Below are 72,089 nucleotides of genomic sequence, written 5' to 3'. Positions count from 1 at the left end.
CTAGCTGAGGCATTCTGTCTGTGGAACATGGTTGCCCAGGCAGGAGGTGGCTGGAAACACCATGGAGTTAACCCCCTAGGAAGAACCCTCAGCCAGGAGGAAGGGGGGCTGTCAGTAGATGGATGCCCAGTTTCCTCCTATTTGGTTGGGGCAGCTCTGAGCTGTGTCCTACACTGTCTCTCAGAGCCACCAGTGGGACAGATCTCCAGTTGCCCCAAATGGTGATGCATTTCTATTGATAAGGTACATTTTACCAGCTCTTGTCCTCCCTGTCTCGCTTCCCCACTCCATACCATGGTTTCCTAGGATCACCTCTGGAGTAAACTACCTGCACACAAATTCTTGTCTCGGGAAACCCAACCTATCACAGGAAGGGAAATACCAGGGAGAGAAGGAGAACGTTGGAGAGAGGGTGTAGAAGGAATTGTGAGAGACCAGTCTGATATTGTAAAAGGCAAAGGAGGAAATAATTTCTAAAAGAAGGGAATACAAATACTGTAAGATTCTACTTATAACGGGTATCTAAAGTAGTCAAATTTATAGAAACAGAAAGTAGAATAGTGGTTGCCAAGGGCTGCAGGGAGGGGAGATGGGAAGTTGTTGAATGGATATTGAGTTTCAGTTTTGCAGGATGAAAAAGTTCTGGAGATTTGTTGCACAACAATGTGAATATATTTAATGCTACTGAACAGTACACTTAAAAATGATTAAGGACTGAGTGAACTGATGAGGATGATTATAAGTTTTGTGACTTTCTGTTTGAATTAAAACAAAAAATCCCACAAGGACTCAGAGGCAAAAAATATACAAATTAATTTTCACTGCAAAGTAAAGAGCTGTTACAGTGGAGGATTACTGGACTGAATGTCAGTATTATGACATAGTATGAGTGTGTTTCATGTTTGGTAACTGCAATTGTTGCTTTTGTTGTGGTCATCCATTTACAATGTTTGGTGTCAGTCTATTTATCTCTTGTAAAAATAAAATACAGTGTGTGTGTGTGTGTGTGTGTGTGTGTGTGTGTGTGTGAAAAAAATAAAAAATAAGTAAAATAAAAAAATATATTATGGTTAAGTTTTCTAGTGAAGGAAATGGCATTTTATTGTGGTTTTAATTGCTTTGCTTGATAATTAATGATGTTGAACATGTTCTCATAAGCTTGTCATTTGTATATCAACTTATTCAATTCTTTGACCCTTTGTAAAAAATTGACTGTTCATACTCATAAAAAAATGATTAAGATGGTAAATTTTATTTTATGTGTATTTTACCACAATTAATTTTTTAAGTGAAAAAAAGGGAGAAGATAACAAATGGTGTCAAATGCTGTAAAAGATGGTAAAAGATAAGAAATGACAAAGATGTATGGACTTGGCAAAATTGGGGTTCTAAAGAACCTAGAAGAGAGATTTCATTGTAACAAGGGTGGTACAAACTGGAAAGCAGTGGATTGAGCTGTGCTTGGGTGAGATTAGCATATACTGAGTATTTATACCAAAGGCTAGAAACCAGTGGAACAGAAGGAAATCAGAGTAATCTGCTTCTTGCATAGTCTTGTTGTCCCATGAGAAAATATAAAATGAGATATTTCTCCACTTATAGACCACTTATAATTGAGAACCCAGTTATATTGATCTCTGTGGCATTTTGTCATTTATTCACCTATTCTATAATACAGTTGGAGAGAGACAGAACAAAAGAGAAATGGAGAGCAACCAAATACTCATACAAATTAATAAGACAGACCATACTACGAACAGCATCTATCAATAATGCTTTAGAAACTGAGATACATGGTGCTATAAGAACATTAGAGTTGCTACTGGACCCAACCAGGAAGGCAAAGTCAATCATGGTGATGTAGGATGAGGAAGGAGTAGGAGTTAATGGAAGCAGGGGAGAAGTAGAGGAAGAGGTTGAGAGATGGAGAGAATAGCATGTGCAAAGGGCCTGGAAAGAGAGGGAGAATGGCAAGGTATGAGCCTAAAAGAAGGCTCCAGGGACTGGAACAAAAAGAGCCCAGTTCAAGAGCAAGAGAGAAAGGTAGGGGTCAAAGGATGCAGGCTTTGCTGGCCCTCTTAGAGAGAGACAACTTCCTTCTGAGGCAAAGAGGAAGTCTGAGAAACCTTTTAAGTGAGGGGGAGGTGGGTGGAAGTTGGGGGTAATAGGAGTGTAACATGATCTCTCTGGCCCCAAAGTGGTGAATGGATGGAAGAGGGCAATAGTGGATGGGGTGAGATCAGTCAGGAGGGCAATGTAGCAGTCTTGGTGAGAGAGAACAGTGGCTGAGACTGGGTGGTGGCAGTGGAGATTGAAGGCATGGAAGAATGCAAGACATACCTAGGAAATAACAGATCATCAGGTTGTGAGTCTCCTGTGGAAATGTGAACATAAAAAGTCTCCATAGAACAAGAAGGAAATTAGGCAGAATCTGGAATTTACCCAGGCTATAGTGGCCAGGTGAGCAGAAAATACATCATAGCACATCATGGTATGAGGATGGCTGGGGGGAGAGCAGTTGCAGATAATTGAGTCATACCAGCTATGGTACCCAGGTCTGCAAGGTCAAGTTCTGGGCCAAAGGAGGTTATTATAATTACAGACATGGAGGACTGTACTGGGGCAAGTCAAGGCCCACGTTAGTGTAGTGGTAGGAGTACAGTAGGTTGAGATTCTCAACAGTACAAGATTATTAGAGCCCTCAGAAAAGTAGGACACAGAAAGCCTGCAATTTAGACCCACTTTCTACCTATCAGCCATATGACATTTATTCATTCATTCATTCACTTACTTGTCTATTAATGTACGAATTCATTCACTTATTCAACAAATATTTATTGAGTGCTAACATGCAAAGGCTGTGTGCTAGATGCTCAGGAAATGAGGAAAAAGACAGATAAGCTACTGCTTTCAAAGAAAGCATGACAATTATATGCTGGTAAGTGTTTAGCATTTCCTTCTCCCTGTACTCCTTTCTCCAAATCAAAGACCTGCTTTGTATTTTATGCCACTTTCTAGGAGTAAATATTCTTGCTATCATTGATTTCAAATTACCAACATAATATCAACTGACTCACAAAATTCCTGGAAATGTAACAGTAGGTTCTTATGAGCTGGTATGAGCCAGCCCAGCATCATTGGAATGGACACTCTAGTGGGGAAGAAGAAGAAATAGTCAAGAAGGAAAATAAGGACTTCCCTGGTGGCTCAGTGATAAAGAATCCGCCTGCCAATGAAGGGGACACGGGTTTGATCCCTGGTCTGGGAAGATCCCACATGCCACAGAGCAACAAATCCTGTGAACCACAACTGCTGAGCCTGCATGCCGCAACTACTGAGCCCGTGTGCTGCAACTACTGAAGCCTTCTCGCCTAGAGCCTGTGCTCAGCAACAAGAGAAGCCACCCCAATGAGAAGCCCGCACACCACAATGAAGAGTAGCCCCCTCTTGCCACAGCTAGAGAAAGCCTGCGACCAGCAATGAAGACCCAGCACAGCCAAAAAATAAATTAAAAAAGAAGGAAAATAAATAATATTATTATATATTCTTATTTCATTATTGGTAGTTAGTGCTAAGTAAAAAGTCATAAGAGGGAAAGAGTGTCTTTAATTAGGGTAATGAGGCAAGACCTCTTCAAGAAAGATCATTTAAACTTAGCCGGAATGAATGAGAGGGATCAAACTAGAGCATTCTAAGCTAAGGGAACGACTAAGCAAAGCTCCTAGAGTTTGGAGCATTTATTTCTCTATTTCGCTCTCTGAGAATTCTTTCAGGCTGCCAGAATTTCTCCACTGAGGTTCTCAAGTCCCTTTCTTACTCTCCCCTGTATCTACCCACTTTGGTAATGTCTCCCCAAGGCTTGGTCATGTGACTTGCTTTGGTCAATGGGACATTAGCAAACATGGGGCATGTAAAGGCTTGAAAAATCATTTGTGCATTTCCACTTTTACTCTTGGTCCTCTGTGTTCACTATGACAACATGCCCGTGCCAGCTTGCTGGAGGATGAGAGATACATGGAGTTTGTCTGGCTCAGTATGATCAAGGTTCAGATATGTGAGAGGGTCCAACAAAGATCATCAGAACCATCTAGATGACATGTGCCAGACTGCAGACACACAGGTGAGCTCTGCTGAGCCTAGGTCTTATCAGCAAAACCACCCAGCCACCTGTAAACTCCTGACAAATAATAAATTATTGTTATTTCAAGCCACTAGGTTCTAAGAAGGTTAGGTAGCAATAGCTAATATAATTGGTTTTGTCTATATCTATTGATAGATATAGATAGATAGATAGATAGATAGACAGATATATATATAGATAGACTATGAGATTAAGAATTTGTGGGGAGGAGAATATTTTTCTGCTAAGATGACAGTTATACAGAAGGCTTCAAATGTTTAGAATCTAGTGAAATAATATCTTCTTAATTTATACTTAAGAATTCAATGACTTAAATATATGTTCTCAGGGCAAGACAAAAATGGGACTTAAACTATGCAAACAAAGATTTGTCTTTCAGCCCCAGTTAGCTTTAGAAAATGTACCTGATGGTATTGTTTTCTGGATATTGAAATTAGACATATCTACCTTTACCAGTTTCTCCATTTTATAAGAGGGAGAGAAATCTTATTTTGTAAGAGGGAGAGAAAGCTTTAAAAAATAATTTACTCTAGTTTCATCCAACTTGCAAAATTTGTGTTGTCTCTAGCAATATTTGGTTTTCTTCTCTTCTCCAGTAATCTCTCTTCATGCTTTGTTACTCTCGAGAAAGACTGTGCTTTCTTTGTATACATACACAAACTGTGTTTAACTTACCCAAATTCCTTGGAAAACTAAGCAAGCAGGGATTTTTAAAGTCGGGAACATATACTAAATTACTCTTGGATCTCTTCTTTCTGTTTAATTTAATTACCCTGAGTAATTGGGCAGAGAAAAAACTGCAACTAAAAAATAACATGTAATAAATTTATAGATATATGTCATTAACCATGATTCATTGATCTTTAAGGACTTGTAGTAGCTTTGGGCCTGGAAGATAGCATTTAACCAAGAAATGTTTTTTGGCCAACTGACTTAAAATGAATGTACCCAGAGACCAATTTAAATATGTGGACATTGTCAACATTAATATTTAGATTAGTATTCCCCAAATAACACTCAGATTGTTCCTATAAACCTATGTGGTTTCAATCACATTTTATCACTAAGAAATTTATAGCAGTTCCAAACGATATGTTAAAATAATTTTCACCCCCAAAGTTCAAGGAGGTAGAATTTTTCTCATCAGGTACATCTATTGATTAAACCCACATCATTCTTGTCATACAAAAGAGAAATGCTTTTGAAGACTGACTACTGTGAACTTGGCTCTTTTCTTTGACGTGGATTATTTTTACACAGCTAATTGCCTTAAAAGCTGATGATCGTGTTAGCAGTGGTAAATTGCTAAGCACAGGTGCTGTGTCTGTATTTTTGAAAATCATGATTTTGAAATGCTTTTGGAAAACAAAAGCAACTTAACAAGCAAAGACCCTCTCTCTGTTCTAGATTAACTTCAAATGAGTGTTTATCATATGAAGACTATATCTGAATGAAAATTGCTCAAAAAGCCCACTTTCGTAAAGATCTTACATTTTTAAAATGTGTCTTGTACACACACAAATCAGTGCATGAAGAGAATCTTTTAAGGATGTATGAAGCCTTTCAATATTATTGATACTTAGTAATAAAAAGGGACCAATTACCAATACATGAAACAACATGAGTAAATTTTACAGACATTGTAACAACGGGAAAAAATGGACCCCGAAGAATATGTACTGTATGAATCCACTTATATGAAGTCTAGAGAAATCAAAACTAATCTTTGGTGAGTGAATTCAGAAAGTGGTTGCTTCTGGGGAAGAATTTGCCTAGAAAAGGGCACAGGGAACTTTCTGGGGGTGATGACAATGTTCTATATCTTACTTTGGGTGGTGGTTACATGGCTACACAGCCCTAGTCAATTGTCAAAACTTGTCAAACTAAACACTTAAGAACATGTTTCATTCTGTGTAAATTATACCTTAATAAAATAAAAATCGGGCATTCAAGAATAATTTTAGCTTTGCTATTTTTATTATAAAGAACAGAGTTTGATTTTATAACCAGAAAGAATGGTGTCAACTAGGGATCAGATATTATACACATAGCACTAAGTAGATGGTGGTTGACTAATTATGTGTGATCCACTGGAACACTGCTCAAATATTGTGACGTGTAATGAAATAGGAAAATTCACAAAAAAAATAATTGCAAAACTTTATAGAAAATCAAATAAATATGTAGAGTTGTGGGTGTGCAACTCTAGCAGAGCAGACTGGCCCATTCTATATGTAACACCTTATAATGATTGTAGCCATCATATGGATATATAAGTGTACATATAGATCATTCATTTCTGTATTTCTGTAGAGATTTAATCTTCCAACCTTGCTCTTAGCGTAAGTGCCTGGCCAAGCCCCTGGGCCCATAACTCTCTGCTTCACTCTGTAAAACTCCTCTTTTATCTGTTTTGTATATTAAGATTCTATATAAAATGTCATTTGGAAAAGAGGTTTATGGCTCACATAAGATTGAATTTCACTGTAGAAACTAGTATTTTAATTCTTCTGAGTCAGGACAAGAGAATGTGTTTTAATTTTTTTTAACATATTTTTTGGAGTATAATTGCTTTACAATGTTGTGTTAGTTTCTGCTGTATAACAAAATGAATCAGCTATACGTATACATATATCCCCATATCCCTTCCCTCTTGCATCTCCCTCTCACCCTTCTTATCCCACCCGTCTAGGTGGTCACAAAGGACCGAGCTGATCTCTCTGTGCTATGCAGCTACTTCCCACTAGCTAGCTATTTTACATTTGATAGTGTATATATGTCAATGCCACTCTCTCACTTCGTTAATTTTTTTTTTCTGGTAATATGTAGTAGGTAGCAGTTGTAATGGGTTTGCTAACCCTCTATACTCTCTTGATCAGCCTATTTTGTGACCAATGGCATCCCTTTTCAGGATAGGAATCACAACTCAAATTCTTAAGAAGTGGCTATATTTATTCTTAGAGATATTGACTATAAATGATGTTGCTGTCACGGTTATTACATGGCCAAATATTTTCTCATAAGGTGGATAATCAAAGTGTTAGAATATGATAGGTTTTTGCATACTTTTTAGACACCTTTTTTGGAAAAGTGATTTTTAGTTACCAGTATCTGAATCTTTGTACTAACATCAGATTTAGAGGGATTTTTACAAAACACTTTTGATTTAGCATCAGTTTATTTTCAGATTGTTCAATAAAGCCTGACTTACTATATGAACAAACAAAGCTAGAGCATCTCTGGTTGAAGTATAACTGGGGAAACTGGGGTTTTACTTATTTGGTTTCCCCATAATTTTCTGCAGCAGCCCTCAAAGAACCACAACGTAACCCTAGGGACCACATAAAGATATTGATTTGGAGCAGTGATTCTGAATGAGGGGTACTTTTATGTCACAGGGGACATCTGACAATGTCTGGAGACATTTCTGGTTGTCACAATTGTGCAGAGGGGCTACTGGCATTTAGCTGGTACTGGCCAGGGATTCTGCGCACCATCCCACAGTGCACAGGACAGCCTCCACACGAAGAATTACTTGGCCCCAAATGTCGATAGTGCCAAGACTGAGACACCCTGATGTGAAGCAAGATTGAGATGCAAACACTTCAGTGTAATTTGTACCAACTTTGTTGCTGAGTTAATAAAAATCCACTTACATATTTTGCTATGCTATGAAGTGAAAAATATAGAGCTTGACTCTGACATTTCTGAGCAACTGTTTATAGCACTCCTCTTCTGTCTTTAAGTACTTACCTAGAACTAATTAGGAAGAACACTTTAAGGTGTCTTCTTATTGCCTTTAATTGGGTCTTGACATGATTGGTCTTCATTTTTCTCACCCAGCCAGAGGTCAGAAGTACAAACCTCATCACATAGTTCTAAAGCAAAAGGAAAACTTTCAACTGTATTCTGAAAATACTGGAGCAATTATGATTCAAATTCCTAATAATGCTTCCATTAGACCTGTGTTACAGCTTTAAGTAAGTCATAGTTCTTCATATGAGTATTTTTCCTAGAGATGGAGAGCAATTTCTCTCTGCCTATAAGACTGGTAACATATGTCCATTGTTTGGGATGACAGAGTTAAGTAAACATTTCCATCAGGTTTCATTGTTATGAAAAAACAATCCACCCACTGCACAGGAAATTAAGCAATAATGAATGAAAAGCAAGGGAACAGGTTATTAACACTTCCAGTACAAAAAGTAATCAAGGCTTCTTGCCAGTATCATGTATTACTTTTAAAAGAAAGATTTTTTGGAAAACTCATTATGTTGGAATTTGACTAATTAGAAAACTAATTTGCAGCAACACTTTTCAGTTCGAAGATACAATGTATAGGCAAGGCTGCACATTTAGAGTGCCCTGGATTTTTAAAAATATGAACCTTTTCAGGTTTTCTTAAGTGTGATCTCCTCACTTGCAAGATCACTCTGTCAGTTGTTACTGCATAAAATAGTTATTTATTGCTGCATAAAAGCTACTCTAAAGTTTAGTAGCTTAAAACAACAGTTATGTACTTAGCCCTTGATTCAGTGGGTTAGCAATTTAGGCTGGGCTGAATTGAATAGTTAGGGTTATTCTAGTCTTGGCTGGGCACACTTATGCATATACAGTCAGCAGTAGATCAAGGAAGTGACGCTGCTTCTTGCAGTTGGTTGGTTGTTGGCTGGTACAGAATTAGGACAACTGGGTCATCAGACACCAAGCTAGCCCTCGTCTGTTCACATAGAGAGGCAAGGGTTTGGAGAGAGAGGGAGAGACAGAGAGACAGAGAGAGACAGAGAGAGAGCGCGCAGAAGCATGCAAGGCCTCTTGCAGTCTAAATTGGTACAAAATTGTTTTGTCACATTCTATAGGCTAGTGAAAGTTTAAAAGGCCAGCCCAGGTTGAAGGTATGGAGAAACAGGTTCTAGCACCTAAGTTTTGCCTTGGGCTTTATTTTCTATGAAACTCAGACTATGAGATTGTCTATCACTCTACAGTTTTGTTTTGTTTTTTTCTTTATCCAATGTCCTTGAATATGCTTAAATTTTTTTTGGTATAAGTACTATTAAGCTAGGATTAATAAAAATAAAACAACACAACATTGTAAATCAACTATATTCCAATAAAAAATTTTTATAAATTACATATAGTCCCATTACCTCCACAATAAAACAGTCCATTATTTTCCAATTTTCTTTTCTAATGCTTTTCCACATACATACAACACTTTGCAGTAATTCTTCCTTGACTACTTATCATAATATATTCTGCATTTTCTTCTTTTTTAACCTAACCCCATCATGATAGTCATTACCATTACTGAATTATCTTCAAAAATTTTGCTAATGGCACAATACTCCAAATTTTGAGGGATCTGACAGATTATTTTCATTTTCCTTGACAGATGCTTAGTCTTTTTTGTTCTCTTATTGACTCTTTATGGTTTTACCATTAATGATACTCACAAAAATTTATATGTAAAGATTTTCTAACCTCTGCTTTTCTAATATGTAGCATGATTGAATAAAAGATCACAAGAACTTGATATGATTTGAACAATCACTTAGTATAAAATGTGCTGCAAAATATAGTCACTAACAATAATCAGATTGTTAATTTTATAATTTTGTGATTTATATAAAACAGATGAATTGTTTGATTTGTTCACTCGAAAAATATTTGTCATATGCAGGCATCATTGTAGTCTTCTTAAATACAAATACGAATAAAATATGGCATTGACCTCAAGGAGTTTTCAGACACTGAAGTTCTGCTTCTTGCTACTCTAGTTACTTGACTAGTTACTTAAATTTATAGTCATTATTATTTAATATAATTATTATTAAATTAAAATCAAAATTATATTTTAAGGTTATAAAATGTTGTGGTGTTTGAGCAGGAATAGAAAAAAATAACTAATGGAACAGAATTCAGAAACAGACTCATGATAAATGAGAAAATATTATTCTTTAGAGGTGACATTTCAATTCAATGGGGGAAAGTTAGACTATTAAATAAATTATTGTTGGACCAATAATCCATTCACTTTGGGCAATAAAATAAAATGATTATCTACACATACCATAAAATATAAAATCCAGGTGGAATAAATTTCTAGAAGTACAAAGAAATATAGCAGAGGTTAGGAAGTTCTTCCTATGCAAAACTTAAAATTCATAAAGGTAAAGATAGCCAGATTTGGTTTTATAAAAATGTTTTTAATCTTTTGTAAATGTAAACTTACAAGATGAATGACAGATTTGAAGAAAATATATAACATACAGAAAAGTTAAAAACAGATACTATTTCTGTAATATTCAGGTTTCAGTTGCAGGCAGCAAATCCATACAAGAAGTTTTAGGTTGAAAACAATCTAATATGGGGAACAGGATATAAACAAAATCAACATAGGAGCTAGAAGAGTAGAAGTTATTTCCAGGGGACATCAGCATCATGGTGGAGTGAGATGCTCCCTTTATCCCTCCCCCTCAATCTACAACCAGTAAAACATTCACAATTCAGAAACGTGACTCTGCCTTACATACCAGCATGCTGAAAATCCTGCAAATCTGTGCATCTAAATGTGGGAGGACTGGAACACATAGAGGAGATGGAAGCAGGGGAACAGTGGAGGCAATGTCTCCAGTCCTGGATGCCCCAGCTGCAGCAGCTGAGACTGCAGCCCCAGAGAACCTGGTAGCAGCAGGGGAGGTGGTACAAATGACTTCAGTCTCCTTGCTACAACAATGCACATGGCCACAAGTAACTGGGCAGCACTGGCAGTGGACCTGAGACCCCATCCCTCCAGTCACAGAGGCACCCATTACTCAGACCCCTTGAGCCCCACCCACAGCAGCAGAGTCCATGTACCTGACAGCACCAGATATGGCAGAGGTGCCCACATGTCCCTGGTTGCTCCAGCCTCCTCCACCTCCTATCACAGTGGTGGAGGCTGTGAGTCAGGAGATCCTGGACCTGGCAGAAAAGTCCACCATCCTGATACCCCAGGCAGCAACACTAGTGACACTGGAGAGTCAGCCGCAAGGCACCAATAACCCCGGAGGCACAAGCAGTGGTAATGAGGGCACTGACAGTGGTGGTGGAGGGTGGAAAATGTGGACTCTCAAATATAACCAGAGGTCTCTCAGGTAAGAAAAACTAAAAACTTGTGCTACTGTGCCATCTACTGAAAAACAAAAGAAAGTCCTCTAATTTTTATCCTGTTAAATCTTTAGAAACAAGTAAAAAAAAATAAAATAAAATAAAAAGCTTTACCTAAAGAAGAAAGATGCTTGCTACTTCAAATGCACCAGCAGAAGAAGAACTCATCAAGCACCATGAAGAATCACAGTAATACTGTATCACAAAAGAAAATGACAATTCTCCAGAAGCCAAACTTAAAAGCATGGAATATTGGAATATGATAGAGAATTCAAAATAGGTGTCATGGAGTAATTCAATGAGAGAAATTTATAGTTATACAGGCCTACCTCAAGAAAAAGAAAAATCTCAAATAAACAATCTAATGTTTTACCTAAAAGAATTAGAAAAGGAAGGACAAAGCTCAAAGAGTGTAGAAGGAAGGAAATAATAAAAATCATAGTGAAAATAAATGAAATAGAAAAGATCAATCAAACTAAGAGCTGGTTCCTTGAAAAGATAAATGAAATTGACAAGCCTTTAGCTAGACTCACTAAGAAAAAAGGGAAGGCTCTCACAGATGAAATCAGAAATGAAAGAGGAGAAATAACAATGGATAACACAGAATATAAAGGATTATAAAATAATACTCTGGACAGCTAAACACGAACAAATAGAAAAAACTAGAAGAAATGGACAAATTCTTAGTATCATACAACATCCCAAGACAGAAAGATGAAGAAAGAGAAAATCTTAGTAGACTGATCACTAATAAAGAGATTGAAAGAGTAATCAAAAATCTCCCCAAATACAAAAGTCCAGGACCAGATGGCTTCACTGGTGAATTCTACCAAACATTCAAAGGAGATTTAATAACTATCCTTCTCAAACTCTTCCAAAATTTGAAGAGGAGGGAATATTTCCTAATTCATTTTATGAGGCCAACATTACCTTGACATCCAAACCAGACAAAGACAACACAGAAAAGGAAAAGTATAGGCTAATGGACATAGATGCAAAAATCTCCCAAAAGAACATTAGCAAACAGAATACAACACTACATTAAAAGGATCATACACCACAATCAAGTGGGATTTATTCCAGGGATGCAAGGATAGTTCAACAACCACAAATCAATCAACATTATGCACTACATTAACAAAATGAAGAATAAAAATGTTATGATCATCTCAGAAATAACATTTGACAAGATTCAACACAATTTAAAAAAAGAAACTGTTGATAAAATGGGTATAAAAATAACATGCTTCAACATAATGCATCATTCTCAATGATAAAAAACTGAAAGCTTTCCCTCCAAAATCAGGAACAAGACAAGGATGCCCACTCTTATTCAACATAGTACTGGAAGTTTTTAGTCAGAGCAATTAGGCAAGAAAAAGAAATAAAAGCCATCCAAATTAGAAAGAAAAAAGTAAAACTTTTACTATTTGGATAACATGGTATAGAAAACTTTAAAGAATCCACAAAAAAACTATTAGAAATAATAAACAAATATGGTAAAGATACATAATACAAAATCAACATACAAAAATCTGTTCCATTTATGTATGCTAACAGTGAGCTAGCAGAAAGAGAAATTAAGAAAATAATCCCATTTACAATTGCAAAGAAAGAAAAAATACCTAGGAATAACTTTATCCAAGAGGATGAAAGACCTATATACTGAAAACTATAATACATTGTTGAAAGAAATTGAAGATGACACAAATAAATGGAATGATATTCTATGATCATTGATTGGAAGACATAACATTGCTAAATGTTCATATTACCTAAAACAATCTACAGATTCAATACAATCCATACTAAAATCCCAAGGACATTTTTTCACAGAAATAGAACAAAAACTCTAAAATTTATATGGAACTACAGAAGAGCTCAAATTGCCAAAGCGATCCTGAGAAAAAAAGGAACAAAGCTGGAGGTATCACGCTTCCTGATTTCAAACTATATTACAAAGCTAGAGTAATCAAAACAATATAAAATTGGCAGAAAAATAGATTCATAAATCAATGGAACATAATTGAGAGCCCAGAAATAAACATACCTATGTATGGCAATAAATTTACAACAAAGGTGCAAAAAACATACAATGGAAAAAGAATAGTATTTTCAAATAAATGGTGTTGGGAAAACCGAACAGTCACATGCAAAAAATGAAACAAGACCACTATCTCACACCACACACAAAAATCAACTCAAAATAGATTAAAGACTTGAACCATAAAACTCTTAGAAGAAAATATGGGGAATGAGTTCTTTGATATCAGTCTTAGCAATATCTTTCTAGATGTGTCTCCTCAGTCAAGGGAAACAAAAGCAACAATAAACAAATGGAGCTGCATCAAACTAAAATGCTTCTGCACTGTAAAGGAAACCATCAGCAAAATGAATTTCTCAAGTAATTTAGAATAGAACTACCATATGATCCAGCAATCCCACTTCTGGGTATTTATCCAAAAAATATGAAAATACTAATTTGAAAAGATACATGCACCCCTACATTCACTGCAGCATTATTTACAACAGCCAGGATATGGAAACAACCTAAGTGCCTGTCAAAGAATGAATATTCATTCCATATATAGTGTGTGTGTGTATACACACACACACACACACACACACACACACACACACACACAATGGAATACCACTCAGCCATAAAAAAGATGAAATCTTGTCATTTACGACAACATGGATGGACTTTGAGGGTGCTACGCTAGGTAAAATAAGTCAGATGGAGAAAGACAAATACTATATGATTTCACTTACACGTGGAAAATAAAAAGCAAACAAACAAGAGCTAACCCAAATAAATGAACAAATCAAGCCAAACAAAACCAAACATGTAGATACAGAGAAAAGAGTAGTGGTTACCAGAGGAGAAAGGTTGGAGGGAGGGGAAATGGGTAAAAGGGGATCAACTGTATGGTGATGGGTGGAAACTAAATTTTTGGTGGTGAGCACACTGTGGTATATACAGAAGTAGAAATATAATGTGGACATGAAATGCAATGTTATAAAGCAATGTTACTTCAATAAAACATAAATTAAAAAAAAGAAATAAATTATGTCCAGCCTCAAAACTACTCTTCCCCAGGTATGATCTGGGAAGCTGCCTCTGTGGCTGCTTCAGGAAGCTAACAAACCCTGACTCTGTTGTTACTACTGCTGATAGAAATCCATGTTCCATTTGTCTAAATGAGGAGAATTGCCTTCATTAATAAAGTTAGCAGATGAACCAAGAAGATGCATACAGATTAGAAAGTTGAACTACAGCCATTGATTCCAAAGCCATACCACCTCCACAAGTGACATCTGTGAAATAAGTGTCCTGGGCCCTGCCTCTTCCATCTCTTCTGAGCAACATACTCTGCAAGTGCATCTGATTGGTGGCTCCTAAATGATGTTCAGTACCCAAGTTTCAGAAATATCTGGGAAATCTGGTGTTTACCTGCCCACTTTTGCATGCAAGAAGTGGGTTGGGATGAAAGTTAAGTGAGTCAACTGACCACAACACCTAATATGCAAAGGGTTCCTATGAATCAATAAGAAAAGGATGACAAATTGATAACCAAAAATAATTCACAGAAAACGAAATTTTAAAAACTTATATACTATAAAAGAATGTTCCTCCTCATTAGCAATCAGGGAAGAACTTTACATAGTTAAAAAAATCAGATTGACTGAAATAATAAATAGTATCTAATATTGGCAGGAAGAAGGAACTCTCATTGACCTATTAACCTGTGGTGAGGGAGAAATTTTATTCAGGTTTCCCCTGCCCTTTTTGGAGGGCAACTTGTTATTATCAATCAATATTTAAAATCCTTTGACCCAACAGTACTTCATCCAGTAACCTGTCCTTCAGCAATACCTAAACTTGAACAAAGAGACATGTATAAAGTGTTTATTGTATCATGGTTTGATGTCAGATAATTAGAAATAATTTAAATGTACATCAGAAAGGCAATATTTAAATTGTACAATCATGTTATAGGATTTTATACAGATTTTTTGAGAACTATATTTATGAAGATGGACATGGAAAATGTCCATGAATATTAGTAAATGTAAAAGCAAGTTGCAGAACTATAGAGAAAGATCCTTTTTTTGAAAAATAAAACATTCATGTAATCTATCTATCCCCATTTCTCTACAAAACATCTCAGTAATATCTACATTGGTTATTTGGTGTGTGTGTGGTGGATGTGTGTGAAAGATTCTAGAAGAATATATATAACATTGTTACCAATGATTACTTTGGGACAATGAGGTTGGAGAGGAGACTTTGATTTTTACCCTGCATGTATTTATATTGTTTGAATATTTTGCAAGTTGCAATGCTCTTGTAAGTGAAAAAATGCATGATGTACCAAGGAAAATGCTGTCAACAGTTATTCAAACTGTTAGATTTTGCCCTAAAACCCTCATTCTAAATGCTGTCAACGATAATTTCCAGGATTATCATCATAGAATATCATTGAGGGCTAAAATCTTGCCTATGAAATCTTTTGAGATTTGTCTGTCTGATAATCATCAAAACTTCCAAGTTAAACTAATTAACCTTGATACCATTTCTAGGGCCCGTCCACTCCACACATCTTTGCCTGTTACAGCATTCTGTCTCCAGCTGGCAGTAGATGTTATATGCTACTGAATGATGCTACTGCTAAATTCCAATCTAACAAGCATCCCTCAGAATTTACCAAAAAGAGCTAAAATACAAATCCCAGGGTACTGTGCAATTATTTTGGCTACTCCTTGGCCTAGGAGAAACTGCTAGACATTTAAAATTAATAATAAAAATAGTTAATGAGGCAGTACTTATTTTTGCTTTATATAAATTGCCTGATTTCCCTGCAGCTCACTCTGCTTGATTTTTGGCCCTGAGTATTTAATGAGAATGAAAATCATATGATGCAACTGTGGGGCCATTTGCTCCTTTAAATTACCAAACCCAGACATTCCTGGAAATGGCATTGTCTATTATCATTACAGGAAAACATCCTGTTCTCACCAAAGCTCATGGGGGCATACCCAAACTGAGAATGCATTTTCAAAGAGCAACAGCCAGCTTTGCTTGGCACAGATCTTTACTCTGAAGCTGATTAGAAGAGCTGTCCAAACCATTTAGAGTTTGAGATATACTGGATAATTTCCAACTCACGTGTATAAGCCCAGGGTACGAACACTCAATAAGTTAACCTCTAAACTAGGTGGAAATACAAAATTATGCTGAATAGAAACAGATAATTATCATAAAAAATAAAAGAGAATTTTAAAATGACAACATACTATCTTCCCAAGTAGGATTTTATTCTGTCACCTGGAATTCTTCAATATAAATGAACATATTCTCTAGAGTAAGTTTTAACTGAAATATGTATTTTTCCTCCTTTGCCACTGATAATTGTCTCAGCCTAAGAAAACTTGATCCATCTGGATTTCTTAATTCTCCTCCTCTCGTTTTTATTATTTTATCATTTGGAGGGAAATCTCAATGTAAAACAAGTCTTTGCTCTCAAAGTCTCAAGTTTTCTCTCTTTGGATTCTGATTTTGAAGCAAGTTTCCCATGTAACCCTTGCAAATTGAGGTCTCCAAATAAAGTCAATTTTGGATTACATAGATATGGATAGAAGCAGTTACCTGGGTGTCCTCAGTGTCACGGAGACCATTCTGGAGAATTGCTTCAGACAAAGGGGCTTGGCAAGGGAGAATGCCAAGATTACTGCAGCATCAATTTCTATTAACAGTAATAACCCCACAATCGTATGTGTCTCATTCCAGACCCACTGGCTTCCTTCCTGGTGCAAGAATAAAATACTGACTTTCTGGTTACTTTTCTCTTTTCCCATTTATGAATCCCCACCCTTCATTTAGAGCCAGTTTAAATTCAACCAATACTTTTATGATTCCTTAATCTTTTCTGGTCCAGAAATCTCTTTTTGCCTTGTCAATTCATACCCATAAACTTCAAGAAATTTTTAGTGCAATTATGCTTGTATCATTGATAATTTTATAACAATAGTGTCTTCTCTCCAGAAGTAGATTGAGAATTCTTTCAGGTTACAGTCTCAACTTAAATACATTTTTATCCATTTAAAAAAATAAGGTATAATTCTCCCTTTTTTGTGTACAGTTCTGCAAGTTTTGACAGATGTATGTAGTCATGTAGCCACCTTCAATGTCAATAAGGAGGGCACGTCATTTACTTCAAAAAATTCTCCTACATCCCTTTCTGGTCAGTCTCTACACAAATCCCCAGCTCCTGGCAACCACAGATCTATTTTCTGTCCATAGTTTTGTCTTTGCAAAAGTGTTATATAAATGGAGACATACAGTAGCCTTCTGAGTCTGGCTTCTTTCACTTAGTATATTTGAGATTCATCTATGTTGCTGCATGTTTCAGCAATTCATTCCTTTTTATTGCTGGGTAGTATTCCATTTTATGGATATACAGCAGTTTGTTTACCAACACTCCAGCTGAAGGATATTTGAGTTGTTTCCAGTCTGGGGCGACTATAAGTTTGATATATTATCATTATCTTAGTAATTGTCCATCCACTGAGCCCCATCCTGCTCCCTGGCTATAAATTCTCACTGTTCCTGTTGTACAGGTTTTGGAATACGGTGAATACAGGTTTTCATTTCATTTGGGTAAATACCTAGTAGTGGGATTGTTGGGTCCTATAGTACAGGTATGTTTAACTTCTACTATATTTTCTCTTATACCCTACATTTTTTTGGCTGTACCGTGCGGCATGTGGGATGTTAATCCCTTGCCCAGGAATTGAACCTGCACCCCCTGCAGTGGAAGCGCAGAGTCTTAACCACTGGACCACCAGGGAAGTTCCATATACCCCACATCCTTGTATGATGCCTTATGTAACTGAGAAATTAGTTGGGCTCCCTTCCTTTAGTGGTCTGGGTAAAATTGGTTCACAGTTTCAATAAGTTCAAAGTTCTCTCCTAATGTCATCTTATTTGGGGGAATTTCACTTTGATGGGTACCACTGCATCTGATTTCTGGGTCCTTTAAAAGATGTCCTCCCACCACTAACAACCTCAACTGGAAATTTGTAACACCTTGCAATTAATTATATAGGATCTGGTCACATAAAAGCATGAGTAAGTATTATAGATTTTACTGAAAGTTCATAGGGACCATAAGTTGTGAGGGTGAACATGTTACATTTTACATCCCACAGAAAACAACTAAAAATTACATCTTAAACATCTCAGTCCTTTTATGGAATCCCAACTTGGACACTCACCATTCTGATTTCTTTCTACTCTTGCCCTTTTAAGAGCTAGTCTTGTTAACCTCTCTCTAAGCCTAAAGCAAGTTTCCTCCTATATACAGGGCAACTCATCTCTCCTTGGTTGCTCTTCCCAATTGTGTATGTATACACTTAGGAAAGCAGGAGAAATGCTTTCATTTTAAGATTATTTTCCGTACTTAGAATATGTCGTTTCTTCTTAAAGATGCTATTTTTAACTTAAGTTCTAATTCTTTGAAAGCGGACTACTTATATACAGTTCAAGTTGATAATTCTTAGCTTATCAGTTAGCTAGTACTGTGTAAAAAAACACCTCCAAATTTAGTGGCTTAAAGACCAACAATTTTTTTTTTATTATTACTCTGAGATCTCAGGTGAGCTAGAAAGTTCTGGGTGCATCTGGTTTCACTCCTGTCTCTACAGTCAACAGTTGGTTGGGTTGACACTTCTGCTGACCTAAGCCAGGCTGCCTCACCTACTTGGCTGCAGGATGTTTTAGCATGGCCTTGGCTAAGACTAGCGAGTTCTCATCCATGTTGTCTTCCAATGTCCCACCAAATAGCCTGGTTTGTTCTCATGGAAGTGGTAGGGTCCAAGAGAAAGTGTGGAAGCATCCATGGCTCCCTCAGAACCTGCACACCATAACTTCCATTCTGTTGGCCAAGTAAATCACAAGGCCAGCTCAGATTCCAGGGTGAAGAAAGAGACTCCATCTGTCAATGGAGGTTGCTACAAAGACACATTACATAGAAGATTCACGTAGGAAAGATGAAGAACTAGGGACATTTGCACAATCAATCTAGCATGCTTACAATCAGAATATTCTATTGATTAGAAGATCAATTTTTCCTATGATTCTTTTTGTAAATTAAATTTTATTTATTTATATTTTTATACAGCAGGTTCTTATTAGTTATCTATTTCATACATATTAGTGTATATATGTCATTCCCAATCTCCAAATTCATCCCACCACCACCACCACCCCCTGCTTTCCCCCCTTGGTGTCCATAGGTTTGTTCTCTACACCTGTGTCTCTATTTCTGCTTTGCAAACTGATTTATCTATACCATTTTTCTACAGTTCACATATATGCATTAATATATGGTATTTGTTTTTCTCTTTCTGACTTACTTCACTCTGTAGGACAGTCTCTAAGTCCACCACGTCTCTGCAAATGACCCAATTTCATTCCTTTTTCTGGTTGAGTGATATTCCATTGTATATATGTACCACATCTTCTTAATCTGTTCATCTGTTGATAGGCATTTAGGTTGCTTCCATGACCTGGCTGTTGTAAGTAGTGTTGCAATGAACATTGGGGTGCATGTGTCTTTTTGAATTATGGTATTCTGTGGGTATATGCCCAGTAGTGGGTTTGCTGGGTCATATGGTAATTCTATATTTAGTTTTTTAAGGAACCTCCATACTGTTCTCCATAGTGGCTGTATCAAATTACATTCCCACCAACAGTGCAAGACGGTTCCCTTTTCTCCACACCCTCTCCATCATTTGTTGTTTGTAGATTTTCTGATGATGCCCATTCTAACTGGTGTGAGGTGATACCTCATTGTAGTTTTGATTTGCATTTCTCTAATGATTAGTGATGTTGAGCAGTTTTTCATGTGCCTCTTGGCCATCTGTATGTCTTCTTTGGAGAAATGTCTATTTAGATCTTCTGCCCATTATTTGATTAGGTTGTTTTTTATTTTAATATTGAGCTGCATGAGTTGTTTACATATTTTGGAGATTAATCCTTTGTCCTTTGATTCATTTGCAAATATTTTCTCCTATTCTAAGGGTTGTATTTTCATCTTGCTTATAGTTTCCTTTGCTGTGCAAAAGCTTTTAAGTTTAATTAGGTCTGGTTTTTAATTTTTGTTTTTATTTCCATTACTCTAGGAGGTGGGTCAAAAAAGATCTTGCTGTGATTTATGTCAAAGAGTGTTCTGCCTATATTTTCCTGTAAGAGTTTTATAGTATCTGGTCTTACATTTAGGTCTGTAATCCATTTTGAGTTTACTTTTGTGTATGGTGTTAGGAAATGTTCTAATTTCATTCTTTTACATGTAGCTGTCCAGTTTTCCCAGCAACACTACTGAAAAAAGTGTCTTTTCTCCATTGTATATCCTTGCCTCTTTTGTCATATATTAGTTGACCATAAGTACATGGATTTATCTTTGGGCTTTCTATGCTGTTCCATTGATCCATATTTCTGTTTTTGTGCCAGTACCATATTGTCTTGATTACTGTAGCTTTGTAGTATAGTCTGAAGTAAGGGAGTCTGATTCCTCCAATTCTGTTTTTTTTCCCCAAGATTGTTTTGGGTATTCAGGGTCTTTGGCGTCTCCATACAAATTTTAAGATTTTTTTTGTTCTAGTTCTGTAAAAAATGTCATTGGTAATTTGATAGGAATTGCACAGAATCTGTAGATTGCTTTGAGTAGTATAGTCATTTTCACAATATTGATTCTTCCAATCCAAGGACATGGTATATCTCTCCATCTGTTTGTGTCATTTTTTATTTCTTTTATCAGTGTCTTTTTTTTTCCACTTTTTAAAAAAAATCAGCTTCATTGAGGTATAATTGACAAATAAAATTGTAAGATATTTAAAGTATACATCTTAGTGATTTAAGTTTTGTATTTTTGGATCTTGTTTAAGAAACATTTCCCCATCCTAAGACACAAAGATATTCTCCTGCTTCTTCTTCCATTAGCCTCACTGTTTTACTTTTCCATTTATATCTACCGCTCTCTGAAACTTACCTTTGTATTTAGTGTAAGGTAGGGATTTAACTTAATTTTTCTTCATATTGTAAACCAGTTTTATCAATATAATTTCTAAGCAATCTATTCTTTCCTCATGAAGATGGCTTTGCCACATTTGTAGTGCTGCCTTTTTTGTACATCACGTTCTATGTATCATGGGTCTATTTTCAAGCTTTCTATCTGTTCTATTTGTTTGTTTATTTGAACCTAGGGGCAGGACAGGAATAAAGACATAGATGTAGAGGATGGACTTGAGGACACGGGGGGTGGGGAAGGGTAAGCTGGGATGAAGTGAGAGAGTGACATTGACATATATACACTACCAAATGTAAAATAGCTAGTAGGAAGCAGCTGCATAGCACAGGGAGATCAGTTCCGTGATTTGTGACCACCTAGAGGGGTGGAATAGGGAGGGTGGGAGGAGACACAAGAGGGAGGGGATATAGGGATATATGTATATGTATAGCTGATTCACTATGTTATACAGCAGAAACTAACACAACATTGTAAAACAATTATACTCCAATAAAGATGTTCAAAAAAATCATCAGTGTCTTACAGTTTTCTGAGTACAGGGCTTTTACCTCTTTAGGTAGGTTTATTCCTAGGTATTTTATTCTTTTTGTTGCAATGGTGAATGGGATTGTTTCCTTAATTTCTCTTTCTGATCTTTCCTTGTTAGTGTATAGGAATGCAAGAGATTTCTGTGCATTAATTTTATATCCTACAACTTTACCAAATTCATTGATTAGCTCTAGTAGTTTTCTGGTAGCATATTTAGTATTATTTATGTATAGTATCAAGTCATCTACAAACAGTGACAGTTTTACTTCTTTTCCAATTTGTATTCCTTTTACTCTTTTTCTTCTCTGATTGCCGTGGCTAGGACTCCCAAAACTATGTTGAATAATAGTGGTGAGAGTGGACATCCTTGTCTTTTTCCTGATCTTAGAGGAAATGCTTTCAGCTTTTCACCATTGAGAATGATGTTTGCTGTGGGTTTGTCATATATGGCCTTTATTATGTTGAGGTAGAGTCCCTCTATGATGAGTTTCTGTAGAGTTTTTACCAGAAATTGTGTTGAATTTTGTCAAAAGCTTTTTCTGCATCTATTGAGATGATCATATGGGTTTTATGCTTCAATTTGTTAATACGGTGTATCACATTGATTGATTTGCATATATTGAAGAATCCTTGCATCCCTGGGATAAATCCCACTTGATCATGGTGTATGATACTTTTAATGTGTTGTTGGATTCTGTTTGGTAGTATTTTGTTGAGGATTTTTACATCTATATTCATCAATGATATTGGTCTGTAATTTTCTTTTTTTGCAGTATCTGTGTCTGGTTTTGGTATCAGGGTGATGGTGGCCTCGTAGAATGAGTTTGGGAGTGCTCCTTCATCTGAAAATTTTTGGAAGAGTTTGAGAAAAATGGGTGTTAGCTCTTCTCTAAGTGTTTGATAGAATTCACCTGTGAAGCCATCTGGTCCTGGATTTTGTTTGTTGGAAGATTTTTCATCACAGTTTCAATTTCATTGCTTGTGATTGGTCTGTTCATATTTTCTATTTCTTCCTGGTTCAGTCTTGGAAGGTTATACCTTTCTAAAAATGTGTCCATTTCTTCCCAGTTGTCCATTTTATTGGCATAGAGTTGCTTGTAGTAGTCTTTTATGATACTTTGTATTTCTGTGGTGTCCATTGTAACATCTCCTTTTCCATGTCTAATTTTATTGATTTGAGTCCTCTCCCTCTTTTTCTTGATGAGTCTGGTTAAAGGTTTATCGATTTTGTTGATCTTCTCAAAAATACACCTTTTAGTTTTATTGATCTTTGCTATTGTTTTCTTTGTTTCCATTTCATTTATTTCTGCTCTGATCTTTATGATTTTTTTCCTTCGACTAACTTTGGGTTTTGTTTGTTCTTCTTTCTCTAGTTCCTTTAGGTGTAAGATTCGATTGTTTATTTTAGATTTTTCTTGAGGTAGGATTATATTACTAGAAACTTCCCTCTTAGAGCAGCTTTTGTTGCACTCCATAGGTTTTTGATCATCGTGTTTTCATTGTCATTTGTCTCTAGGTATTTTTTGATTTCCTCTTTGATTTCTTCAGTGATCTCTTGGTTATTTAGTAACATATTGTTTAGCATCCATGTGTTTGTGTATTTTTATGTTTTTTAACCTGTACCTGATTTCTAATATCATAGTGTTCTGGTGGGAAAGGTGCTTGATATGATTTCAATTTTCTTAAATTTACCAAAGCTTGATTTGTGACCCAAGATGTGATGTATCCTGGAGAATGTTCCATGTGCACTTGAGAAGAAAGTGTAATCTGCTGCTTTCAGATGGAATGTCCTATAAATATCAATTAAATCTATCTGGTCTATTGTGTCATTTAACGCTTGTTTTTCCTTATTAATTTTCTGTTTGGATGATCTGTCCATTGGTGTAAATGAAGTGTTAAAGTCCCCCACTATTATTGTATTACTGTCAATTTCCTCTTTTATAGCTGTTAGCATTTGCCTTATGTATTGAGGTGCTCCTATGTTGGGTGCATATATATATTTATAATTGTTATATCTTCTTCTTGGATTGATCCCTTGATCATTATGTAGTGTTCTTCCTTGTCTCTTGTAACATTATTTTAAAGTGTATTTTATCTGACATGTGTATTGCTACTCCAGCTGTCTTTTGATTTCCATTTGCATGAAATATTTTTCTATCCCCTCACTTTCAGTCTGAATGTGTCCTTAGGTCTGAAGTGGATCTCTTGTAGACAGCATATACATGGGTCTTGCTTTTGTATCCATTTAGTGAGCCTGTGTCTTTTGGTTGGAGCATTTAATCCATTCACTTTAAGGTAATTATTGATATGTATGTTCCTATTACCATTTTCTTAATTGTTTTCGGTTTGTTTTTGTAGGTCCTTTTCTTCTCTTGTGTTTCCCACCCAGAGAAGTTCCTTTAGCATTTGTTGTAGAGCTGGTTTGGTGCTGCTGAATTCTTTTAGCTTTTGCTTGTCTGTAAAGCTTTTGAATTCTCCATCAAATCTGAATGAGACCCTTGCTGGGTAGAGTAATCTTGGTTGTAGTTTCTTACCTTTCATCACTTTAAATTTATCATACCACTCCCTTCTGACTTGTAGAGTTTCTGCTGAGAAATCAGCTGTTAACCTTATGGGAGTTCCCTTGTGTGTTATTTTTCTTTTCTCCCTTGTTGCTTTTAATAATTTTTCTTTGTCTTTAATTTTTGTCAGTTTGAATACTATGTGTCTTGGCGTGTTTCTCCTTGGGCTTATCCTGCTTGGGACTCCCTGCACTTCCTGGACTTGGGTGGATATTTCCTTTCCCATGTTAGGGAAGTTTTCATCTATAATCTCTTCAAATATATTCTCAGATCCTTTCTCTCTCTCTTCTCCTTCTGGGACCTCTATAATGCAAATGTTGGTGCATTTAACGTTGTCCCAGAAGTCTCTTAGGCTGTCTTCATTTATTTTCATTCTTTTTTCTTTAATGTGTTCTGCAGCAGTGAATTCCATCATTCTGTCTTCCAAGTCACTTATCTGTTCTTCTGCCTCAGCTATTCTGCTATTGATTCCTTCTAGTGTATTTTTCATTTCAGTTATTGTATTATTCATCTCTGTTTTTTCTTTAATTCTTCTAGGTGTTTGTTCTTTAATTCTTCTAGGTCTTTGTTAAACATTTCTTGCATCTTCTTGATCTTTGCCTCCATTGTTTTTCCGCGGTCCTGGGTCATCTTCATTATCATTATTCTGAATTCTTTTTCTGGAAGGTTGCCTATCTCCACTTCATTTAGTTGTTTTTCTGGGGTTTTATCTTGTTCCTTCATCTCATACATAGCTCTCTCCCTTTTCATCTTGTCTCTTTCTGTGAATTGGTTTTCATTCCACAGGCTGCAGGACTGTAGTTCTTCTTGCTTCTGCTGTCTGCCCTCTTGTGGATGAGGCTATCTAAGAGGCTTGTGCCTTTTCTATAATTACAAATATGCAAAATTTTAACTTTATTCAGTTCAAGAACTCAAAGGTAATTAAAGTAAACATCACACTTCATTTAAAAAAATGTCATACTTTCCCTAATGAAAAGTTAAAACCACATTATTGGACTCCTTTGAATTTAATAAACTACACATAATGCAAAGTTAAAATAGTACCACTATGGTTTTCTGTCAGCTATTTTAGTCAATACCATTGAATCCATTTAAATAAAGCATATTAAATTGGTTGTATAAAAAAATCTTTTAATAGAAAGAAAATATGGAATAAAAGGGAAACTAGTTTACAACTTAGAAATTCCCTAATTTGTTCTTTTTTGGAGGGGGTAATTTCATGAAGCTATACATGTACATATTTTAAAGAGTAAAATATGAGACAGTTTTCCAATGTTTGAAACAGCAATTCCCGACATCCCTGCAGTCACTGTCCTCTTCCAACAGGCAAATATTTGCATCCTTTTACATCTATTCTTTTTGTTTAGACATCCACATTGCTCAAAATTCCATGCTAATATTGCCTTCTCTTAATTTTCAGTCTTGGGTGTTGTCTGTTGTTTTCCTATTAGGGAAAGTGATGGATCGTGCATGATCTCTCCTGCATCTTCCTGTTCCCTTATCCCCCAACAAAGACACTTTTCCCCCTCTTCCCATCCTCTTAGGATGTTTATATCCCAATTTGGGTTAGTACAATATGCAATTATTATTATAGGAATGCTCTCTGCAGATCCTCCCTGTGATATACTTTAATTACTTTCCATGTCTTGTGAACCTATTGTTTTGTTTGTAATTAATAATCATCTGTTTCATTTGTTTCTTTAAGTCTCTCTGTATTTTTTTAGTAATGCAACCTCAAATTCTCCAATTTATTTATCTCTCTTTTTAATTATTCAGATATGTCATTATCCAATAATTTCATCTTTTCAAATAAGTTTTTCCCAAAACCCTGCATCATGCTTTCATCAGGACAGTTGCCTTGTGCCTGGCAAATCAACATCCTTCTGATGATTCTCTTTATCTCTTCGCTAAGTTGGGTTCTCTGTTTTTAAACCCTCTATCTTTTTTGGGGGGGGGTTTCTTTATTTCTTTGGTTGTGCACATCCTTCAAAATGTTCCTGACGCAAAATTTTGGACACCTTGACTGTCTGAAAATATTCTAACCTCACATTAAGTGACAGGTTGCTAAGGTATAGAATTTTATTTGAAAATAAATTTCCTTTGAAATTATGAAGGAAATTCTGTGTTGTCTACAGCATCTAGTGTTATCTATAGCTGTCTAGAGTTGGCCATGAGAAGTTCAAGACCATTATCAACTTTTATTCTTTAATTGTGACTATTTTTTTCTCTTGTCGAATCTTCTTTTTGTCCCCATGCATTTTACATTTCTCCAGTGTCTTGGCATAGTAATATTCTCATCCACTGTGCTTGGCCCTTGCTGGCTTCTTTCAATCTGGAAATTTATATCTCTTTATTCTGGGGAATTTCTTGAATTATGATTTCCTCCTCTCTTTCTCTGATATCTTTGTCTGAAATTCCAACTTTTTTTTTTTCTTTTTGGTCTTTTAGACCTCCTGGACTGGTACTCTACCTTTCCTTTTTTTTTTTTCTCTCTTACTTTCCATCTCTGCCATTTTATTCTTCCTTTTGTGCAGATATTCTCAACTTTATTTTCCATGACTTCCATGGAGTTTTTGTGTCTGTTCTCATGTTTCAATTTCTAAGAGCTCTTTTTATTATCTGAAGATTCCTTTCTATAATATTCTGTTCTTTTATTCAAGAATGCAGTATCTTCCTTTAGGATTCTGAAGATATTAATGTAGATGCTTTTTAAATTTCTTCTCCTTGCATAATGTTTCCTTCTAAGTAGTTCCCCTCGCCCTGTTTATTTTGGCCTTAATCTTTCATGCTAAATGTATCCCCACTGTCTAGTGATCCTAGGCTGTCTGCTTATATTTATACCTATGGTCCTGAAATGCTGATTGGATGCCTTGGAGCCAGTGGGTGGGCTTTGTCAACTCTGGGCTTTACTGTAGAGGCATCTAAGAGAGCTCTCTGGAATCCTTAATGTCAGAGTCTTTAGCTCTTTCTTCTTGGACAGGTCAGTTTCCTCAGAGATAAACTTTTAATTTCCTGGCTGGAAGACAGGTCTTGCTACCCACACTCTGGGAACTAACTGGGAAGAGAGGGCTGGGGGTCTCAGAGTTAAGTATGCAAATATAGTCTCACCCTTAAGCCTGGAAGGGTAACCAGTAATCATACTTTGCTCAGGACTGAGGTATTTCCTGTAATGCAGGATTCTGTGTGTTAAAATCAGTACGGGACAGTCGACCACTTTAGCCTGGGCAACATTCTTTAAAGGATCCTATTCTGGTCATTCTTTGTAGTGTCCTTCCCCAAGGTAAAGGGAACCTGTCCGTCATTTCTAGACTATGCTTCAGAATTCTTGTCCGCATGACCTCAATCCTGCTTCCAAGAACCATGTGGGTCTCTTCTCTCATTCTGTCCTTTTTAGGGTGAATAATTTCACCCACAGTGTATGGGCCCCCTGAAACCAAGGGATGGCCAAGGAGTTGAACAGAGCTTCAACAGAAGACTGAGTCTCCACACACGCTCACTTCAGGGCTCTGCCAGTAAGGCAGGGAAATAGAGTGAGAAGAGAGGCAAGGGTAGGCCAGGAGCCATGGTCCCCCTGGGTACTCTTGCTTTGGGCTCTGCAAATGCCACATGCGAGCCTGAACCTTGCTCTTTTCACTGTGATATCTACTCTACTCTCAGCTGTGCCTAGACCCCTCCAGTCCAGAGACCTCTCAATTACCCTCTCCCATGACTATATTTCTTGCATTTTACCAGGCTGCAAAAGGGCAATTGCCCAGATACATGGAGTGACAGTAGGATCTTGTAATCAAACTTCCTTAAGAGACTTCCAACCAAACTGTCTTGGTGCCATCTTCACTCCCACTCCAGGAAAACCCTACACTACCAATTCCTGAATCTGTTGGAGGTCTATGGGGTATTAACTGGATTGCAACTTCTCTTTCCCTACTTCAGGCTTGTAATTTAAATTTCTTTTGTTTGAGAAGTCAGGGTCCTCCCATCCATCCATTTTCCATCTTCCAACGTCTGGTGGTATAGTTGCCACTTCAGTCTTTATATTAGTAGGTCTTATTTTTTAAATTGCTAGTTAAATTACTGCTGTGCTAATAGAATTTACAGAGGGAAAAAAACAAATATGTATGTTCAAACATGCAGTGCCACTTGAAGTTAAAATGCCAAAATATTTCCAGCAACATAGTAAAGAGGAAGAAAAAGAATAAATTTGGGGGTAAGGATGTGGGTGAGAAACTGGGAGAGAAAGAGTAAATGTCTATTTGATCCACTAATGAAACAACATCATGAAATTACATGAGATAACATCTACCAGTTTGTTTGCCATCAAATATGTTGTATCAGGCAAAAGTACAGCTGCTCTGGTTGGGCTGAGTAAGCAAAGGGAATTGAATTTCTTTCCAAGACATTATTTCTGACCTCTGCTAGTGATATAAGCTATAGTGATTGTGCTACTTTATATATAGACAGAGGACAAAAGAAACTACAAGCTCTCAAATGGTTACATACATACATGCAAAAAAAATTTTTTAACGAATAAAAGTTTTGGGCAGGGTATCACAAAAACAAACCTGTAACCTCAATACAGTGTCAGATTTTAGTGATGCTGCACTTCCAGGGTGGTGAAGGCTGTTGCAGCATGGGCAAAGATAGAACATTATAAACTGGAAGAAAGGGGCTCTCTGCTGAGGAGTACAGTCCCCCATGCACTCAGTACATCTCCCCATGCACTCAGTACAGCCCCCCATACACTCAGTACAGCCCACCATGCACTCAGTACAGCCCACCATGCACTCAGTACACACAGCCCCCCATGCACTCAGAACAGCCTCACCATGCACTCAGGACAGCCCACAACCTATTCTGTACAGGCCCCTAGGCATTCAGGAAACACAACCCACATGCACTAAGAACAACCTCACCATGCACCCTGTACAGCCGCCCATGCGCTCAGTTCAGTCCCCCATGAATTCAGAAAACCTAACCATGCACTAAGTACAGCCCCCCATGCACACACAGTACAAGCACACAGTACATCCCCCATGCACTCAGAAAACACAGCCTCCAATGCACTCAGTACACACAGTCCCCCATGCACTCAAAACAGCCTCACCATGCACTCAGTACAGACCCCCACACACTCAGCACACACAGCCACCCATGCACTAAGAAGAGCCTCACCATGCACTTAGTACAGCCCCCCATGCACTCAGTACAGGACCCCATGCACTGAGTACATCCAGCCATGCACTCAGTACAAAAAGACCCCCATGCACTCAGTACAGCCCCTCAAGCACTCAGTACACACAGACACTCATGAACTCAGAACAGCCTCACCATGCACTCATTACAGCCCGCATGCACTCAGAATAGCCCGCCATGCACTAAGTACAGGCAACCATGCACTCAGAACACAAAGCCCCCCATGTACTCCAACAGTCCCCCATGCACTCAGTATAGCCAGCCATGCACTCAGAACACAAAGCCCCCCATGCACTCAGTACAGGCGCAGATGCACTCAGTACACAGAGCCCCCATGCACTCAGAAGAGCCTCACCATGCACTCAGTACTAAGTACACACAGCCCCCCATGCACAAGGTACAGCCCCTATGCACTCAGTACACACAGTCCCCCGTGCACTCAGAACAGCCCTACCCTGCACTCAGTACAGCCCCCCACACAATCATATGGCCAGCCATGCACTCAGTACACAAAACCCCCCATACACTCAGTACAGCCCCTTAGGCACTCAAGACACACAGCCCCCCATGCACTCAGTACACACAGCTCCCCATGCACTCAGAACAGACTCAGCATGCACTAAGTACAGCCACCCATTCACTCAGTAGAGCCCACTATACACTCAGAACAGTCTCACCATACACTCAGTACAGCCCCCCAAGCACTCAGTACACATAGCCCCCAATGCACTCGAACAGTTCCCTATGCACTCAGTACAGCAAGCCATACACACATTAGAGGCCCCCATGCTCTCAGTAAAGCCACCCATGCACTCAGTACAGGCCCCCATGAACTCAGTACAGCACCCCACGCGCTCAGTGCTGTCCCACTTGCACTCAGTACACACAGGCCCCTATGAACTCAGTACAGTGCACACTGAACACAGTACAGCCGCCCATGAACTCTGTACACATGGCACACAATGCATGCAGAAATGCCTCACCATGCACTCAGTACAGCCTCTCATGCACACAATACACACAGCCACCCATGCAATCAGTACAACCCCCCATGCACTTAGTACACACAGCCCCCCCATGCACTTAGTACACACAGCCACCCATGGACTCAGAACAGGCTGACCTTGCACTCAGTACAGCCCCCCATGCACTCACTTCAGCCCCCCAATCACTCAGTACAGCCCCACATGCATTCAGTACAGCCACCCATGCACTCAGTAGAGCCTCCCATATACTCAGTACAGTCCCCCATGCACTCAGTTCGGCCCACATGCACTCAGTACATTCCTGCATGCACTCAGTACACACAGCGCCCCATGCACTCAGAACAGCCTCACTACACCTCAGGACAGCCCCCGTTCTACTCAGTACAGGCCCCTATGCATTCAGTACACACAGCCCCCCATGCACTAACAAGAGCCTAACCATGCACTCAGTACAGCCCCCCACACATACAGTACATCCCCCATGCACTCAGTACACACAGCCCCCAATGCAGTCAGTACATACCGTCCCCCATGCACTCAAAATTTCCTCACCATGCACTCAGTACAGCCACCCATGCACTCTGAACAGTCCCGCATGCACTCAGCATTTCCAGCCATGCACTCAGTACACAAAGGTCCCCATGAACTCAGTACAGCCCCTCATGCACTCAGTACATGCAATCCCCATGCACCACTACAGACCCCTATGAACACATTACAGCCCACATGCACTTAGGACACACAGCCCCCCATGAACTCAACACAGCCCACCATGCACTCAGTTCAGCCCCCATGCAATCAGTACATTCCCACATGCACTCAGTACTCACAGCCCCCCATGTACTCAGAACAGCCTCACCATGCACTCAGTACAACCTCCCATGCACTGAGTACACACAGCCCCCCATGCACTCAGTGCAGCCACCATGCACTCAGAGCACAAAGCCCCCCATGCACTCAGTACACTCAGCCCCCAATGCAGTCATAACAGCCTCACCATGTACTCAATACAGCACCCCATGAACTCACTATACAAAGACCCCCATGCACTCAGTACAGCCCCAATTAACTCATACAAACTGCACTTAATGCACTCAGAACAGTCTCACCATGCACTCAGTACAGCCCACCATGCGATCAGCTCAGCACCTCACACACTCAGTTCAGCACCACATGCACTCAATATAGCCCCGCACGCACTCAGTACAGCCCCCCAAGAACTCCATACACACAGCCCACAATGCACTCAGTACAGCCACCCATGAACTCAGTAGATCCTGCCACGCATGCAGAACAGCCCCACAAGACCTCAGTACAGCACCCCATGCACTCAGTACACACAACCCCCATGCAATCAGTACAGCCCCCCCATGCACTCAGTACACACAGCCCACCATGCACTCATAATGGCCTCACCATGCTCTCAGAAGAGCTTCACCATGCACTCAGTACAGCCGCCATGCACTCAATACAGCCCCCCATTCATTCAGTACCCAGAGTCTCCAATGCACTCAGTAAACACAGCCCATCATGCACTCCAAGAGCCTCACAATGCACTCAGTAAAGCCCCCCATGCAATCGGTACAGCCCCCCATGCACACAGTACTGCCCCCCATGTGGCAAATACACACAGGCCCCCAAACACCAAGTACACACAGCTCCCGATGCACTCAGCACAGTCCCCCATGCAATCAGAACAGCCTCACCATGCACTCGGTATAGCCCCGCAAGCACTCAGGATAGCCTCACCATGCACTCAGTACAGGCCTCCATGCATGCATTTCAGCCCCAATGCACTCAGTACACACATCCCCCCATGCACTGAGAACAGCCTCACCATGCACTCAGTACATCCCATTCTTTTCGCATGAAGGTAGTTCCTGGACAGACAGAGCAGTGAGTGTTGCTGTCAAGGCCAGACCAAAACCCACGTTAGCTCAGGGAAAATGCTCTACCTTTGTTATGTGCCTAATAGGGACCCATGGAAAGCCTGATTTCAATGAAATCTTTAGTAACACCCCTCACGTTTACTTGCAAGAAAATTGAAGGCCCGAGAGGTTACATCATTTACCCACAGCCCACAGTGGCTAGTCAACGGTGGAACTGGGAATCCCATCCAATTCTGTCTAGTTCTCTAAACCACATATCAGTATCATGAATCTGGGCGGATGCAAGGACTTCTACATACGGTTGCTACTATGGTTTCCCAAGCAGCAAGGTGAGGAGTCTTTGGCTACAGCTTTTCTTTACCAGGGCACAGGTGCCCTGGGCAACATGGTCTAGGTAGTAGAGGGTGTCTGGCAGGTGCACCTTCTTTAGTGAGGCGCAATTGGCTTCCCTTCCACGTGGGATCCCACTCACTTTCAGATTTCAGATCTTCTGTCCATGGATGATGGACATACCATTTATTGTATTGACATCTCCTGGTTCTTGGCATTCTACACTTTTATGGTTATTGTTCTAATTGTGGAAAGGGTGTATTTGTTTCATATTAAGGACGTCAGGCAATTGAGATCATATAGGGACATATAGCAAGAGATGGAAATCCTTTTCTTGGGTTTAGGGTTTATTTTTAGTCATTTTGAACTACTTTTAATCCAATTCTTCCTCCCCACGCCCACCCCCCACAAAAAACCCTCGCTTGGTTAGGTTTTCTCAGACGAAGCTCATAGAAGTTATCTTAAGTTCTGGAAGACTTAATAACATATTGAGATAAAATGTCCATTGTCATACTGTCATCTCAGCTGTTCACATAGGCAGTAAGAAGCGTATAAGGGCACAGCTCAGGGACTGCCGCCGGATAAGGCAGTTCTCCAGAGGGGAGGGTGACTGTGAGCTGTTTGCAGGTGACACTGGCCATGGAGGGCGATGGGTCCAAAGGGGACCAGGGCATGGACGCCAGCAGTATCCCCCACAGCCCCCTGCAGTGCACAGTCAGCAGCTTGATTCAGTGGCTCACTCAGTCTCTGCTTCTCTCTGATGGTCTTTCTCATCTGCTCCCACCTCCAAATAATTGACCTCATTTTAATACCTGATTTTTTAATTTTAGAAATGAAATTTATCAAATATGACATTAAAAATAGGAAAACTCCCATATGATCATTATCCAGAATTAGCATGGTTAATAACTTGCTTTTATTTGCTTTCAGAAACAAATAAAACATTAGAAACATAATCCCTTTCAATTAGAAATCCCCTGAGTCGCATTCCCTCAGCCCCTCGCCAAAGGTAACAACAGTCAGTGGTGGGTTTCTTTCCACTCCATGTTTTATACCCTGAACAATAACTAACATAGAATATATGTGTGTTTTATTTACATACATGATGTCAAGGTGCCTATTTCCTTTTTAACTTTAAATTATATATTGGTGATATAGACATTTGATTGGTATATATTTATACATTTACGCACATACATGAAATGGTCATCCCTTTTCGGCTCCTGTATAGTATTTTGTCATATAAATATGCCTGCCACATTTTATTTATTCCCTCATTAGTAGACATTTAGATGGCTTTATTTTTTCTGTTAACACAAAAATATTGTAATAAACACTCTCATAACATCTGCTTATGCAAATATGCAAGCTGGTGTGAATTCTGGAAAGTGGAATTCTTGAGTCAAATGTCAAGCACTTTTTCAATTTATGCTGCCAAATTGGTCTCTGAAACGCATGTACCATTTGACATTCTCAGGGTAATGCTTGAAAGTTCTGTTTTTTTCAGTACTTTGCCAAGACTTGGTTTTGGCAGACATTGTTTTCTCTCCCATCCGATGGATGAAAATGGCATTTCTTTGCTTTTTTTTTTTCATCTCCCTGAAAATAATTAGATTTTCTTTCCAAGTGTTGATTGGCCATTTGAGTTTCCTTTTCTGCTTTTTTCTTAATTTATAGGATGTTTGCTCATTTACTCACTCATGGATCATTTATTACAACTGGGCTGTCTTCTAAGCACTGCCGGTGAATAAGTGGTAAATAAGACAGACAAAGACTTCAGTTCCCTTGGAGTTTGTACTCCAGGGGAACTGGGGGAGGCAAGAAAGAAATAATAAAGGAACGAATAAATTTCAGATAACCCCCACGAAAATTCCGAACAGTAAAGAAAATAAACACTTGATGTGATAGTAACAGAAAAAGAGCAGTAATTTATAGTGGGTGATCTAGGACAGACTCCCTGGGAAGGGGACATTTCAGTGGAGATTTGGATGAAAAGAAGGAGCAAGCCATGTACAAATTGTGGGTGAAGATTTGGGTAGAGGAAACAGCAAGTGCAAGTGCCCTGAGAATACAAGTGTGGTGTGTTCTAAGGCTGAAATGAAAGCCTGGGTGGCTGCACCCCAGTAAGAAAAAGGAAAGGGCCTAACAAATGTTATCTGAGAGGTAGGTGATACAAGGACTTTTAGTTCATGCTGAGACTTTGACATCAAGGGTAATGTAAGTATTTAGAGGGTGCAGGGGAGTGATGTAATCTGATTTACTTGCTAGAAATGTCACTCTAGCTATTGGGTAGAAAATGAATTGGAAGGAAGAAGTAGGGAGAACAGTTAAGAGGCCATTGAACCATCCAAATTAGAGATGATGGAGGCTTGGACTAAGGCGTTAGCGGTGGAGATAAGGAGAGATGAGCAGATTCAGGATATAGTTTGCAGAAGGAGGTGACAGGACTATGATAGATCAGATAGGGAGTGGAAGTTGAGAGAACTAGAATAATCAAAAACGGTTCCTTGGGCTTTCCTGGTGGCGCAGTGGTTAAGAATCCACCTGCCAATGCAGGGGACACAGGTTCGAGCCCTGGTCTGGGAAGATCCCACATGCCATGCAGAACAACTAAGCCCGTGCACCACAACTACCGAGCCTGTGTGCTAAAACTACTGAAGCCCACGTGCCTAGAGCCCATACTCCACAACAAGAGAAGCCACCGCAATGAGAAGCCCGTGCACTGCAACGAAGAGTAGCCCCCGCTCACTGCCACTAGAGAAAGCCTGCGTGCAGCAACGAAGGCCCATTGCAGCCAAAAATAAGTAAATAAAATAAATTTATTTTAAAAAACATTAAGAAAAGAAAAACACAGTTCCTTTGGGTTTGAACAACTGGGTAAGTTGTAAATCCATTTATTGAGATGCCAAGACCAGAAATGGGAGTGGGAATAATTTGTGCTAAATGAAAACCTCTGACAGCTGAATGTCTTGACAGTAATGCCAGTGGCAGGATACAGAGGGCCCTGGAGACCTTCTCAAATTTCGTTCATCAGGGTGATGTTTCAGAGGAAGTTATGGATCAGGGGTTAGCAACTGTATTAGTCAAGATCCTGCTAGGAAACAGAACACAATACAGATTGTTCAAGGGTCTTGAATGAAAACACTATTTACAGAGGCGTGGGAGGGGTTACAGGAACCCACAGGGAGGTTACAGCATCCAGGGGACTAGCATTGTCAGGAAGCTATTTCCACCTCGGGCCTGAAGGAGCAAAGAAAGGAAGTAGTGTTAATGGAGCCTAACGAGAGTGGAATCTTTTGTCAACCACTGCCACAAACTGGAAGAGCCAGGAGAGAGCCACAGAAACGAATAACCTGACCTCTCTTTCTCCTCCCACCATCCTATGTCCTGCTGCTCTCTCCCAAATCCAACCAGAAAACAGACAACAGTGGAGTCTGGGCCAGAAAGTCCATAGGAATTAGTGTTCCTCTCCCACAGGGAATAGAGAAGGACAAAGAAAGGCAGAAAATGGATCCGGTTGGGGAAAAGAAGGGGCAAATGGCGAATAATCTGCAAAGCAACATATAGAATTTTTCCTGTGACACATGGGTAAGTCACTCCAATGCCCTTTCCATGCTGGCTTTGAGGGCACAATATTTGGCAAAATAATCTTTCCTCTACTCACCCCCCATCCTCTTCCTCCCACTCATATTTATGAAACTCTGGGATGTCACTTACTACTTCCCCCATTTCAGTAAGTAAATGAAGAATGATTTTGTTCAAAATGTAAGCTCCATATGATGCCTCTTCATGTCCAACTTTCTACCTAGAATCGACATGGTGATACCCTTGACCTTCTTAAGAGCCGTCCATGACTCCACACCATTTAATGGAGAAAATCCTACTTTTTTTTTTCTTGCATTCAAAGTCACCACCCACAATTTGGCTTTAGTCATCATCCCTAGATCGTTCTCCTACTATTTCTCAAAAAGGACCCCAGATGGTGGTCAGTCTGAACACGGTCTTGTACATTCCCCGCCTTTATGCCTATGTTTTTGCCCATGTCCACTTGTAAAAATTCTTTCTTGCTTTTTAAGGACCAAATGAAATGTCAGTTAGTCTGATGGACCTACTATCCTCAGTGTCACTAGGCGGGAGCCTTGCCTCCCACTGCTCTGTTCTGTGTGCCATATGATCTGTCACTAGTAGGTCAAAATCATGAGGGTTGGGTGAAGGGCAGTTCACATGTATTATCTCATTTACTCCAAGCTAAAAATCCAATGGAATCAGAACTATCCTGATAAGAAAACTGAGACTTGGAAGAGCATGGTGTTTATTATATGTGGATTACATGTCCTCTCACACTGGGGTGCTATAATATCCTCCCATTTTTCAGAGAAGGAACAGAAACTCTGCGAGATCAAGTAACTTTCTCAAGAGCTAATAAGACAGAGGCTGGATTGAAACTCAGCTCTCTATCCTCAGGCTCCACACCTTGGTTCATCACAACAGAAGAAAAAAGAAAACTACCGGTAGCCCTCTCTGGCCCGAGAACAGTGTTGGGGGCTTTCATGTAAGATTATCTCACTTCATCCTAACCAGAACCCTGGGTGCGAAGGAATGTTCAATGAGGAGGGAAAGCAGAGCACACAGGAAGGACCCAGATGGTATCAGAGTGGCTGCTGGCTTCAGGCTAAGACCCTCCTCTTCTCTCTCCCTCCGTTAATTTGAACTGTTGATTGAATCACATTATGAAAGATGCAGTTGGAGAGTTATAAAGAAAAAACTATCTACTTTATAGAGTTTCTAAGTGATGGTCTTGATAGGCTTGGTAGTGGCAGCTCCCAGGAGAGAGAGAAAAGTAGATACATTCTGGCTGGTGAAAAACAAAACGAAAGAAAACACAAGCTCCTCCTTTGTGGCCACCATCTTGCCCATTAATTCTCAATGAATATTTACCACTTAATCCCTTGTCACAGGTTATAAAAGTTAAAAAGTGGTTCATATGGTTTCTTATCCTGACATGTACCTTAAAATACAGTGGCTTACTCAAGCATATTTTGTGAGAAAACAAATATCCAGATTTCCTTGCTCCTTCATCTAATCTGATTCACACACACACACTCATACACATACACTCACACACCCAGATTGGTGCTGACTTGCCTCTTTAGTCCCACTAATATTTACTTTGCAATACCTGAATCTTGCCCCACTCATATTTCACCTCTCTAGTGGCCAAGTAAGTAATCCGAGATTCACCATCATTTTCTAAATAGACAACCAGATTACATAATCTTAAAATCATACCTAACCTCATTGCTATTTCCTTGTACTTACAAATAATCTATTGCAAATTCCTATTCAATTATAATATAGCATCCCCTACTCTTTTAGTCAGAGTCCTAGCAGGAATCAGCACGTTATTCAGATGATTCAAGGAAGAGACTATTTACAGAGGTATGGGCAGTATTAAAAAAAACAGTGAGGAAGGATGAGGCATGCAGAGATTGGCAATGGTAAGAAGCTGCTATCACTCACAGGTTTGAAAGGATACAGGGCAGTGGTGTTGCTACTGATGCAGCCGTGGTTGATGGGCTGCCAGGTGGATGCTATAATTATTGATGGATTCAGCCATTTCCAGAACTGAAAAACCAAAGCCATCAGGGAGTAGGAAAGAAGTGCTCTGAGCTCTTTTCTCACTGTGATCTCTGGCAGAGTGTTCCATTGGCCAAATCCAAAAGGGCACCAAATGACAAGAGAAGCAGCTAATGCAACCAGAATGATCAGGCTCCTGGGGCGCAGAGCAGAGGAGAGAGGCTGAGAATGGATGGGGAGAAAGAAAATAACATCCACCTTCTTAATACCATAGATCTCTACCACCAACAGTGGCCCCATTTTAGCATAATCCTATCTCCCAAGGTCTTCACTGATTGATTCATTCATTCAACATGGATTCATTGACTGCATTATTGAATTATGGGAAACATAAAGCAATTTGGATATAAGAGTAAATTTTACTCATAAGGAACACATGATCTAGATACGTGAGCAGACACACCTGGTGAAATAGTCCTTGGAACCATTTCCTTAACTCTCTTGTATTCTGCAGTGAGCCCTCTAACATAAAGTTCTAACATAAAGCCCTCTAACGTATTTTATAAAAATATGTCAATATTATCATGTCCTAGTAATTTGTATCTGAACTTTATTGTGGATCACATTTTAGTCAGTGATGAAACCCTGTATTTCTGGCACATTTTAGGTAGTTCAATGTTGAATCTGTTGATCTTGGAAACCTTCAAATAACAAGTAAGTTTGCAGATATTTGAGGGCAAAATTTCCAGGACCTTGACAATTCCTTGTTAGCCTATATACTTAAAACTCTATCATTATGTTGAGTTGGTATACTCCAGAGACAAGCCCTCCTAGACTGCTCCAGCTTGGCTCTCCACAGAAAAGCCTTCACTAAGCTTTGATTTAATAATTTGGGTTTAATTAAAGGTCAGTATGAAAAATGACCATGTGCAACATGTTGCTGCTTATTCTACAAAACTACATTTATAGATGACACCTATTATATTCTGTGATGTTCCTTATATAAGAATTCATACAAACTCCTCCTAAAAGAGGTTTTCTGAAAATGTGACCTCCAGTTTTGTTTCTGTATTCACCATAGTTGCTAAAACACCTGTAATAAATCAGGTTTCTAGAACATTTTTAACATAAAATGTTTCCTCTATTCTTTTCAATGTTTACTCATAATGACCTATTTTGATCTTTGAAAAATATGTCACCTCAAATTCTTTTTAGAAAAAGTGGAATATAAATTAAGAATTCGAGTTAAAAAAAGAGTATTATTTATTACTAGGTAGCTAATGAAGCCAAACAGCAATAGAATAATAAAATAACCATATAAAATATATGTATATACATATACGTGCACACACACACAAAGATATATGTGTGCTGGAGTGTGTGTGTGTATCTATACACACACACACACATAGTGCACAAGGTACTGCAAAGGGAGAAGTGTGAAGTGAGTGTTAAAGATAATTTGTAAAATGAATCATGGGAGAAAAACCACAATGTGCTAAAGAAGGCAGTTAGGGCTTCATTTATTAGTTTATTAATTCCACAAACATTTATTAGGCTGCTTCTATGTGCTAGACATTGGGCTAGATGATACAAAGTTGCATTAAGCAATAGCTCTGTCCTCAAGGAGCTTTCAGTCCAGTGGGGCAGGAGGGTATGGTGGGTAGCTGAGTACATTTATTATAGGACTGTGTTATAAGAAGACATTCTGGATGCTAACGAGAGTCCAAATTTGGTAGTCAAAGCATGGGAGGAATTTGGAAAGGCAGAAATTCCATATCATAGAACAGTCACCAACAAAACAACGATGGAGACCAGGAGAATGCAGGGTAGGTGTGAAGACATCATGCATGCTAATCTGTCTAGAATCAAGTGCTCATAGAAAAGCCTGAATAGGTATTTTACTCCAGTAAGAACTCTATACCCTATGCTTGATACTCTGTTTTCCCTGTCAACTTTCATATGATTATTACAAGATACTTCTTAGCATGAGCACTGTGGTAGATTAATTGCAAAATAGCCCCAATTTTTCACTCTGCCTATATCCACACCCTTTGCAATGTGAGCTTGTAGCTCCTCCCATTGGAGGTGGAATCTATTTCTTCCCCACCTTGAATCTGAGCCTGACCTTGTACTTGTTTGGATCAATATAATGTAGAGGAAGTAATGGCCTGCCAGATCTGAGCCTCAGGAGAACTTGTGAATTTTTCCCCTCTTTTGGAGCCCTGCCTTTGTCATGAGAACAAATCCAAGCTAGCCTGCTGGAGGATGAGAGGCCATGAGAAGCAGCGAAAAGTCATCCCAGCCAAGATCTCAGGTGTATCAGAGCACAGCAACCATCAGTACCCTACCCAGCAGATCAGCAGTGGGCTGAGATGAATGCGGGAGCCGCCCCCCAAGCCCAGCTCAGATCAGCAACACCACCCAGAAGACTCATGAGAAACGGCTGATGTTTTGTATCACTAGGTATTGAGGTATTTTATTAGGAAACAATAGCTAACTGAAGGATTTAAGAGAAAAAAATGAATCAAAAAATAGATAATCAGTAAGGACCTACTGTATAGCACAGGGAACTCAATATTCTGTAATAAACTATATGGGAAAAGAATCTGAAAAAGAATGGATATATGTATAATTGAACCACTTTGCTGTACACCTGAAACTAACACAACATTGTAAATCAACTATACCCCAATATAAAATAAAAATTAAATTAAAAATGAATCAAGATATTAGAGAAACATAGGGAATGAAGTGGGAATAAAGTGCTCTCGTAAAGTCAGAGACTTCTACTCTCAGCTCTATTGCTAACTGGCTGGTGCCCTGGAGCGATTTATGTAAACTCTTTGGACTTTGGTTTTCATATCTGTGGTTTAGATAAGATAAGGGTATTTCTGATTAGTAAAGGAATAGTAAAAGCATTTTTATTTTTTTCCTCTCTCTTGAAACACACCAGAAAAGGAAGAATGATAAACAGAAGGGACAATATTCCATGTATAAAGAGAAAAGAGTACCCAAAAGAATTGAAAACATGTGCACACCAGTTTGCACATGAATATTCATAGCATCATTATCCATAATAGCTAAAAAATGGAAACAATTCAAATATTGATCAGAAGATGAGTGGATGAATAAAATGTATCCACACAATGAAGTATCATTTGGCAATAAAAATAAAGTACTCATACGTGCTACAACATGGATGATCCTTGAAAACATCATTCTAAGTGACATAAACCATAAGTGACATAAAATACAGCATATTGTATGATTCCATTTTTATGAAATGCCCAGAATAAACAAATCCATAGAGACACTAGACTAGCGGTTTTCAGAGACTATGGGAGGAGGAAATGGGGGATGACTGCTAATAGGTATAAAGTTTCTTTTTGAAATCGTAAAATGTTTTGGAATTAGCAGTGATGGTTATAAAACATCATGTACATACAAAAAAAATACTGAATTGTACACTTTTAAAGGGTGAATTTTATGATGTGAATTGCATCTCTATTTTTAAAAATAAAACAAAGAAGAAAGGAGCTACGATCTCAAACCTTAGACTATGATATATAGTTGCCCCAAACTGTGAATTCTGCAGTAAAATGACTGTGCACTATCACAGCTGCAAAACAAGTTACAGGAAGTCTGGTGGCAGTACTAACGGAGGACAGACACAGAGATTGTTGATTCCAAATAAGAACTTAGGTTTTAGGAATTTAGTTGTGAACCATACCAACTTCTTAAAGCCCAGAAATGCAGACATACATGTGAGGCACAAAGAAAAACATGTTAAGAGGAAGAGGTAGATTTGATTAGAACCGCAGCCTGTCCCAGAACATTCTTTCCCTATTCCCCTACAATATCATCTATCACATAGCTGTCCCTATTCAAAATAAGTATTAATTAATTAGCTTGAGACCTGTTGTCAGAAAGGAAGTCATTTCTATAGGACTCTCTCCTGTGTTCTGTTGACCACGCACTTCTTTCGTTGTTTCGGCTGTAACCAACTCTATTCCCTATCATGGTTCCCTACTGCCACAGTTTTGTAGACATCCTCTTTGTTAGCAGAATCTTCTGGAAGTATCCTTTTCTGAATATTCTATTTCGTTGCTGTTGAGACATTGATTAATACAGTGAGGTAGTTTGGATAAATTTTCTTATATCTATTTTAAAACTGTTATAAGTTATATGATTCTAGGCCTAAGGGTCATTTTTCTATGTTGCCTTGCCTCGTAGTCTAGGGTTAAATTTGATTCGGCGCTTATAGTTTACAGAAGAAACAGTTGAAGCCCCTGCTCATGACTTTTGGTAGAAAATAAAAACCCTCTAATTAATCACCGGGGTTGAAGGGATTCTTTTTCTAACTAGTCTGGTTAAATTTAATCCATCTGCTATGGATTAAACAATTGGCTTGATATTATTCTTTAAATCTAACTGACTGATAATATATTAGATTATATCTAGATATGCAAGAAAGGGTATGCACCAGGACCCTTTGAGTGAAGGGGAAGAGGAAAGAGGAGGAAGGCCTAGGGTCTGAGGGCAGACTTGAGACAACCCTGCAGTGGAAAGCAGAAGGCTGCTACTCAGGGACCATATGAAGGCAAAGGACACAGGGGAGGACTGACAGGAGAGGCAAGTATGGGATGAAGACAGATAAGGTCGTGATGAGCATCAACGACTAACAACATGTTACACAGCATTTGCCAAGAGCTCCCCTTATTATGAAGGTAGAGATAATGACAAATGGCACACTGTGGAAACATACTTCAGAGCCCCACCCAGATGCCTCAGATGAGCCAGTGTGCCCATCTTATTTGCTATGAATATTAGATGTTAATGGCTACTAGCTACTCCTGTAGATAATTGCCCAGCATGTATAAGGAATGCCTTGTTTATATCTTTCCCCTAAGCAACCAGAGACAAACTTAGAACCACTGATTGACTGATAGAGGAATTCAAATCTGTGATGCAGCTTATACTCCAGAGCTCACCTGTGGATTTGGGCAGAGGCTAGCTCTTACCTAAGACCACATCCTTGCTATCCTGCTTTATCGCCTTCGTTGCAGGCTTTCTCCTGAAGAGTGTGCCCTCGGTACTTCATATACATATACATCAGGCTCTGCTTTGAGCCTGATCCACATGCACTGTGGTTACATAGTCCTTGTCTGAGTTCCTTCTTCCCTTCCCTTGTTTTTAAAATATTCATCAATCCCTTATTGTGTGTGAGTCATTGCCTTTTAGTAATCAAACATCAGGAAGCTGCGGTGAGGTTGTTAGCGTTCACTTCGATGATTTCTTTAGAAGTCTGTCTTGGTCCAGAGATCTTTACACTGAACTTCAAAAGAATCTTTGACTTATATTTCATCTGGTCAATCAATTTCACAATGCAGCAAAACGCAGCAAAAATCGTAAGAATTTCCATACTTTCTCCGAGTGGGATCTTTTTTTTTCCCTTGATGCATCAATTTTATTTTATTTTATTTTGGGGGGAATCTTTAAATTAATAATATATTTACAAAGTTCTTCCAAGATTCTATTGCATGCATGTACCAAGTGAACTCTCTAGTTCCATTTAAACAAGAAGTTAATATGAACTGATAAATCTAAGTTTACTATGTCTATTCCTGCAAGCAGGAAACACTTGAAGATAAGGGAATAAAACTGAATTGGGTTAGTTAATTAGCTAGTGTTATTAAACAGTGAAGTTTATGTGCCGCCAAGATGGCTTATTTATTCACACTATACTGTAACAGAAAAACTAATAAGAATTTGTTATTTATGGTACTTATACAACTCAGTTTTGAAGAAGAGAGAGTTTAGGAGCTAAGAAATGGGCTTATCTTAACATTTCTTTTTAATAGCGGTGAGCTACTGAACTAACTGTAAAACTGCACAAGGAAGCTGCTCAGTAGAAAACAAGAGTAGGGTGTTCAAAGTGAAACCATGAGCTTTGTTCTTCCACACCTGTCAGTTCAGTAGTTGCCAAAAATCTTCAGGACAGCAAATCAACAGGTAGAACAGGCCAATAGATGGCGCTATTGCTATGTATAATGCCCCGGAAAATCTGAGCAGGAAGACAACACAGGACAAAAACATACCCCTAGCTTCCGAATTCTTCAAGAAACGGCAGTGGTTTTTTTGTTTTGTTTTTTTGTTTTTTTTTTTTCATCTCTCTTGTCTGAACTGGAGACATCACTCTCATTCTCTCATTGAGTTGAGTTTAAGTGCTCAATTTTTGTGCCCTAAAGACAACATGTCATTTTCACATGGACGTTGCAAGGAAGGATATCTATTCAATAGATACCTGATATTTCTCAACTGGCTTGAAAAGATGTCTTAATCCACAAGCAGAGAGGTAAATACCTGATGGCATAAAGGTCTTTAAAAACAGAGAATGGGGCTTCCCTGGTGGTGCAGTGGTTTAGGGTCCGCCTGCCGATGCGGGGGACGCGGGTTCATGCCCCAGTCCGGGAGGATCCCACGTGCCGCGGAGCCGCTGGGCCCGTGAGCCACGGCCGCTGAGCCTGCGCGTCCGGAGCCTGTGCTCCGCAACGGGAGAGGCCACAACAGTGAGAGGCCCGCGTACTGCAAAAAACAAACAAACAAACAAAACAGAATGGTGGAAATCTCCTCAGAGGGCATCTGATTTCTACAACTTTTGGTGGAATTATTCCACAGTTATCTTTTGGGGGAAAAAATTAGTATGAAATAATTCTTTAACTTCCTAAAGTAAGATGAAGGCAATTTTCAATAAAATCTTATGAAATTCAGAATGTCTTTTGACACAAATAATCAACCAGATTGTGAAGATCTTACCACATTTGACATGCATTTTAAGACTGATTTGTGGAGACAAATTGTTTCTGACTCCAATGGTCTCAAAAGAAGATTTGGTCTTCTTGAATGAATCCATGAAGTATCCTAAATTATCGCTACCCCTCAAAGCGTCCCAGTCAGAGAAAAATGAGTTGTGTTGTACAGCCAAGTGGAAATAAGAGACAAGAAAAATAATGCTTCATCAGGTTTATAAAGTTCTTTCTAGGCACCTGATCGTCTCGGCAACCTTTTGAGATAGGCAAGATAGCCAATTATGATTACGTTCATTGAGTACTTGAGGCACTTTTCCAGCATTTTACCTCTATTACCTCATTTAATCTTTGCAATAACCGTATGAGGTAGGTACTATTATTGTCCTCCTTTCCCAACAGAGGACATTGAAGTACAAAAGAGTTAAGTAGCTTCCCAAGGGTATACAACCAGAAAGTGGCCTAGCTGGAATGAAAACCCAGGCAGGCTGAAAGGCTCGTGCAGTCATTTCTAGAGATAAAAATGGGCATTACAGTTTATGTCATAAGCTATGAAACATGGAGTTAAATTTAGACCTAAGGTCTTAATGATTTGTGGCCTGATGGTCTTCCCTGAATGACATTCCGTTTTGATTTGGACAATCCCAGATTGTCAGAATTACATTCCCCTTGACTCTTAAGTGCCATGTAGACTGTACCAGTCTAGCTGGTCTCCCACAGATAATTCTCTTCACTTGACTAGCATGCTGTTTGGATTTGCATGCCCATGCTTATCTCTGCAGGCTCCACTATAAATTGAGTCAGGCTACTCTTCCAAGAATCTCTGCAGTTGTAAGTTCTTGCCTGAGAAGTCTTTCGTGGCTGACTTAGTGCTGGCATCAGTGATGAAACAGGAAGAGAAAGATCTCCAGACTTTGGGACTCCAGACCTGTCTCCAATCTGATAAGAAAAGGGGAGCTTACCAGGGCCCTTCGAGTACAGACATTTAGCATTCCTGAATGCAGTATTCCCAGTCTCCAATATTTTCCAAAGGACAAACAAGGAGGATAGGCCAGGAATGCAGAGATTTTGAGAAGGAAGATTGTCACTCTCATTGGCCAAAGAGAGTGACTTTGCTGACCTTTTTTGGTTTATTCATGCTCAGACTGTACTTACAGTTTCTATAAAGGATGCTGATGGTGTCAGTCAGCTTAGGCTAAGTTACACTATAAGAGACATGCCCTATCCCTAAATCTTAGTAGCTTACAACACTTTACACATCATTTTACACATCAATCATAGATCTTTGGCTCTTCTATCCAGAACCCACTCAGGCTGAAGGAGTAGCTGAAGGACCTAACAGCTCAGTGGCTGTGGGGAAAGAATGATGGTGAAACCACACAGTTGTTCTTAGAGCTTCTGCTCAGAACTGGCATCTAGCATTTCTGATCACATTTCATTGGCCAAAGAAGCCACGTGGTCAAGCCTGATATCAGTGGGATCAGATGGTTTAATCCCTTTTGAGAGAGGAAGGTCACCTAATATTGGGAACAATAAAACAATCCTTAGACTTATTGAATTATATTATATTAGGCTTAGGGAGGCTCCTATCTGAATAAATTAATAGGGTAAAAATGCAAGCATGCTCTATCAGCCTCAACTTAACATCATACAAGAATTAGTAAAGAAATCCAAGCATCTAAGTTCCTCTCAACATTTCTCAGCAGTGGCATGTTGGAAAAAAGTCATTTCAGGCTGTGGCAGTTAACTAGAGAGGGCAAGCAGCAGAGCTCCCGGGGGTCTGCTGAGCCCAGAGTACAATCACTCCTCCACCACCAGCTACACCGCATGGGCCAGGTCACACGGCTTCTTATCTTGTAACATTGGCAAAAACCCAGGCCTCATTTTTAACTCACTGCATTGCAGTTCTTTTCAAGTATGTTACCAGGACTTTATGGAGATTGATAGAGTGCTGGGAAGCCATTGGGTTGAAAGCCCAGATGTACATAAATCAAGTCATAGCATCATTTAATTCAGAATGTTTCTGCCCAGGTCATTATGGAGTGGAAGTGCAGAGATTTATAGTAAGTCTTATAGGATTTGATGATCTGAAAGGTAAGAGATACTAAATGTATGATTTAGCTCCAGGAGACACTGCAGTAGTTCAAAATCGACTGAAGTCTCGACAGCAGCTGGTTTAAAATGTGTTTTGAATAATTGGAAATGTATCTTGGGAGTACCTAAGGATGAAGAGTTGAATGTGATTTTTGACCGTCAAAATAAAATCTGATTTTCATAAAGAAGAAATGTATCCATCAATAAAAATGCATGTCAGCAAGCATCTTTATACGTTAAAGCACTATTCTCTTCTCTGACTGGTTCTAGATCTAACGATTTCTACATAAATCTTCTCTAGGATAAGAACCCGAGATCCTTGTGTCTGATGACAAGAATTTCTCTGATTCTTTTAGTCTTGAGCCAGATATCAATCTACATATAAAGTCATTTCACTTTTTTACACTGAGAGACACAAAAAGCCACAATTCCAATTTATGCCCTCATGATCTCACACTAGCCAGGCACACTGAGCTTTAAGCCTGCAGGGCTGGTGAGATTTGCTATATACTCTTCTCTTAGCCCAACCCTTTCCATATTCCTTCCTTTATTTGAATCTCTTGATGTCCTCTAATGCCTTAATCTCCCGTTTCCCTTTTCCTAACAAAACGTATTCTTTAAAATAAATTATTTTTGTAAAAATTTACCAACAGATCTCAATATGTCAAAGACTGAGGAAATTTAATCTGTTAGCATAGGCCATGGTATACAAATACAATAGCCAAAGAAATGATGTTCTAATGAGAAATTAAAGACAAATAAAAATGAAAGTGGAATGTATTTCTCTCTTTTGTAAAATCACACTATGGAGAAAATTTAAAAACATTGATTCAAAATGACAGTTTGTTTATATCAATGCTACATTTCTGCCCACCCTTCTGAAAAATTTACAGACATTTTGATGGAACAAATCCTTAATGGAATGGAGGAGAAGTTTCTTCCCCAAAGTGACCTCTGAAAACATACTCTCTGTTATGAAGAAAAGACTGAACTCACAATACTTTTTCCAATTAGTACTAAAATTAATTTTACATAATTAATGTGTCTGAGAAATTTTGAATATACACTTTATTAAATGCTGTTTGTAAATTTAATATTATTAATTTTTTTAATTGCAATTATAATAGAAAACCCACATTCTTCCCCTGATGTTGTTACTTCTCTAGAAGCTTTGTAAAATCAAGGCTTTGAATTTACAAGATAATATTTAAAGATGTATAGTTCTGAAGTTCTTTGCTGGTTCTTTTATTTAAGGACAAGCTTCTTTAGTAAAGTGACCCATTACAACCAAGTCTCTCTCTTTGTTAAATTGGAGCATGTATGTATTACTTAAGCATAAAGCTAGATACACCTGTATTAAACATCACAATGCCATCATCTACTAATTATTTTACATAATCTAATCTGTAGGAAACTACCCAATGATTCGTAAAATTGAGTTGTAAACTGAAAAGTGCACTATTGATCAATAATGATACATTTTATAATTTTAACCTCCCTTCCCAATTATAATTACCTACCAACCCTTTCCTTCTTTTCCTACATATTCAAAGCTGTGTTGTTTTCACACTTTAATCTACTTTACTCATCTCACTTTGTTCTTTTCATTTCTCTCATCCCTCCACCTAATCCACTCTTTTAAAATGTATCATAATCTTTATTTACTGAACATTATCCTTTATTTGTATTTAAGTAGATGTTTATTTAAATACTGAATGGACTTGGTAATAAAAATTCAGACTATACAAAGGGCACAAAATGAAAATATAAAATCTTTCACTCCACCCCATCCTACTCTGCAGAGAGAACTATTTTTAGCATTTTTTAGTTTGGGTTCTCCTGGTTTTTAGCTCTAAAATTTTAGATGAGTGCTACCCAACAGAAATGTAATGTGAACCACATTTAACAAGTCTAGCCACATTTTAAAAAGTAAAAAGAAATAGATGAAAATAATTTTAATGATGTATTTTATTTAATCCCACAATCCAAAATGTTATTATTTCACATATAGTCGATATAAAAATATGAATGAGATATTTTATATTCTTTTTTATGTTAAGTCTACTTCATACTTAGAGCATGCATCAATTCAGACTGGCAACATTTCAGAAGTTCAATAGCCACATATGACTAGGGGCCACCAGATTGGACAACACAGGTCTAGATAATAAACTTTTAGTCTAGTTTGTTATTTACCAATTTTAAACAGTATCTGTTGATTTCCTACCATGAAAATCAAGAATTTAATACCTTTGAGAATTCCCTGGCAGTCCAGTGGTTGGGACTCTGTACTTCCACTGCAGGGGGGCACAGGGTCAATCCCTGGTTGGGAAACAAAGGCAAGCTGTGGGTCGAGGCCAAAAAAAAAAAGAATTCAACACCTTCTATAACCCATTCTATCTTGCAAATCTTCTTAAATTTGTATTTTTAACTCTCCCACTGACCTTCTTTATTATCATTATTATTTCTTATCATGAAACAATTTATTTCTACCTTAGGTAAAAAAGAGCATACATAGTTGTGAGGATACATATTATTATGTCTTATTATTTTTAAAAGTATACCTAATCTTTATTTCTTACACCAGTTATTGGACAGTATCCCTTGAATTCCACATGCAAGATACAGAAATCAATACTTCTTCACTTCTTGTCATCTCTCTCAGTATGCCTCCCAACTTTATTTGGCTATATCGTTACTTTTAAATTGTCAAGGTTTATAACCTAAACATTCTGTTCTGTCACTATCATAATTTAAACATTCTTGTTGTGTTTTAGATTTCTATAAATGTAAAACTAGTTGATAGCATTTAGAATATTATGAGTTTGAAAATATTCATTGTAAAATCAAGCAGTGTGGTTAAACCCTTTGGAAATGCAATCCCACACTTAATGCTACTTGAAGCAGAAGTTTCTGAATATTAAGGACAAATAGATTCTCGTTTCTTATATCCCATCACTTATTCAGAATCTTGCTTCATTTTAGTACCATGGCTTCATTATTCAACTTTATGTTCTTCTTGGATTCTCTTATTACCTTTCGTTTACCTTGTTAAGTAAGAAATATACTGGCCATTTTGTTTTTAGATTATCACGCTTTCTAATCATACCATTTAATACAAGAAAGTGACTGTCTTCTTAATGACTATCTCTGGCAGCCCACTAACTTCCTTTTCTAATTTGAATTTATTATCTTGTATATCTGCTGCTGAGCTGTGATTCTGGGATTTAATTTCATTGCTCTTAGTTAAATTCACAATTTTTTACATACAAAGTTTTCCACATTCAGTAAAGATGTTTTATTGGAGTATATCCTCTAGTATTTTTTTTTTTCCAAACACACGCAAGAGAGGTAGACTTTTTGAGTGTTAGCATGTTTGAAAATGGTTTTATTTTCCTTTCACACTGGACTGGTACATTTCAATTTTCCAAGAAAAACATCAGATTTCTATAATAGCCTTGTATGTTATAAATGCATAACATTAGTGTGTTCCTACCCTTGGAAATTACAATCCAAGTGAATCAGTTACACAGTTAGGGGATGAAATAAAATTCTTGGACATCTCTCCATTAGCGTATTCATGGTGAAGCAATATCTCATACTTTACCTTTAGCCACTGTTTTGTATCAGTTGGGAAATCAAAAGTTTCATTATGCAGTACTCCTGGTAGATCCTCAGGGAATTACAACACACTTTAACATGTTTAGAAATGTCTTTTTTCCTGCCCACATCTTATAAAGACATAAGTGCATGGTGCATGCCTTTGGGAATTTTTAAATATCTTCTGTCAACTAGGAGAAATGCAGACATGTTGACAAAGCTGATCATTTTCATTGTGGATCTCACACTTGCTTTGGCCATTTTTGCTATCCTGTATGCTGTTTACTTAATAGCAGCCACAGGTATTTTCATCTCTCTCCTTTTCTATATTTTCAAATGGGAGATGGGAATAAACTATGACTTCAGCAAGGGCAGTCTGGATACCGGATTTCAGCAATGCTCCTAGGAAGCCATTTGCAGGCAGCATAGAGAGAATCAGCTCCAGGACGCCTCCTGCCCGTTTTCCAGCCCCAAGAGAAGGGCCCTTCTTGCCTGAGGAGAGTGGTTCTTTCTTCTAAAGAGCGAGGAGCCCTTTGCCGTGGAGGAGACACACGGGAAGCCTTGCCAGACGCCTCACCCACCCAACTAAGAAGCATGTTTTAAGGTTAGCGTGTGGAATGTTCAGCTTATTTCTCCCTTTTGCGAATGAGGTGATACATGCATGTTTGAGGTGAGAGGAGAAAAACAAGCAAATGCCTTTTATCACTGCCTTCCATGTTTCAAAAATGAGGTTGGTGGCCTCTGTAGGGACTACAAGCAATTTTTGTTTTCCACTAAAAGCCCCATTTACCCAGTGAGTTAGGGAGTCCTACCTGTGATATTTTCTCTCCCAAACATTGGTTAGACACAGGTCATAAACAGCTGAAACTTCTGTTTCAATCTTCTCTGGCAGTTGGGCTAAAAGTCTTGGTAGAAGAGAAAGTGTGAAAAAAATGGATGTTCTTTCCATCTATGAATTGTTTTTTGCCTTGACTTTAAACATAATTAGTAGTTGTTCTTGAGAGGACAGTGTATTTTCAAGATGGTCCTTGGATGGACCTAGAGATGATCATACTAAGTGAAGTAAGTCAGAAAGAAAAAGACAAATACCATATGATATCACTTACATGTGGAATCTAAAATGCAACCCAAATGAACCTATCCATGAAACAAAACCAGAATCATGGACTTAGGGAACAACAGACTGGTTGCCAAGGGGGAGAGAGAGTTGGGGAGGGATGGATTGGGAGTTCGGGGTTAGCAGATGCAAACTGGTGTACATAGAATGGAGAGACAACAAGATCCTACTGTATAGCACAGAGAACTATATTCAATATTCTGTAATAAACCATAATGGAAAAGAATATTTTTAAAAATGTGTATATATATATATATAATTGAATCACTTTGCTGTAAAGCAGTAATCAACACAGCATTGTAAATGAACTATACGTCAATAAAAAAATAATAATAAATTAAAAACAAACAAACAAACCCAAAAGGGTCCTTGGAGTGAAAACAATGTGTGAGCATAGGAAACGGCAGAATGTAGATTTACTCTCTTTTTGGTTTGGTGTCCTGTGAACACTAGAGATTGTAAGGTGAAGCAGTTCAGAGTGTTCTAATAACACTTCAAACCCTGAAACTGGACTCATTTGGAATCACTTGGTTCCTTGTTTATTCCACTGCTTTGGTCCAGTGGAAGCAGATGGATAAGTTTTGTCCTGGTTTTTGTCAGATAAATGGCCACCATAGGGCCCCTGTGTTTGGGTTTTTATGGTATAAATCCAAATATTTTATAGCAGACTGATACATTTTTCTCAAGAGCAATATCTGGTTAGTTTGCAGAAGACTCTGGTAAATTAATTTTAGCAGTTGTGATTACAAGTTCTTAAAACCAAGTTCTTGTCTTCATACTTCATCTCCACTGAATTATAGACTTCTGACATCTTAATTTTTTAAAGTATTTCTCCTCAAAAAACTAAAAAATTATTTTAGTCTATATGTAAGGTAACACTTAAATGCACTCCTTACCAAAAAGGTAACAAAGCTGTACTCAATAAGGACGAATAATAAGCTTAGCCCCAAGGACAATAAATATTTAAACTTCTAGATCTTGAGTGTTCTCACCACAACAAAGCAAAAAGATAAAAAAATAGAAGAAAATGGTAACTAGGTGAGGTGATGGATATGTTAACTAGCTTCATTTTGGTGATTACTTCACTATATATATTGTATATATTTAATGTACATATATTCACTATATATATGGTATATATATTTAAGGTGTACAACTTGATGTTCTCTCCATATATATAAAATCATCTATATCAATATATAGAGAATAAATTGTACACCTTAAATATATATACAATTTCCAATCAATAAGCTGAAAAAAAAAGAAATAGGGAAAATGTGTCAAAAATTAATAAAAGCCCAAAGAAAGAAAAATATTTTAACTTTTAGAAAACAATGAGTTAGCTTTAGTATAATATTATCCCTGTTTCAACCATGGCATTTGTTCAAGAGAACAGTAGCTGCTCCACAGAAGAAATAGATATGTTTTGTTGAACCAGTAAGATTGTAGTAAGAGATTCTTAAATAATTCTCCATTACATAGTTTCAACTTTATACTTAGATGTAGAGGGGGTGACTTATCTGGTGGGTGTGGGCTGCACAACCAGACCACACCTTCAACTGTCAGACTCTCGCCCCTAACTGCAGACCACCTGCATGGGATTTACAATTATAGAAGCATGATTTTGTGATAATGGTGTTGCATTCTAAGAAAACTCAATTATCTTGCAAACATCCTGGAAGAGGTACACAGCATGTTTCTTTTTGTCTTTAAATCTTAATTCACTCAGTGACATATATAAAAGGCCCAGAGGGAAGAGGATATGGCTTAGGTCACTTTTGATTCAGAGGAGACAGAAGACCAGGTCCTATATGTGAGACACTGCCCAGAGTCAGGACTCTTAGAGAGGAGCATATGCAAAAGAGGAGAAGTGGCATGACATATGAGCCTTGGGTGGGATTAAACTGAAGCGTACCAAGGCAAACATGATTTTGCCTTGCACAAGCTTTTGGATACTGGGGAAACTCCTACATTGAACTGTGCTAACGTTCAGGGGGAATGGGCCGCAGTTGTACCCCAACGAAGATTGCTTCTGTGGTCTTTGCCATTTGTCTCAGGGTTCTCTTATCTCTATGTGTTCTGAATGTAAAGGCTTAGGGTAAGGATTTGATAAGACAGAAAACCAGAAGTGTTTTACATTTTGAATACGTATCTTTTGAGGCTTGCCTCCACCACATGACTATCTTACAGCTGCCTTCAGAGAACTTGCTGGCCCTGCGGGGCAGTGGATTTGCAAACCCTGCCAGGCTCCTGCAGCTCCCTTTTCGCATCCAACTCTGTGACATCCCTTAGCCTCTATGTGGGTTCCAGAAACTCAAATTTAGTTCTGCTAAATTCCAAATGCGGTTAGTGAGAATTCATTTCTAAGGCATATTATTTACAGCCATTCAACTAAGGCTCCTTTTGGCTTTATCTTATAGAAAGTAGCAGCACAATCTTAAAATTCAAAAGGACCTTGAAAGTCATTGAGTACACTTCTCCTCCAATTAAGAAATACCTTCTACAATATCCTTGAAGGATGGTTTTCTAACTTCTGCTTACCCAGTTTTCATGAGATGCTCAAGGCAGCCTCTTGTTAAGTAGTTCTTTATACTATCCAACAGAAATCTGAATCTTTGCACCTCCCATCTCTCTGTCCTATTTTTGCTGTAATAAGCAATCTTGAAAATAGTTGAGGAAGTACAATGACTTCACTGGAATCATAAATTCTAAGAAGAAAGAGGAGCTTCTCTCCTTATGAATTTTCTCCTTGCTACTTGCACCATTGAACAATGTTGCCTTTTTCAGTGCAAATAGACCCCATTTAAGATCATAACGCAGTGCTCACTGCAACTAGACAAAGCCCCGTGCAGCAACGAAGACCCAGAGCAGCCAAAAATAAATTCATTTTAAAAAAAAGATCATAACTCATAAATCTAGGGTTTATTGTGGACTTTTTTTTTTTTTTTTTTTTTACAGTACGCGGGCCTCTCACTGTTGTGGCCTCTCCCGTTGCGGAGCACAGGCTCCGGACGCGCAGACTCAGCGGCCATGGCTCACGGGCCCAGCTGCTCCGTGGCATGTGGAATCTTCCCGGACCGGAGCACGAACCCGCGTCCCCTGCATCGGCAGGCGGACTCTCAACCACTGTGCCACCAGGGAAGCCCTATTGTGTACTTTAATACAAGGTTCTTAATATGTCTTTTTTGACTTCTTGTACGTATTTGTTAGACAGGAATTTTGAAATTCTTTCCTTCAAAGTTTCCCAAAGTCTGGGAGTGTTGCCAATTTGCACTGAAAAACAGCAATGTATTAGCACATTCATAACTATTAAAATATAATCCTAATGCACTGACCTGATTTCACAGTACATCAGAATTTTACTTCAACCCCAGATTGACTCTCACAGATGTCCACTAATTTTCCAGTGGAGGTTTCCAGTCCACTATTTGGAAAGTCAGATGAATTTGAACATTTTGTAAAATTGGCAACCTTGTTGATACAATTTTTTTGGGACTCCAGAAACAGCAATGCTTGGAGGAGCAAGCTATGCTAATCTTTAGAGAATGAAGCCACTTTTATCAAAGACAGCTGAGAGTGGAGGATCTTGGGAAAGGGGTCCAGCTCACCTGTTTCTGGTGACAGTGGAACCAGCCAAAGGACAGGTAGGGCTGATGAGGGGAAGTTACCATGACTAGGATCCCCATGGCTTTGTGACTAGGTTTGGGGGCGTTTGAGTGTTGGAAACCAAAGATTCTCTGGCTTTGTGGATGGCTGAGGGAGAGAAGCTCTCAGAAGCTACAAGACAAGGAGGAAACTCAAGTCCTGGATTGTGAAACTGTTATCGCTTTTCTGTTTCTGCTGACATTTCTAACAAATATAAGCTTTTGGATCTGGGAATCTCATGAGGATCTTTACCACACCCATTACCGGCAGTTTATTGGTGTCAAGGCACTGCTTTCCTAGGCCTCTGTTCTCCCATCTGAAAAAAGAGAGGATGTTAACCCAATGACAGAAGCCTCCTTCAGTTAAAAATGCTGTAAATTTTACAGAATAAAATTAGAAATATAAAATGTGGTCAGCCAAGATGGCAATTTACACAGACGATCTCTTAGCATGCGATGTGGGAGCCCCCAAGGGACAAGGTGACCGTTTTCAGACCATTTACAGAATTGAGGGAAAACTCTTGTAATAAATTTTCTTGGAGACCCAAAGTTTATCTCCATGTCTCCATTGCACCACCTGCTTACAATTAAAGGGTGACATCATATGCACACCTGCATCCCACAGGCATCAATTACCCCTAATTATCAATTAATTCTGACAGGCTGTCCAAACTTCTAAACCTGTGCATTTTTATTGTATCTGCAAGTCACTTCTTTTGTACTCAATATTGAACACTTAGATTACTTTTCCTGCAGGATCTCAATTTGTTCATTCATAAAATGAAAACATGGTGTAAATAATATCAATAGCCGCTCCTGGGCTATTTTATTATTGTAAGGGTTTATTGAATAGAAGCTGTTTGCTACTCACTGTAGGAGGTGGTTTGCCAAAACAAAGAAACCTAATACATAGACTCTGACTTCAAAGGGTTTCCATTATGTTTCAATTTGAAAGGATCCATGAGCTAGACATGAATTCAAAGCCTCAAAGTAATCTACTAGTTGAATAAAATTTACTACTTTTCAAAAGCTGAAGTTTCAATAAAACCTCAGCTCGCCAATTTTATTTTGTTCATTTTTAATAGCCTGTGTTTTTAATAAGCAAACTAATTCAGGTTATCCAATTGATTTGCATTGTAAAGCATCTTTGTGCCTTAGAAGACAGACTTGGCTAAAAATAAATGGATTGTTTGGCAACAATTCTTGAATATGGCACCAAAAGCACGGGCAAAAAAGAAAATAAAAATAGATAAACCAAACTACGTCAAAATAAAAAAGAAACTTCTGTGCATCAGAGAACACAATGAACAGATTGAAAAAGCAATTCATGAGGTGCAAGAATATATTTATAAATCATGTATCTGACAAAGGGTTAATATCCAAAGTGTATAAAGAACTATAACTCAACAACAAAATAAACAACCTGATTATAAAAATAGGCAAAGGACTTGAATAGACATTTCTCCAAAGAAGATATACAAATGGTCAATAAGCACATGAAAAGAGGCTCAACAGCACTAATTAGGGAAATGCGAATCAAACTCACAATGAAATACACCTCACTCTGGGATGGCTACTATTAAAAACCAGAAAATAACAAGTGTTAGTGAGGATGTGGAAAAACTGGACCCCTTGGGCACTGCTGGTGGACATGTAAAATGGTGCAGGCTCTATAGCAAACAGTATCTTGGTTCCTCAAAGAATTAAAAATTGAATTACCTTAAGGTCTAGCAATTCCACTTTTGGGTATATACCTAAAATAATTGAAAACAGGGTCTCAAAGAGAATTTTTTTGGCCGAGCTGCACGACATGTGGAATCTTAGTTCCCTGACCAGGGATCAAATCTGGGCCCGCTACAGTGGAAGCACGGAGGCTTAACCCCTGGACCTCCAGGTAAGTCCCTCAAAGAGGTATTGATACACCCATGTCTTTAGCAACATTACTTACAATAGCCAAAGGGTAAAGGCAACCCAAGTGTCTTTTAACAGATGAATGGATAAACAAAATGTGGTATATGCATACAATAGAATATTATTCCGCCTTAAAAAGGATGGAAATTCTGCCACATGCTACAACATGGATGAATCTTTAGGACATTATCTTATGTGAAATAAGCCAGTCACAAAAGGACACATACTGTATGATTCTACTTATATGAGGTACCTGGAATTGTCAAATTCTTAGAGACAGAAAGTAGAATGGTAGCTGCCAGGGACTGGGAAGAGGGAGAAATGGAGAGTTATTGTTTAATGGGTATAGCATTTCAGTTTTGCATAATGAAAAGAGTTCTGTGGATGGATAGTGGTGATGTTAGCGCAAAAATGTGAATGTACTTAATGACACTGAACTATACACTTAAAAATGATTAGGATGGTAAATTTTATGTTATGTATATCCTACCACAATTAAAAACAATAATAAAAAATAAAGGAATTGTAACCTTGGCAAAATTTGATATTGATATTTAGCTTCTGAATCAATATATGGAACAGTGTACAAATTAAAGTAGGTTTTTCTGTTGTTGTTTCTTTGTTTTTGTTTTTTGGCCTGGCTATAAAAACTAGGCTGGGGCTTCCCTGGTGGCGCTAGTGGTTGAGAGTCCGCCTGCCGATGCAGGGGACACGGGTTCGTGCCCCGGTCCGGGAAGATCCCACATGCCGCGGAGCGGCTGGGCCCGTGAGCCATGGCCGCTGCGCCTGCGCGTCCGGAGCCTATGCTCCGCAACGGGAGAGGCCACAACAGTGAGAGGCCCGCGTACCGCAAAAAAAAAAAAAAAAAACTAGGCTGTAAGGAATTATGCTCTTCATGGGGCATTTTGTAGAGGTAAACGATCCAGATTATTTGGCATTTAAAAAATTACTTAAAGCATATAAGTTCTCAATCATAGCTGTCTTCCACTGTGTTTATTTACTCAATTAAATTTGACTTTAGTTAGTGTCACTTAAGTGTCACTAAGAACAAGAGCAAAAGTTTTCATTTGTTGATAAATAGCCAATAGCGTTCTTGTGTTAATTGTTCTTAGAGACCACTGACAGAAATAGATTATAATAAAAGTTATCGACTAGCTAATTATTAATTTTTTTTTTTTTTTTTTTTTGGCCATGCCGTGTGGCTTGCAGGATCTTAGTTCTCTGACCAGGGACTGAACCCAGGCCACGGCAGTGAAAGGGCTGAGTCCTAACCACTGGACCACCAGGGAATTCCCCTAAATTTGGCTTTAATAATACAGTATACTATACTTGTTTCAAAATTCCCATTTCATATCATATTGACCAAAAAGGATATAACATACTGAAGCAAGTAATTTTTTCTCATTTTTATTATATGTGATAATTATCCCAATATATAACTCGAGGCTTAAAATTCAATCAAGTAGCACTCTTATAGTATTTAAGAATTATCAGAATTCCCCATTTCACTTTATATATGAAGGGTTTGCTGGATAAGAAAAAAAATGATGCATACATTCTGGATTTTTTTTTCAATCTCAAGTTTTGATCTTTAGCAGTTTTACTAAATAACATCTCTATGAAACACTATGATTTCATGTCATTGTTAGCCTTGAGAAGTTCACAAAAGCAAATCACAGATTTTTTTAAAAACAAGATTCATTTTCTGAAATAAGCCTGCCAAATTTAGAAAACTATATTTGGAAAGGCTTTTTATTCCTAAGGGTTATGCCCTTTACAGCTAGTTTTATTTAACTGGAGAGGGCCTATCATATGGTTGAGAGAAATGATATAAACATAAGTTTCATGGAGTCATGAGACTGTGTTTATATGCTCACAAATCTCAGATATATAAATGAATCATTCAAAGAATGATTCTTGAACATGGACATGACTATAATAAAACCTATCAGTAGCTATGTAAAATCCATCTTTCTTAAGTTATACTAGGGTTTTATAAACACCAATATGTGAGCAAATATTAATTTTTTCCATTTTTTTTAGTCTGAAAAGTATAGACTCTTGCAAAGTTCGTAAGTTGCTATGTAAACATATTCAATATTCCCAGAGTTAAGACAACCTCTAAACTTCAAAGTGGAAATGCAGACATCGGGGCATAGACAACACATTATAAAATACCCCCAATGAATTGCTGCACAATAGGACTGTGTTCCATTTTTTAAATGATGAAATAGTCTTCCTATTAATGAAGAATGCTCAAGCCTCTGAGAAAGCCTGGGGTGCGTGAAGTAGAGGATCTGAATGCAAAAGGAGTTTAATTCCAAGTAGTGACATATCAATTACTAAAGTGTTTTAATTGTTCAATCTTTCATGGTTTTTTTTTTCGGGTCTCTCACCGCTGTGACCTCTCCCGTCGCGGAGCACAAGCTCCGGACGCGCAGGCCCAGCGGCCATGGCCCACGGGCCCAGCCGCTCCGCGGCACGAGGGATCCTCTCGGACCGGGGCACGAACCCGTGTCCCCTGCATCGGCAGGCAGCCCCTCAACCACTGCGCCACCAGGGAAGCCTTCTTTCATGTTTTTTTAACTTGACTTTACAACTCCTCCCACCAGAAGGTGGCTGTGTCTGTTTTCCAGCCTTGCATCTGGGCTGGCCTTGCACTTGGTTAGGCCAAGAGAACGTATCAGAAGTGATAGTGGGCTAGTTCCCAGCCCAAGTGTGAATGGAGCTTGTGCTTTTGCTCTTCTGGAGTCCTGCCAGCACCTTGGGAATAAGCTCCAGTCAGACTGCTGGAGGATGACAGCACATGTACAGCTGAGGCCACGCTAGACCAGCCTACTGTCAGCTGACACCCCAAACATGGGAGAGTGCCACCACAAGGTCAGCAGAGCAGCCTACTTGACCCACAACAGCTACAGATGCATGAGGAAGCCCACTGAGACCATAAGACACACCCAGCTGACTCATAAACTTTCAGGCAGTAATACCTACTTATTATTATTCTTAGTTTAGAAGATCTTGCTTTTGTTTTTATTTTTTCCGCAGTAATTTTTTCATAGTAGATTTGCTCAGACTCACATTGGTTCTCTAGTTTTGAGGAGAATTCTTTGGCTTGAGTACTTTTTCACAGAAAATCTTGTGTAATGTCTTTTTGTCCTATACCTTAGGACTAGAAACCTGATTCTGCCATTGGCAAAGAAGTAGCTAAATAATTTCAAAAAGTGAAGAGTCCAAATAAAAAAAATTAATAAGATGAATATTAGTTTGCAGAGTTAAAGGTTGGTTCAATTGAACTCACAGCATTGAAAGCAGAAAAGATGTCAAGAGGACAGAATTAAGTCTAAATATAACTTCATTTTATCTAGCACATGGATATTATATATGACCATATTTGAGTTCCAAACAAGTAATGAGAAAAACAGAAACATTTAATGTTGGAAAAGAATGAATTACACCACCCCAAAGTGATCTGTCACAATAACGAATGCAGCTTTCCTTGATGTCCAGTAGGAATAAGAAATACCCTACAAGTACACTATATTTAAAATAATGTTTTACCTAAATATCCATCGACAGAGGAATGAATAAAGAAGATGTGGTACATATATACAATGGAATATTACTCAGCCATAAAACAGAATGAAATAATGCCATTTGCAGCAACATGGCTGGACCTAGAGATTATCATACTAAGTGAAGTAAGTCAGACAAAGACAAATATCATATGATATTACTTATATGTGGAATCTAGAAAGGTGATACAAATGAATTTATTTACAAAACAGAAACACACTCACAGACTTCGAAAACAAACTTATGGTTACCAAAGGGGAAATGTGGGGGAGAGGGATAAATTAGGAGTTTGGGATTAACATATACACACTACTACGTATAAAATCAGGCTTCCCTGGTGGTGCAGTGGTTAAGAATCTGCCTGCCAATGCAAGGGACATGGGTTCGGGCCCTGGCCTAGGAAGATCCCACATGCCGCAGAGCAACTAAGCTTGTGCACCACAACTACTGAGCCTGAGCTCTAGAGCCCGCAAGCCACAACTACTGAGCCCACGTGCCACAACTACTGAAGCCTGTGCACCTAGAGCCCATGCTCTGCAACAAGAGAAGCCACCACAATGAGAAGCCCGCGCACCACAATAAAGAGTAGCCCCCGCTCGCCGCAACTAGAGAAAGCCTGCTCACAGCACCAAAGACCTGACACAGCCAAAAATAAATAAATAAAAATTAATTAATTAATTAAAATATATAATCAACAAGGACCTACTGTATGGCACAGGAAACTGTACTCAGTATTCTGTAATAACCTATATGGGAAAATAATCTGAAAAAGAATGTATATATGTATATCTATATCTGAGTCACTTTTTTGTACACTTGAAACTAACAAAACATTGTATATCAACTATACCCCAATATAAAAAAAAATTAAATTTAAAAAATTAAAATAAATTTTTAAAAAGATAATGGTTTAACAGCCTACTCTAACATGTATTTTTATTCCCTTTGATAGCTAATCCAGTGTCTCCCCACACCTCCACCAGTCGTTTCATATACGTGTTTAAAAGTCTGTTCTTGTATCCCTTGTCCTTGAAGTAACCATTATGAGTGTGATATTGTTCTTTCCAACTTTTTCTTATGCTTATTCTGAAATCTGTGTATATTATAAATATATATATATAATTTATATTAATAAAATGGTATCAGGCTACACATATTGGACTAAAACTTGATTGTTCCATTTAAAAATGTACATCTTCCCAGGTTGTTATTTATGTACTTACTTATGATTGCTGAATATTAGCAACCTTTTTAATACTGGCAAATTTTTTCAACTTGGTAAGTAGAAAACGATATCTCATTTTACTTTGCATTTTGAAAATTACCTGTGAGTTTAAATGTTGTTCATAGAGCAAAATATTTTAACCTAGTAATAGAAAACATATTCAGAATTCAGATGTTTCTCAGAAACCCTACAGCTGAGAATTGCTAAGAAATCTTTCCTTGAGTGACTCTTCTTGAATTTTTCTCTATTTGTAATTCTTTAGATTGCCCACATATTCCGAAATTTATGAGCCAATCTTCTAAGTGTAGGAGGAAGACATTCAAAAGAAAAAAACATAATTGTTTTAAAAGTATACTAGAAATTAATATTTCAAAATATATATATTCTAAAACCTAAGTACCATTGGTCACCAGATGGCTTGAGAGCATCTCATGTGTCAGACATTATTGCAATTAAGGCCAATGTCAGCTCTTCAAACCTGTAGAATTATAGCTCTAGAAAAAAGTAGTTCAAGGCTTCTCAAACCTTAAAGTATTTGTGAATCACTGGACATCTTGATAAAATGCAGCTTTTGAGTCAGTAGTTCCGGGGTGGGGCCCAGGATTCTGCACTTCCAAAAACTCATAGGTGATGCTGATGCCACTGGTCCGAAGACCACACTCTGAGCTAAGAAGGCATTAAAGACCTCAACTAGTTTAGCTCCTCATTTTATAGACACACAAAAAAATGAATAATACACCCTGCTATCTGTTTTTTAATTTAAAGAAGCACACAGAATTTGCTTAAATATTTCAAGCCAACAAACATCCTATTTGCGTGACATAAATAATATTTGAACAGACTGTAATGAGTAATATAACATCTGTAGCTCTTAGAAAATAAAACAAAGTTAATTAGGGATGGCATGAAATATGTAATCATTACTTTTAATGTCTTATTCTTTCTAGGTCATTCAAACTGCCATCTACATGTGCATAACAATGAAATTTTCATAAACAAGCCGAAACACCCAGAGGCATGGAGGGTTATAATGCGTGAATAATGCATGTATTATGACATTATAACCTCAGAAAACATAGATTTCATAACTCTAAAGCTCAACCTTGAAGAGGATAAACATGTCATTCAACGCTATAGCATTCCAACACTTGTTCAAATGTCTTTGGAGCTTGAAATCTAGAGCCACCAAAATGTTTAAGAATTAAATTGAAAAATATTCTTTCAAAATGCCTTAGCCAACCAAGCACGAGCGTTTTTGCCATTGTGGCAAAACTGACCATTGCCTTTGTTGGTCTCATCGTGATCCATCAAGGAGCATCCTTTACTCCCTGAGTGAAGAAATTTGTGAAGTCAGCTTCTTTCTAGCTTTGACCAGATGTGATTTCTCTCTCCACAATAACATCCTGTCAATAATTTACTTGTCACACTTACAGAATTCTGTATTTTACTTGCTCTGATTATGTGTGAAGTTTTTGCTATTTCATCCTTAGATTATCCCTAAAATTTAGCAACTGCATCTCAGCTCCTCTGTATTCTCAACAGTGCCCATCCAAGGGCTGTGAATATCAATAAACATTTTTCTGAATCCACAAATCCCTACAAAAATCTATAGCCACTGGCATAAATACTGTACATCCCAAGGAAATGTGGAAGTTAAAGGAGGAGAATCATCAGCTGAGGAATGAGCCTATCAGAGTTCTCAAAAATTCAACAAGAAGATCCAGAAGAGTTCTAAACATTTCTTCATTTCTTTACGAATGGTTAATTCCTTACCAGTAGTGAGTCAGCAACAATGATCTAATTTTCAGATGTTCACACCTTTGTTCATTGGAAGCCAAGATGAGATCAGGATGGTTTCAGAAGAGCAATCAGGCTGGGAAGGTGTGTGAGGAACCATTGGTAAAGGCGAAATGGGGAACCTCGTCATTCTGGAATGTGGACCTAAGAAGTACTGGGTTTCCCAGAAAGCTGAGCTGGACACAGAGTGTGTATGCAGGAAGTTTACTCTGTGTGGTTCCATCCCAAGGAACTGGAGTAGGAGACGAAAGGGTATAACAAAGAAGGTGGGTTATGAAGCCAAGCGTCACCTTGGGCAATTGCGGCTCAATCCTCCAGGGGGCGCTCTAAGAAGCTGCGGAGAGTATACCTCAAAATCGTCCTCCAGAAGGACGAGCGAGAAATTATCCATCAGCTTCCTTGTCCCACAGATCAAGAGTTGCCCCAGGGGGTGTGCATGACCTTGCACTACCAGGATTGCACATGTTTCAGAACAACTAAGTGGCTTCCAGAAGGCATCTTAAGAGATGGCAAAGAGAAGCTGCAGGGCAGAAAGCATGAGATAGTTGCTGTTGTTGATGCAAGGTGCTGTCAGGTGATGGCTTCACCAAGCTGGTTGCTGTAAAATTTCGGGTCAAGAGGATGTGACCTGGGGCACGAGAAGCGGCTGACACCAGCTCTTAAAAGCACATGAGTCTAATGAAAATCTGTCTGCTCTGGAAATAATGAGCACAGGCTTATACCCATCCTTTCTGGACAGAAGTCAGAGAAAGGGGCACTCAGAGCAAGCGGCAGCCAGAGACAGAAACCAGTTGGGAGCAGAAGAAGCCAGGGCATCGGGGGCATTGCCCTTGCCTAGGACCAACACCTTCTCTGTGCTTCAAACACAGACCAACCCCTGGATGCGAGTTTTTCTTTCTCTCTATTCACATTTCTGGTATTTGGTTGCTACTTATTTTAACTTTCCATCTCTGGCAGAGCAATGCCATCTGCCAGCCATTTTTTTATCTTCACATAAATTACTTTATTGTTTTACGTGCTCTGAGTTTTGTGCATTTCAGGGAACACCCTCAGTTTTCTCTGCTCATGACCTGTCTTAGTTTGGGTTGCTCCAAAAGCCGACCCTGAGGCAGGGATATTGCTACAAGTGGTTTATTTGGGAGGTGACTACAGAAGTGCCACAAGGGAGGGGGGACTAAGGGAGAGAAGGGAAGGCATAAGAGTGTGCGCATGAGCAGATTATTGGTGCCTCAGTCTTGCTAGAAATGTGCCCCACTGAGCGACAGGGAAGCAGGGGTGTCTCTGCACAGGCTCCAGTTCACTGGGTGAAGGTTGCTACTGAGAGTGTTAACGCTTCCCTGCATGCACCATGCAGGCTGAGAAAACTCCCTTAGTGCCAAGGAAGCCTCCAGGCAGAGAGGCCAGCAGAGAGGTGTGGATGGTCCAGGGTGTGAGCGGGGTGAACTACAGCTGCTGTGAATCCAGGAGTTGGCTGAGAGGACATGGATTGGGGCACCAGGAGGTTTTACCATACACTCTGAGATTATTTTGCAAAGGGCAAAATGTCCAAATACAGAGAAAAACAACAGCAACAACCTCCTCTGGCCTCTATGTGGAAAGAATAGTTACTTATTAAAGGGTTAGAGGTGATTAAACTTAACTCTGAAACTGAGATTACTTATTAAACTTTACAAAAACTTCAAGATGGCATTAGATCCCCTTAATGGAAATCTCCTTTGCTATGACTAAAGAACAAATTGGGAAAGCAGCCAACATCATGTTTATTGCTCTGGCCTATAAATTAAAAACCTCACTGAACTATATTAAATAACCACCACTTGGCTCTCTTCCTATATGAACACAGGAAACCATTGGGGTTGTGTGATTCTCTTGTACTGGTCATCGTTCTGGACCATCACCAAGGTGGAGCCACTCTACGATTAGAAGGGTTTCGCCCCTCTTTTTCTCCACCCCATGCTTTCTGATGGAAAAGCCAGATGACAATGTATGAAAACTTGACTGGACTTGAATGCAGTGGGTTTCACTGAGGTTAGAAGCCTGGACAGAGCCCAAAGGATTGGCTAGGAAGGAGTTACTCTCAGTGGCTTCAGAGATTAAAAATTCACCCCAATTCTTTATTTCCTTTTACTAAAATTATAAATGCACACCTCGGCCATGGCTTTAGAGTGGTCTTTATTGTTGGTTCATTACATCTAATTCTAACCCGAATTCTTATGTATGCAATGCTGGAAAACCCATTCCCCCTCTGCCTGTTCTCGTCCTAACACGTCTCCGGTCCTGTTAGCCAGAAGAGCTTTAGAGGTTTTAGATGTTGCACCCTTGGAGCCATCAGTACCGGGCCCAGGGCTTTGCGTCCCTCAGCAGCAGATGGATAAGTGCAGCACTCCGTCCTTTCTAACGGCTGCCCTTCGGGGTCTTCTTGGCCACGGAGATGAAGCAGCTCCGCAGGACCTTGAACTCCTGCGTGCAGAGGTCTTTCCTTAGGCGGCCGCCAGGGGTCACGGACACCTGCATGCACCTGCCTTGGCCATGGTCCCGGCCCCACAGACCACCAGGTGCTCAGGGAAGGTGAAAAGTACACTTCTCATGTGTCCCCACACCACTCGGTTCCCTGACATGAGTAAAAAACCAAATTTACTGAAAAAGTTGATGATAGTCAAAGATCTAACCCGTTGTACCCCCATATACTCTAATTTGACAGCAAGATTTGCTTGTTTGGGAGGGAGATTTTTATCAAAATTTTAATTAGTAAGTAATCTCTTTGGTATTTACAATCTATTCAAGCACATTAAAAAGAAAACATGAAAATAAAAACCACTGATATTATGTCTAACAAGCAGCCATACAAGGGTAGACATTAAGCTCAGTGCAAATATAATGAATAAAATATTTTCAAATTCACTGTGTCAACATCTTGCAATATTAACAATGTGTAGTGATGGAGGAAGGTTTATTTTAGGAATACAAGAACAGTGTAAGAATAGGAAGTGTATCATCCCTCCCCTGTTCAAAACTCTCCCAGAGCTCCCATCTCACCTCCTCACTTCCTCTCTCCCACCCCCTCAGGCTGCTTGCAGTCATTCTGGTCTCCTTGCTCTTCCTCAAACACAATAGGTAGGCTCCTACCTCGGGACCCACTGCTCTCTCTGCCTGGAAAGCTCTTCTCCAAAGTATCTGCTTCACCTTTGTCAAGTCTCAAATGCCACCTTCTCACCAAAGCCTACTCCGATCACCTCCTTAAAATGGCAGCCCTTTCTCACACCAATTAGGATAGCTATCATCAAAAACAAATTTTAAAAAACCACCAGCAACAAAAGAATAGGAAGTGTTTTTATGCTAAATCACTGTAGAATAAATGAGCAAAACATCTTAATCGTTGTTGGAAAAGTATTTAACAGAATGTCTTAGTCACCCCTGATTTTAAAATTTAAAAATTAGGAAGTTGGGCAATGAGACTTCCTAAATTTGACATGGTGTTTTCAGGAAAACTATGGCAAACATCAATGATAAAAATGTTAGGAGTATTCCCATAAAATAAGGCAAGAATACCACAAATCCCCATTATTCAAAATAGTCTTAAGAGCCCTAGAAAAGAAGACCAAAATATTAGTAAATACTGGGGAATATTTAACAATTTTACATTAAAATTCAACATAATGAAATAAAAATTGACAGAAATATGACAGAAATATGACAGATTTTCAAGGTGTCTAAAAGTAAGATAAACACACACAAAGTACAGACATTTTAATGTGCCAGCAATAACCAATATAAAGATATCATTCAAAACAGCAACAAAATTATATTGTCCTCCCCCCAAACTTTAAAACATATTAAGACATAATATTTAAGGGCAGAGAAATAGACCTAAATGCATAAAAGTAAGTAATATGGATTGTAGTGGGGAGCCTCAAGTTTTTAAAGGTTTATTTAATTTATTAAGTTTATTCCACTTATACTGTTGAGGAAACTGAGATATAAAGAAGTTGAATAATGCCATGTAGCTGCCATGTGGTGAAACCCAGGATGCTAATCCAGAGCCAGTGCTCCTCACCAGTATGCTGTACTGTCCCTGGCAAAAATGTGTGTGTGTACATATATTAGACATAGAGTCAATATCCAACATATACAAAGAGTTCCCATCAATCAATACGAAAAACATAAGTAACTTAATAGAGATAAATATGAGAAAAGTATATAGAAGCAATTTTCAAAAGAATAAATAACAAAAGGTAAATAAATATATGGGAAAAAAATGTTCAAGCCCCAAGTGGGGAAATGCAATTAAAAATAACTGCTAAAGGGCTTCCTTGGTTGCACAGTGGTTGGGAGTCCACCTGCCAGTGCAGGGGACACAGGTTCATGGCCCAGTCCAGGAAAATACCACATGCTGCAGAGCGGCTGAAGCCGTGAGCCATGGCCGCTGAGCCTGCGCGTCCAGAGCCTGTGATCTGCAATGGGAGAGGCCACAACAGTGAGAGGCCCGTGTACTGCAAAAAACAAACAAACAAAAAAACAAAAAAACAAAACAAAACAAAAAAACTACTAAAGTCCATAAGGTTCATGAATATTTTAAGAGTTCTGATTTCCAGTGTTTAATAAGGAAGTGGACAAATAGCCTACCACCCAACATTCATGGAAGTTAGTTTGTCATTATTTGCCAAGATTAAAATGTACTTTAACTTAGCTAAATTAAATACTCACATATGTACAAAAATATATGTAAAAATGCTTGCTATTTCTAAAAGTGACCAATGGAAATAATAAAGAATAATAAATAAAAAAATAATAAAGAATTATTGTCAGAATGGAATAGCCACAAAATTAAATGAATACTGATATGGAAAGATGTCAATTTGGAGTTGATAATTTTTTTAAAAAGCAAGCAGGAGAAAATTCCATAAAATATGATTCTCTCATATTTTATATGTGTGGAATTTGCACATATGTTTGTGTATCTAAATGCATTTAAAACCTCAATAAATATCAAAGTACGCATTATACTACTCTTGTTTATTTTTATTTATATATACAAGTGTTTATTATACCAAAGTATTATCCACAGAGGAGAGAGGTTGATGGAGGAGAAGGATGGAGAATGAATATGGATTGTTCACTTTTACTCCATCTATTTCTGTAATTATTGAATGTTTTATAACCACACATTACTTATGTAATTTATAAGAAGACAATAAATATGACAAAAATTGTTTCCAAAAATGAAAAAAAAATGCACAGAGCAAAAATATTATATTTGGTCAGCATATTGTTTTTTGGAGAATTTTTTTAACATCTTTATTGGAGTATAATTGCTTTACAATGTTGTGTTAGTTTCTGCTGTACAACAAAGTGAATCAGCTATATGTATACATATATCCCCATATCCCTGCCCTCTTGTGTCTCCCTCCCACCCTTCCTATCCCACCCCTCTAGGTGGTCACAAAGCACCGAGCCAATCTCCCTGTGCTATGTGGCTGCTTCCCACTAGCTATCTATTTTACATTTGGTAGTGTATATATGTCAATGCTACTCTCTCACTTCATCCCATCTTACCCTTCCCCCTCCCAGTGTCCTCAAGTCCATTCTCTACGTCCATGTCTTTATTCCTGTCCTGCTCTAGGTTCATCAGAACCATTTTTTTTTGGTGGGGGGGGGTCAGCATTTAACTAGCAAATTACCATTTCTGTTTACTGGTATCTACCATAATGAATTAAATTCTTGCTACTCAAAGTAGCAAGAGGTTCTTGGAAAGTAGCAATGGCATTACCTGGGAGCTGGTTAGAAATGCAGAATCTTAAGCCTCACCTCAGACCAGCAGAATCTGTATCAAATCCCCAGGTGATTGTTGTGCACAGGAAAGTTTGAGTAACCTTGCGCTAAAGAATTTAGCATTTTGATTTCTGCTTTAACCACTGAAAAAGCAACTGTTTAAAAGTAAAATATTTTAATATTTTTCCTAATATATGAAAGATATTTGAAAGTATCTTCAAATATCAGAGACAATTTGTAAAGATAGTTCTTTCACAATATTAAAAATATTTTTAATGTTAAAGTGTTAAACACAAAACAAATTTTTCAGTAACTAGGGAGGCAAGACCACTGAGTAAAAACAAAACAAAAAACAATATTAGCATATTTCAAGCAGAGAAGGTTGAACTTTGTAAATTACGATTTTTCCTCCATCAAAAATCAGTGTTTGTACTTCCTGAGAGGAGAGCCAGCTGCCGAGCCCCAGCTGTCTGGATTCTCCATTCCCAGGTGAACTGCAAGGTGCGTCAAGAGACAACATGGAGACGTAGCCACCAACTTAGTTCCTCATTATCAGGCACTACAGAAGCCTCGACTTCCTGCTTTCACACATAAATCCATCCCCTTCACAACCTCTCACATTAATCCCACCCAAATTCCTACCTAGCCTTCCCTAAAGGAAGCTCCCTGGACCAGGTATGACTCCACCTCTAATTATTCTGGCTGCATTTGCCTGTGTTTTTCCTCATTATACTATCATTAGCATGAGGAGCAGGCTTCTGTTGTCCGGGCAACCAGAAGCAGCACTGTGCACTGTGCCTGGTGACTGGATCCTACTTCTGTTTTTTCTTTTACACTCTTGAATACTCTCACTTTTATGATCAAAAGAATGCAATCCTTTCTGTGGTTCTACCTCTTTTCTTGTATTGTGGTTCTCTCTGTAGTGTCCAGCTAATTTGTCGAATTTCTCTTGGATTTATTGCTTTAACTTCTCTTATTTCCAGTAGCTAATGCTGCTAATGCTGCTCATGCTTTCTTTCCCCTTAATCAGATTCTCCCTTTGAATTGCCCACTCGGGTCAAGACAGCCAGCTCAATATTTTTTCTCCTTTTAGATGTCTGTTTAAAATATTATATGCACCATTAAAATGACCCTATTTATGAAATTTCCTTGTCTGTCCTACTTCCTTCCTTTCTTCACTTGCTCCAGTTATTTGCTACTGTAATAATACAAGGCTAATAGAAAAATAATGCCCTATGAGAAGCCTCTTAGATAGCCTCATCTACCAGAGAGCAAACAGCAGAAGCAAGAAGTACTACAGTCCTGCAGCCTGTGGAACAAAAACCACATTCACAGAAAGATAGATAAGATCAAAATGCGGAGAGCTATGTACGAGATGAAGGAACAAGATAAAATCCCAGAAAAACAACTAAATGAAGTGGAGATAGGCAAACTTCCATAAAAAAATATTCAGAATAATGATAGTGAAGATGATCCAGGACCTCAGAAAAAGAATACAGGCAAAGATTGAGAAGATGCAAGAAATGTTTAACAAAGACCTAGAAAAATTAAAGAACAAACAAACAGAGATGAACAATACAACAACTGAAATGAAAAACACACTAGAAGGAATCAATAGCAGAATAACTGAGGCAGAAGAATGGATAAGTTACCTGGAAGAGAGTGGTGAAATTCACTACTGTGGAACAGAATAAAGAAAAAAAAATGAAAAGAAATGAAAACAGCCTAAGAGACCTCTGGGACAACATTAAACACAACAACGTTCACATTATAGGGGTCCCAGAAGGAGAAGAGAGAGAGAAAGGACCTGAGAAAATATTTGAAGAGATTATAGTTGAAAACTTCCCTAACATGGGAAAGGAAATAGCCATCCAAGTCCAGGAAGTGCTGAGAATCCCAGGCAGGATAAACCCAAGGAGAAACATGCTGATACACACAGTAATCAAATTGATGAAAACTAAAAACAAAGAAAAATTATTGAAAGCAACAAGGGAAAAATGACAAACAACATACAAGGGAACTCCCATAAGGTTAACAGCTGATTTCTCAGCAGAAACTCTACAAACCAGAGGGAGTGGCATGATATACTTAAAGTGATGAAAGGG

The sequence above is a fragment of the Leucopleurus acutus genome, assembly GCF_964270905.1.
Source record: "Leucopleurus acutus genome assembly, chromosome: 16".
Lineage (NCBI taxonomy): Eukaryota > Metazoa > Chordata > Mammalia > Artiodactyla > Delphinidae > Leucopleurus > Leucopleurus acutus.
The sequence above is the reverse complement of the archived record's forward strand: the minus strand, read 5'-3'. Positions refer to the sequence as shown.